The 72,089-nt window shown below is 43.5% G+C and overlaps 2 protein-coding genes across 2 annotated transcripts; both read left to right on the top strand.

Moving 5' to 3' along the window:
• Positions 1-27,740: 27,740 nt before the first annotated feature.
• On the top strand, positions 27,741-31,261 carry LOC123111980 (probable polygalacturonase). Its single transcript, XM_044532864.1, has 5 exons — positions 27,741-28,653; positions 28,986-29,106; positions 29,644-29,892; positions 30,108-30,261; positions 30,473-31,261. The coding sequence occupies exons 1-5, from the start codon at positions 28,108-28,110 to the stop codon at positions 30,996-30,998; spliced, it is 1,596 nt and encodes a 531-aa protein (XP_044388799.1). The 5' UTR covers positions 27,741-28,107; the 3' UTR covers positions 30,999-31,261.
• A 725-nt stretch (positions 31,262-31,986) lies between these two features.
• On the top strand, positions 31,987-33,503 carry LOC123111982 (photosystem I chlorophyll a/b-binding protein 6, chloroplastic). The gene is made up of 4 exons (XM_044532865.1): positions 31,987-32,186; positions 32,281-32,472; positions 32,576-33,128; positions 33,235-33,503. Exons 1-4 carry the CDS (start codon positions 32,134-32,136, stop codon positions 33,250-33,252), a joined length of 816 nt encoding a protein of 271 aa, XP_044388800.1. The 5' UTR covers positions 31,987-32,133; the 3' UTR covers positions 33,253-33,503.
• Positions 33,504-72,089: the final 38,586 nt, after the last annotated feature.

Below are 72,089 nucleotides of genomic sequence, written 5' to 3'. Positions count from 1 at the left end.
CAGGCAATTGATAGAAAAGTGCATAGTTATGACGATATTCAAGGCAATGCTCATGTATATATGCATCACATCGGAGACAAGTAGACTAACTCCTACCTACATCTACTAGTATTACTTCACCCATCGACCGCTACCCAACATGCATATAGGGTATTAAGCTATAAAAGCAGAGTAACATCTTAAGCAAGATGACATGATGTAGACAAAGTAAATCCAAGCAATATGAATAAACCCCATCTTTTTATCCTTAATGGCAACAACACAAACATGTGTCATATCCCTTTCTGTCACTGGGATTGAGCACTGTAAGATTGAACCCATCACAAATCACCTCCCCATTGAAAGATAAATCAATCTAGTTGGCCAAACCAAACGGATAGACCGGAGAGAAATACAAATCTATAACAATCATGCATAAAAGAATTCAGAAAAGAGTCAATTAATATTCATGAATAATATGATCATAAATCCACAATTCATCGGATCCCAACAATCACACCACAAAAGAAGATTACATCGGATAGAACTCCAAGAAGAATGACGAGAACATGATATTGAAGATCAAAGAGAGAGAAGAGGCCATCTAGCTACTAACTATGGACCTGTAGGTCTGTGGTGAACTACTCACACATCATCGGAAGGGCGGTAAGGATGACGTAGAAGTCCTCCGTGATCGATTCCCCCTCCTGCAGAGTACCAGATAAGGCCTCTAGGTGGGATCTCGAAAGAACAGAAACTTCTGGCGGTGGAAAAGGTGTTTCGAATGGCTCCCTGATGTATGGGAAATATTTGAGAATTTATAGAGGTGGAATTAGGTCAAGATATGCCACGAGGGGCCCACAAGCCCGTGGGGCGCCTCCCAGGGCGCGCCTGGTGAGCTTGTCGCTCCCTAGTGGATCCTCTAGTCTTCTCCTGAACCTTCTATGGTCTCTCTTGGTCCAGAAAAATTGTCAAAAAGTTTCGTAGCGTTTGGACTCCGTTTTGTACTGATTCTTGAAAAGCCAAAAACAAGTAAAAAATAGCAACTGGCACTGGGCACTAGGTTAACAGGTTAGTCCCAAAAAATGATATATAATTGCATATAAAACATCCAAGATTGATACTATAATAGCATGAAACAATAAAAAATTATATATACGTTGGATACGTACCAGAGGCCACGCTGGATATCCCACTCAATTGAGTGTGTTTTGTGATTCTAATCTGCGCACCCATCGAGGGCAAGATCCTCCTATGCAACCTCTAGCGCATAATGACAATTCTTCCCCTCCTCCTTGGCGATGAGAGTGACCTCCTCTGCTTGCTCTTCGTCCATCATTCGTTCCTTCTCCTCCAAGAGTGCCCCCAGTCCAGTTGTAGGGGAAGCGGCATGACAACTAGGAGGGAGAAAATGGCCATGGGTAGTGGTGTTGGAAGTGAAGGTTGTGAGCTATTCGACCATGGCGATGGCCTTCATCGACAAATAAGACAGAAAACATGATGAAAGTAGCCCTGGGCAGGTGACGTTGGTCGACTGCCATTAATTGGCACACAACCCGGTGCCATGGTCATCTAGCCGTCTGCACCATTGTCATGGAGTGGTGATGTGTTGCTAATACATTTCCAACGTACCTATAATTTTTTTATTCTTTCATGCTATTATATTATCAAACTTGGATGCTTTATATGCCTTTATATGTTATTTTATATCATTTTTGGGACTAACCTAGTGCTCAGTGCCATTTCCGGTTTTTTGCTTGTTTCTGGCTTTTCAGAAAATAAGTACCAAACGAAGTCCAAACACGATGAAACTTTACGATGATTTTTCCTGGACCAGAAGGGACCCTAGAAAGTTCGGGGGGATGCCAGAAGACGTACGGAGAGCCACGAGCTCACAGGGCATGCCCCTGGGGTCGCCTCCTGAGCTCGTGACTCCCACGCAACTCCATTTGACCTAATTCCACCTCTATAAATTCCCAAATATTCCCAAACCAACAAAGAGCCACCCAAAACACTTTTTTCGCCGCCGCAAGCTTCTATTCTTCCGCGTACCATCCAGAGGCCTTTTTCGGTACTCTACCGGAGGGGGAATAGATCACACAAGGCCTCTATATAAACCTTGCTGCTGTACCGATGATGTGGGAGTAGTTCACCACCGACCTACGGGTCCATAGCTAGTAGCTAGATGGCTTCTTCTCTCTCTCTTTGATCTTCAATATTGATGTCTACTACACAACCTTCTTCTTGTAGATATTGTTGGGCCTCCAAGTGCAGAGGTTTGTAGGACAGTAGAAAATTTCCCTCAAGTGGATGACCTAAGATTTATCAATCTGTGGGAGGCGTAGGATGAAGATGGTCTCTCTCAAACAACCCTGCAACCAAATAACAAAGAGTCTCTTGTGTCCCCAACACACCCAATACAATGGTAAATTGTATAGGTGCACTAGTTCGGCGAAGAGATGGTGATACAAGTGCAATATGGATGGTAGATATAGGTATTTGTAATATGAAATTATAAAAGCAGCAAGGTAGCAAGCGATAAAAGTGAGCGTACACGGTATTGCAATGGTAGAAAACAAGGCCTAAGGTTCATACTTTCACTAGTGCAAGTTCTCTCAACAATAATAACATAATTGAATCATATAACTATCCCTCAACATGCAACAAAGAGTCACTCCAAAGCCACTAATAGCGGAGAACAAACGAACAGATTATGGTAGGGTACGAAACCACCTCAAAGTTATCCTTTTTGATCTATCTATTCAAGAGTCCGTAGTAAAATAACATGAAGCTATTCTTTCCTTTCAATCTATCATAGAGTTCATACTAGAATAACACCTTAAGACACAAATCAACCAAAACCCTAATGTCACCTAGATACTCCATTGTCACCTCAAGTATCCGTGGACATGATTATACGATATGCATCACACAATCTCAGATTCATCTATTCAACCAACACAAAGTACTTCAAAGAGTGCCCCAAAGTTTCTACCGGATAGTCAAGATGAAAACATGTGCCAACCCCTATGCATAAGTTCATAGAACCCGCAAGTTGATCACCAAAACATACATCAAGTAGATCACGTGAATATCCCATTGTCACCACAGATAACCATGGCAAGACATACATCAAGTGTCTCAAATCCTTAAAGACTCAATCCGATAAGATAACTTCAAAGGGAAAACTCAATCCATTACAAGAGAGTAGAGGGGGAGAAACATCATAAGATCCAACTATAATAGCAAAGCTCGTGATACGTCAAGATCATGCCAAATCAAGAACACGAGAGAGAGAGATCAAACACATAGCTACTGGTACATACCCTCAGCCCCGAGGGTGAACTACTCCCTCCTCATCATGGAGAGTGTCGGGATGATGAAGATGGCCATCGGTGAGGGATCCCCCTCCGGCAGGGTGCCGGAACAGGGTCCCGATTGGTTTTTGGTGGCTACAGAGGCTTGTGGTGGCGGAACTCCCGATCTGTTGTTGGCTCTGATGTTTTTAGGGTATATGGAGATATATAGGCGAAAGAAGTCGGTCAGGGGAGCCACGAGGGGCCCACAAGGGTGGAGGGAACGCCCAGGGGGGGTGGGCATGCTTCCCTGCCTCGTGGCCTCCTTGAAGCTTCCCTGACTCCAGCTCCATGTCTCCTGAATCACGTTCATTCCAAAAATCACGCTCCCGAAGGTTTCATTCCATTTGGACTCTGTTTGATATTCCTTTTCTTCGAAACACTAAAATAGGCAAGAAAACAGCAATATGGGTTGGGCCTCCGGTTAATAGGTTAGTCCCAAAAATAATATAAAAGTGTATAATAAAGCCCGTAAACATCCAAAACAGATAATGGAATAGCATGAATGCTTCATAAATTATAGATACGTTGGAGACGTATCAGCATCCCCAAGCTTAATTCCTGCTCGTCCTCGAGTAGGTAAATGATAAAAGAAAGAATTTATGAAGTGTGAATGCTAGCAGGTGCACAAGTTTGATCAATGATAATTTCAGTCACCTTTTCTAGCATGATTATATATCATAACATTAGTTCATCTCATAAAACTTTTCAAGATCAAGTAACAAGCTATTCACATGTTAAAGCATAGACCATAAACTTTCTTGAAAACTAGCAAACTTCATTCTCAGTCATCAAACAACTACAATCCATCTTATTTTCAGGAAGGGTCTATGTCAGAGCTTTGATTTAGCAAACTCCACATACTCAACTATCATATAGTCTTCCATGATTGCTACCACTCAAAGCATATTCTTAGAACAAATAGCATCCATCGAACACAGAGAAAGATAGGGGCTTAGTGTTTCGCCTCCCAACTCACTTATCATATAGATAATTGTCAACAATAATAATTCATGATCAAATATATTTGCATGGCCATATATGCTTAGATCTTTCCCCAACACACGATGCTTGCCAACTAAAGAGTAGGTAGGAATGAGAAGGAATACTACTGACTCTTGCATTAAAGTAAAAGATAGGCCCTTCACAAAGGGAAGCAGGGCTTTGCAGAGGTGCCAAAGCTCGATTTTGAAATAGAGATAAATAATTTTGAGAGGTATGATCTCATTGTCAACAACCAAGAGTTCCCAATAACTTCCATACTACATACATTATAGGCGGTTCCCAAACAGAATGGTAAAGTTTTTACTCCCCTCCACCAACAATCATCAATCCATGGCTTGCCCAAAACAACGGGTGCCTCCAACTAACATCAATCCTGGGGGAGTTTTGTTTGCAATTATTTTTGATTTGATTTTGATCTTTTGATCATGGGACTGGGCATCCCAATTACCAGCCATTTTTCTTGTGAATGATGAGCGGAGTCCACTCATCGTGAGAATAACCCACCTAGCATGGAAGATACTGATAGCCCCTAGTCGCTACATGAGCGATTTGGGCATACAAAACAGATTATTATTTGAAGGTTTAGAGTTTGGCACATGCAAATTTACTTGGAACGGCAGGTAAATACCGCATATAGGTAGGTATGGTGGACACTCATGGAAGAAACTTGGTTCAAGGAATTTGGATGCACAAGCAGTATTCCCGCTTAGTACAGATATTTTGGCTAGCAAAGGATTCTAAAAAAGCAAGCACCACATGTTGGAGGATCTATAACAATATAACTTCTATACAAATACACCCAAGCATAACTCATTACGTTGTCTTCCTTGTCCAACTTCAACTAAATTTCTCAGGTTTGAAAATAATTAATGGGGCTCACAATCATAGAAGATGTCTAAGATAGTATATTTATATGTGAAATTTCTCTTCCTTCAATATTCTTTCATGAATTGTTCAAGTGACCAATACAATGCTTGCTAACCTTCAATAAATTTACTACCTCTACTTCTTAGATGTGAAGTCATTACTCCCAACGGGGTAAGCATATGAAACATATATAATTTCAGATTTATGACATTCAACTCATTCAACCATTTACTCATAGGATATAAGTGAAGCACACGAGTAAATGACAAATTACTCCAAAAAGATATAAGTGAAGATCAATGAGTAGTTAAATAATTATGTAGCTATATGAAGAATATCTCTCATTTAAGTATTTCAGATCTTGGTATTTTATTCAAACAACAAGCAAAACAAAATAAAATGGCATTGCAAGGATAGCACAACTCATGTGAACAAAGCAAAAACTTAGGTTCAACCGATACTAACCGATAATTGTTGAAGAAGAAAGGTGGGACGCCTACCGAGGCATCCCCAAGCTTGGATGCTTGAGACTTCTTGAAATATTATCTTGGGGTGCCTTGGGCATACCCAAGCTTGAGCTTTTGTGTCTCCTTAATTCCTTTCATATCACGGTTTTCCTAAATCTCAAAAACTTTATCCACACAAAACTCAACAAGAACTTGTGAGATAAGTTAGTATAAAACAATGCAAAACCCTTATCATTTTTTACTGTAACAAATTACTAACATTATTATTCAACATTTCATACTAAATGTCTCTGCATATTTAATACTCCTATCCTCAAATATAATCATTAAACAAGCAAGCATATGCAAACAATGCTAACATAACAACAATCTGCCAAAACAGTATAGTCTGTAAAGAATGCAAGATTCATCATACTTCCCTAACTCCAAAAATTAAGAAAAAAATACTACACTGTAGAAGATTTATCAAAGATCAATATGCAAAAATATTCAACATTATATCACTCTCTGACTTTTCTAGGGAATTTTTGCAACAGGGGTAAACTTTCTGTTTTGAAACAGCAACATGTATACTTGCAAAATAAGCATGGTAAAGGCTATCCTTGACATTTTTATTGAAAATAAAGATGCAAAACATTATTATAAATAACATAAAGCAAATACTAACAAAATAAAATGATGCTCCAAGAAAAACATATATCATGTGGCTAATAAAAATATAGCTCCAAGTAAAGTTACCGATGAACAAAGACGAAAGAGGGGATGCCATCCGGGGCATCCCCAAGCTTAGGCTCTTGGTTGTCCTTGAATATTACCTTGGGGTGCCTTGGGCATCCCTAAGCTTAGGCTCTTACCACTCCTTATTCCATAGTCCATCGAATCTTTACCCAAAACTCGAAAACTTCACAACACAAAACTCAAGACAAAACTCGTAAGCTCCGTTAGTATAAGAAAATAAATCACCACTTTTGGTACTGTTGTGAACTCATTCTAAATTCATATTGGTGTAATATCTAATTTATTCCAACTTCTCTACGGTTCATATCCCCCGATACTACTCATAGATTCATCAAAATAAGCAAACAATACATAGAAAACAGAATCTGTCAAAAACAGAACAGTCTGTAGTAATCTGTATCAAACGTATACTTATGGAATTCCAAAAATTCTGAACTAAATTGGTGTACGTGAGGAATTTGTCTATTAATCATCTTAAAAAATAATCAACTTAAAAGCACTCTTCTGTAAAAAATGGCAGCTAATCTGGTGAGTGCAAAGTTTCTGTTTTTTACAGCAAGATCATATAGACTTCACCCAAGTCTTCCCAAAGGCTCTACTTGGCACAAACACTAATTAAAACATAAAACCACATCTAAACAGAGGCTAGATGAATTATTTATTACTAAACACGAGCAAAAAGTAAGGAACAAAAATAAAGTTGGGTTGCCTCCCAACAAGCGCTATCGTTTAACGCCCCTAGCTAGGCATGATGATTTCAATGATGCTCACATAAAAGATAAGAATTGAAACATAAAGAGAGCATCATGAAGAATATGACTAACACATTTAAGCCTAACCCACTTCCTATGCATAGGGATTTGTGAGCAAACAACTTATGGGAACAATAATCAACTAGCATAGGAAGTCAAAACAAGCACAACTTCAAGATTTTAAGCACATAGAGAAGAAACTTGATACTATTGCAATTCCTACAAGCATATGTTCCTCTCTCATAATAATTTCCAGTAGCATCATGAATGAATTCAACAATATAACCAGCACCTAAAGCATTCTTTTCATGGACTACTTGCATAGAATTTTTATTACTCTCCTCATAAGCAAATTTCTTCTCATGAATAATAGTGGGAGCAAACTCAACAAAATAACTATCAAGTGAGGCATAATCCAATTGAAAACTAAAATCATGATGACAAGTTTCATGGTTATCATTATTCTTTATAGCATACATATCATCACAAAATAATCATCATAAATATGAGTGCTTTCATCGTAATAAATTTGCTCATCAAAACTTTGGGGAATAAAAATATCATATTCATCAAACATAGCTTCCCCAAGCTTGTGGCTTTGCATATCATTAGCATCATGGATATTCAAGGAATTCATACTAACAACATTGCAATCATGCTCTTTCGTGCAAAACATTTTATAGATTTCTTCCTCTAGCACTTGAGCACAATTTTCCTTTCCATCATTCTCAAGAAAGATATTAAAAAGATGAAGCGTATGAGACAAACTCAATTCCATTTTTTGTAGTTTTCTTTTATAGACTAAACTAGTGATAGAACAAGAAACAAAAAGATTTGATTGCAAGATCTAAAGATATACCTTCAAGCACTCACCTCCCCGGCAATGGCGCCAGAAAAGAGCTTGATGTCTACTACACAACCTTCTTCTTGTAGACGTTGTTGGGCCTCCAAGTGCAGAGGTTTGTAGGACAGTAGAAAATTTCCCTCAAGTGGATGACCTAAGGTTTATCAATCCGTGGGAGGCGTAGGATGAAGATGGTCTCTCTCAAACAACCCTGCAACCAAATAACAAAGAGTCTCTTGTGTCCCCAACACAACCAATACAACGGTAAATTATATAGGTGCACTAGTTCGACGAAGAGATGGTGATACAAGTGCAATATGGATGGTAGATATAGGTATTTTTAATCTGAAATTATAAAAACAGCAAGGTAGCAAGCGATAAAAGTGAGCGTAAACGATATTGCAATGGTAGAAAACAAGGCCTAAGGTTCATACTTTCACTAGTGCAAGTTCTCTCAACAATAATAACATAATTGAATCATGTAACTATCCCTCAACATGCAACAAAGAGTCACTCCAAAGCCACTAATAGCGGAGAACAAATGAAGAGATTATGGTAGGGTACGAAACCACCTCAAAGTTATCCTTTTTGATCTATCTATTCAAGAGTCCGTAGTAAAATAACATGAAGCTATTCTTTTCGTTCAATCTATCATAGAGTTCATACTAGAATAACACCTTAAGACACAAATCAACCAAAACCCTAATGTCACCTAGATACTCCATTGTCACCTCAAGTATCCGTGGGCATGATTATACGATATGCATCACACAATCTCAGATTCATCTATTCAACCAACACAAAGTACTTCAAAGAGTGCCCCAAAGTTTCTACCGGATAGTCAAGACGAAAACGTGTGCCAACCCCTATGCATAAGTTCATAGAACCCGCAAGTTGATCACCAAAACATACATCAAGTAGATCACGTGAATATCCCATTGTCACCACAGATAACCACGGCAAGACATACATCAAGTGTTCTCAAATCCTTAAAGACTCAATCCGATAAGATAACTTCAAAGGGAAAACTCAATCCATTACAAGAGAGTAGAGGGGGAGAAACATCATAAGATCCAACTATAATAGCAAAGCTCGCGATACATCAAGATCGTGCCAAATCAAGAACACGAGAGAGAGAGAGAGAGAGAGAGAGATCAAACACATAGCTACTAGTACATACCCTCAGCCCCAAGGGTGAACTACTCCCTCCTCGTCATGGAGAGCACCGGGATGATGAAGATGGCCACCGGTGAGGGATCCCCCCTCCGGCAGGGTGCCGGAACAGGGCCCCGATTGGTTTTTGGTGGCTACAGAGGCTTGCGGCGGTGGAACTCCCGATCTATTGTCGTCTCCGATGTTTTTAGGGTATATGGAGATATATAGGCGGAAGAAGTCGGTCAGGGGAGCCACGAGGGGCCCACGAGGGTGGAGGGCGCGCCCAGGGGGGTGGGCGTGCCCCCCTGCCTCGTGGCCTCCTCGAAGCTTCCCTGACTCCAGCTCCACATCTCTTGGATCACGTTCGTTCCAAAAATCACGCTCCCGAAGGTTTCATTCCATTTGGACTCTGTTTGATATTCCTTTTCTTCGGAACACTGAAATAGGCAAGAAAACAACAATATGGGCTGGGCCTCCGGTTAATAGGTTAGTCCCAAAAATAATATAAAAGTGTATAATAAAGCCCGTAAACATCCAAAACAGATAATATAATAGCATGAATGCTTCATAAATTATAGGTACATTGGGGACCTATCAAATACCATGTTCTCCTCGATCTTCTTAGTGTTCTATCCGATGTAATCTTCTTTTGCGGTGTGTTTGTTGGGATATGATGAATTGTGGGTTTATGATCAGATTATTCATTGAAAGTAATTGAGTCTTTTCTGAAATTTACTATGCATGATTATAGCTTTGTATTTCTCCCCGGTCTATCTGTTTGGTTTGACCAACTAGATTGATTTATCTTCAGCGGGAGTGGTGCTTTGTAATGGTTTCAATCTTGCGGTTTTCTTGCCCAGTGACAGTAAGGGTAGTGAGGCACATATTAGTATTGTTGTTGTTAAGGGTAAAACGATGGGTTTTATTCATATTGATTGAGTTTACTTTGTATGCATCATGTCATCTTGCTTAAGGCGTTACTCTGTTGGTCATGAACTTAATACCATATATGCATAATGGATAACGGTCGATTTGTGGAGTAATAGTAGTAGATGAGAGTAGGAGTCGGTCTACTTGTCATGGATGTGACGCCTATATATGTGATCATTGCCATGAATAAGATCATAACTATGCACTTTTCTATCAATTGCCCAAAAGGAATTTGTTTACCCACCACATGCTATTGTTTCGAGTGAGAAGCTTCTAGTGAAAACTATGGGCCTCTGGTCTATTTAGTCATATTACAAAAACCAAAAATACCTTGCTAAAATTTATTATTTTTATTTTACTTTTCTTTTTATCTATCAACCACTATCAAAATTAATCCTTGCAAGTAACGAGTTCAAGGGGACTGACAACCCTCTTACCCGTGTTGGGTGCAAGTATTTGCTTTTGTATTGGTTGAAGACAAGAATTTGCGTGGTTCTCCTATTGGTACGATAATCTTGGTTCTCACTAGGGGAAATACTTCTGCGCTACTATATTGCTTCACCCTTGCTCTTCGAGAAAAATCCAAACACAACTCACACGTACCAGAAAGAATTTCTAGCGCCGTTGCCGGGGAGACATCATCAAATTATTATCAGGTTCTTACATGAAAATTATCAATTACTTGTTCTACTTTTTATTTGTCTTTGCCTCTCTTTATTTGGAAAACGTTGTAGAAAGAAATTGCATCTATGATCACCCAAGATCAATATGAAGATGCATAACGGGTTGGGATCATGATCGTTACCGTCTCCGAGTTGCAGCGGAGGAAGAACGTGTCAGTGTAGATCGTACTTGGAGTCCCCCTCCCTCGCACAGCCCATGAAGAGTCCCTCCAACCGAAGACCAAAACATGGCCTCTCTACTTGGTTGCAAGCCTACAGCCTTCAAGATCCAGTAGCGCTTCATCATTCAGAGCTAATCGTCGCCGAGGAATTAGAGGGAGGAGATTAGAACCACACTGGGCTTCTAATTACGAGGACAAGAGGATTTTCCAAGCTCTAATTATTCAGCTAGGACCATGATACGTCTCCAATGTATCTATAATTTTTGATTGTTCCATGCTGTTATATTATTATTATTGGATATTTTTCAATCATTTTATAGTCATTTTATATCATTTTTTGGTACTAACCTATTGACATAGTGCCCAGTGCCAGTTGCCGTTTTCTGCATGTTTTTTACATCACAGGAGATCAATATCAAACGGAGTCCAAACGCAACAAAACTTCTTGAGGATTTTTTTGGGCCAGAAGATACCCAGTGGGCCAAGGAAGCACCTAGGGGGGTTCCTCGAGGGGAGCAGCACCGACCAGGGCGCACCAGGAGGCCCAGGCGCGCCCTGGTGGGTTGTGCCCACCTTAGGTGCCCCCCGAACTGCCTCTTTGCTCTATAAATACCCCAATATTCCAGAAACCCTAGGGGAGTCAACGAAAATCAATTCCAGCCGCTGCAGAGTCCAGATCCAATCTAGACACCATCACAGAGGGGTTCACTACTTCCATTGGTGCCTCTGCGATGATGCGTACGTGAGTAGTTCTTTGTAGACCTACGGGTCCATAGTTAGTAGCTAGTTGGCTTCCTCTCTCTCTCTCTTGATTATCAATACAATGGTCTCTTGGAGATCCATATGATGTAAGCCTTTTTGCGGTGTGTTTGTTGGGATCCGATGAACTTTGAGTTTATGATCAGATCTATGTTTTTATCCATGAAAGTTATTTGAGTCTTCTTTGATCTCTTATATGCATGATTGATTATAGCCTTGTATTTCTTCTCCGATATTTGGGTTTTGTTTGGCCAACTTGATCTATTTATCTTGCAATGGGAAGATGTGCTTTGTAGTGGGTTCGATCTTACGGTGCTTGATCCCAGTGACAGAAGGGGAAACGACGCGTATGTATTTTTTCTACTAAGGATAAAATGATGGGGGTCTGTCTCTACATAAATAGATCTTGTCTACATCATTTCATCGTTCTTATTGCATTACTCCGTTTCTCCATGAACTTAATACACTAGATGCATGCTGGATAACAGTCGATGTGTGGAGTAATAGTAGTAGATGCAGGCAGGAGTCGGTCTACTAATCTTGGACGTGATGCCTATATAATGATCATTGCCTGGATATCGTCATGATTATTTGAAGTTCTATCAATTGCCCAACAGTAATTGTTTTCCCACCGTTTGCTATTTTTCTCGAGAGAAGCCACTAGTGAAACCTACGACCCCCGGGTATCTTTTCATCATATTTGCCTTTGCGATCTATTTTTCTTTGCATTTATTTTCAGATCTATTAAACCAAAAATACAAAAATACCTTGCTGCAATTTATTTGTTCCGCGATCTATTTATCCTATCTACCACTTTTACCTCACGTTATTTGCCTATCTTGAGGCACCGTACCCGAAAGGGATTGACAACCCCTTTAACACGTCGGGTTGCGAGTATTTGTTATTTGTGTGCAGGTGCTGTTTACGTGGTGTGAGGAAGTTCTCCTACTGGTTCGATAACCTTGGTCTCATCACTGAGGGAAATACCTACCACCGCTATACTGCATCATCCCTTCCTCTTTGGGGAAATACCGACGTAGTTCTAGCAGACACCAAAAGGAAGTTTTGGCGCCGTTGCCGGGGAGGATCTTCAACATCAACCAGGTTCCTAATCACAAATCTCATCTCCTCACAATTTACATTATTTGCCATTTGCCTCTTATTTTCCTCTCCCCCACTTCACAAAAATTTGCCGTTTTATTCGCCCTCTTTTTCGTTTGCCATTTTCTCGTCAATCTGTTTTTGAGTGCAATCTTGTTGCGTAGTCATCATGACTCAAGAGAACACCAAGTTGTGTGATTTCTCAAATACCAGCAACAATCATTTTATTAGCACTCCGATTGCTCCTCCCACCACTAGTGCGGAGTCTTGTGATATTAATACTGCTTTGTTGAATCTTGTCATGAAAGATCAATTTGCCGGTACTCCTAATAAGGATGTCGCATCCCATCTTAACACATTTGTGGAATTATGCGATATGCAAAATAAAAAAGATGCGGACAATGATGTTTTGAAGTTGAAATTATTTTTGTTTTCTTTGCGAGATCGTGCAAAATTTGGTTTTCTTCGTTGCCTCGCAATAGTATCGATTCTTGGAACAAGTGCAAGGATGCTTTTACTACTAAGTATTTTCCCCCCGCAAAATTATTTCCCTTAGAACCCAGATCATGAATTTCAAGCAACTTGAACATGAGCATGTTGCACAATCTTGGGAAAGGATGAAATTGATGCTAAGGAATTGCCCAACTCATGGGTTAAATCTTTGGATGATCATACAAAACTTTTATGCGGGATTGAATTTTGTTTCTCATAATCTTTTAGATCCGCCGCGGGGGGTACTTTTATGGAAATTACTTTGGGTGAAGCTACTAAATTGCTAGACAATATCATGGCACTCACAATGGCATACCGAAAGAGCTCCTACTAGTAAAAAAGTTAGTTCGGTAGAAGAAATAAATTATTTGAGTGAAAAAGTTGATGCCCTTATGAAGTTGGTTGCTAATAAAAGTGCTACTATTGGTGTTAATGATGTGCCTTTGTCTACTTTGATTGAGCAAAATGGTGATGCCATAGATGTGAATTTTGTCTCGCGAAACAATTTCAATAACAATGCTTATAGAGGTAATTTTAATCCTAGGCCTTTTCCTAGTAATTCCTCTAATAACTATGGTAATTCCTATGGTAATCCAACCTATAATAATAATAGAAACACCTCTGATCTTGAGAGCAATATTAAAGAATTTGTCAATAAGCAAAAAGCTTTCAACACTTTGATAGAAGAAAAGTTTAATAAAATTGATGATTTTCTAGAAGTGTTGATAGAATTTCTCATGATGTAGAAACTCTCAAGATGAAAAATTTTGTGCCTAAAGTTGAAGAATCAATTAAAGCTCTTTATGTTTCTATGGATGAAAGTAAGAAAAGAACCGCTATGCTTAAAGCTAAAAGAGATTTTTTAGAAAGAGCGTTTTCTAGTGATTACTATCATAAAAGTGATGAAGATCTTAAAATTATTGGTGTTTCTTCTATTGATTCTTTGTTTAGTAAATTAAAAAATGATGAAAAAGGGACCGGAGAAGAGTCAACTTTAGTTAGAAGGCGCCCCTATGTTTCGAAGGGTGAAAATTTTGTTGAGAAAATTGATAAAAGTGGGTTTGAAGAGGTCAAGACTTTAACTAGTGATGTGCCCACTATTTTGGATTACAAAGACTTAAATTATGATAGTTGCTCTTTGGTTGATTGTATTTCTTTTTTGCAATCCATGATAAATTCACCCCATGCTTATGAACAAAATAAAGCTTTTACTAAACATATTGTTGATGCCATGATGAAAGCTTTTGAAGAAAAGTTGGAATTAGAAGTTTCAATTCCTAGAAAATTGCATGATTAGTGGGAACCTACTATCAAAGTCAAGATTAAAAATTATGAATGTTTTGTTTTGAGTGACTTGGGTGCTAGTGTTTCTAAAATTCCGAAATCTTTATGTGATGTGCTTGGTCTTACCAATATTGAAGAATGCTCTTTAAATTTGCACTTGGCGGATTCTACTATTAAAAAGCCTATGGGAACAATTAATGATGTTGTTATTCTTGCAAATAGGAATTATGTGCCCATAGATTTTATTGTTCTTGATATTGATTGCAACCCGTCTTGTCCAATTATTCTTGGTAGACCATTTTTGCGTACTATTGGTGCCGTAATTGATATGAAAGAAGGCAATATTAAATTTCAATTTCCACTAAGGAAGGGAATGGAACACTTCCCTAGAACAAGAATTAGGCCACCATATGAACCAATCACGAGGGCATATTATGGATCTAGAACCAAAGATGACAACACTTAGATCCTACGCGTTATGCATAGCTAGGGGCGTAAAACGATAGCGCTTGTTGGGAGGCAACCCAATGAAAAAAATTATTTTTGATTTTTTCTTTCTGTTATTGCATGTTAGCACAATTATGCTACTGTTATTATTGTGTTTTTTGTGTCTTAATTAGTGTTTGTGCCAAGCAAGGCCTTTGGGAAGATTTGGGTGAAAGTTGATTTGATCTTGTTGAAAAACAGAAACTTTTGTGCTCACAAGATTATTTGTAATTTTTAACAGAATAGTGCTTTTGAGTTGATTCTTTTTGAATAAGATTAATAGACAAATTTCTCACATCCACCAATTTATTTCAGAATTTCTGGAGTTACAGAAGTATTTGAAATATTTAGATTGCTATAGACTGTTCTGTTTTTGACAGATTCTATTTTCTTTGCATTGTGTGCTTGTTTTGATGATTCTATGGTTTTATTTGATGAGTTTTTGCCATATAAAAGTTGTAATACAGTAGATATAATTCAAAATCAAAATATTAATAGGTTTGCAACAGTACTTATAGTAGTAGTTTGCTTTCTTATACTAACGGATCTCACGAAGGTTTCGTTGAGTTTTGTGTGATTGAAGTTTTCAAGTTTTGGGTGATCTTCCGATGGATGAAGGAATAAGGATTAGCAAAAGGCTAAGCTTGGGGATGCCCGAGGCACCCCAAGATAATATTCAAAGAAGTAGCAAGCAACTAAGCTTGGAGATGCCCCCGAGTGGCATCCCCGCTTTCTTCTAACAATCATCGGTATTTTACTTGAAACTATATTTTTATTCGTCACATACTATGAGTTTTGCTTGGAGCGTCTTGTATGATATGAGTCTTTGCTTGTTTGCCTTTGTGTTCTAAGTCTTGAATCCTTGCTGGACACACCTTTTTGAGAGAGACAAAAATTATGTTATGCTTGCTCCTATGCTTCACTTAAATTTTTAGAGCCATGTATTTGCTCTAGTACTTCACTTATATCTTTTTTAGCACGGTGTGCTTTGTTATTTTTGAAGAAATTCTCTCATGCTTCACTTAGATTTATTTGGGAGTTAGTAAAATTTTCAGAAATTCTTTCTTGCTTCACTTAGATTATTTTGAGAGAAAGAAAAATTATGCTCATGATCTTCACTTAAATTTGTTTGAGCTTATCAAAAGCAACATATAAAAATAGTCCCAAAGTGATAGATACCCAAGGAGGATATAATAAAAACTTTCATGAAGATCATTGGACAAAATAAACTTGATTCTTAGTAATGGTTTTGAGATATGGCGATAAGATATGTGAGTCATGTTGATGAATAATTGTGCTTTAGTAAGAATATTGATGTTAAGGTTTTTGATTCCCTATGCAAGCATGAAAGTCAATAGTTATGCAATGAAATTTATATCCTACTTGTGGTGCATTATTTGGTGTTACTTATGCTTAGTGCTTGGGTATGAGATTTTTTGCTTTTTGGTTGTTCGCATCTCAATCTTTTTGCTAGCCTTCATTTTGCACGAAGTATGATCACTACTTGTGCATCCAAACCTTTTAAACCAGTTTTGCCTTATGATTCCACTATACCTACCTATATGCGGTATTACCATGTTGTTCTAAGCAAATTTGCATGTGCCATCTCTAATTTTCAACATAAATTTCTCTTTTGTGTGCTCTACCGCTCGCAAGGCGATGAAGGGTGACCAATATTTTCCATGCTAGATGTGTTATTCTCACGATGAGAGTTTATTCACTTGTCATTGCACGAGAGTACGGCAAAGGTATTAGGGATGCCCAGTCCCAAAATGAAAAATGAATTTGCTTTATGTTGTCAAATAATAAATTCCTTGGGAAGTGTTGGTATGGATGGCAACCGTGGATTCGGCTAGCCATGGAAAGTGAAAGCAATGGTGGAAAAATGAATAAACTTTAGTTTCTGTTTGGGAACCGCCTATAATGTATCTAGCATGGAAAGTATTGAGATCTCTAAGTCATTTTCATTGGTGGGAAAAGTATGCCTCTCAAAAATGTTTTTATCTCTCAATTTAAGCTTTGAACTCTGGCACCTCAACAAATCCCTACTTGCCTCCGCGAAGGGACTTTCTTTTACTTATGCAATTTTTATTTTGAATTTGAGTCTCCATCTTCTCTTATAAAGCACCAACTAAGGAGCACTATGATCGTATTTGAGCATTGGGTGTAGCTAATATCTGCGTGTGTTTCATGAATGGATCAATGATTGAGCATAGTGGGCTAGGGATAACTTGCTTCAGTGTTAATATTTTGAAAGACATGGTTGCTTGTTGGTATGCTTGAGTATTAGAGTCTTCATGTCAAAACTAGACTATTGCTTTGAATCATATAAAAGTCCATATGTCCATGCTATAAAGAAAAGAAATATGATGAACATGTTAGGCAGCATTCCACATCAAAAATTCTGTTTTTATCATTTACCTACTTGAGGACGAGCAGGAATTAAGCTTGGGGATGCTGATACGTCTCCAACGTATCTATAATTTTTTATTGTTCCATGGTGTTATATTATTACTCTTGGATGTTTTACAATCATTTTATAGTCATTTTATATCATTTTTTGTTACTAACCTATTGACATAATGCCCAGTGCCAGTTGCTATTTTCTGCATGTTTTTTACATCGCATGAAATCAATATCAAACGGAGTCCAAACGTAGCGAAACTTCTTGAGGATTTTTTTGGGGCCAAAAGACATCCAGTAGTCCAAGGAAGCATCTCAGGGTGCCTCGAGGGGCGTAACACCCACCAGGGCGTGCCAGGAGGCCCAGGCACGCCCTGGTGGGTTGTGCCCACCTTGGGTGCCCCCCGAACCGCCTCTTTCCTCTATAAATACCCCAATATTCCAGAAACCCTAGGAGAGTCAACAAAAATCAATTCCAGCCGCCGCAGAGTCCAGAACCACGAGATCCAATCTAGACACCATCACGGAGGGGTTCACCACTTCCATTGGTGCCTCTCCGATGATGCGTGAGTAGTTCTTTGTACACCTACGGGTATGTAGTTAGTAGCTAGATGGCTTCCTCTCTCTCTCTCTCTCTTGATTATCAATACAATGGTCTCTTGGAGATCCGTATGATGTAAGCCTTTTTGCGGTGTGTTTGTTGGGATCTGATGAACTTTGAGTTTATGATGATCTATGTTTTTATCCATGAAATTTATTTGAGTCTTCTTTGATCTCTTATATGCATGATTGCTTATAGCCTTGTATTTCTTCTCCAATATTTGGGTTTTGTTTGGCCAACTTGATCTATTTATCTTGCAATGGGAAGAGGTGCTTTGTAGTGGCTAGTGGGTTCGATCTTATGGTGCTTGATCCCAGTGACAGAAGGGGAAACAACATGTATGTATCGTTGCTACTAAGGATCTTGTCTACATTATGTCATCGTTCTTATTGCATTACTCCGTTTCTCCATGAACTTAATACACTAGATGCATGTTGGATAGCGGTTGATGTGTGGAGTAATAGTAGTAGATGCAGGAAGGAGTCAGTCTACTAATCTTGGAAGTGATGCCTATATAATGATCATTGCCTGGATGGCGTCATGATTATTTGAAGTTGTATCAATTGCCCAACAATAATTGTTTTCCTGCCGTTTGCTATTTCTCTCGAGAGAAGCCACTAGTGAAACCAACGGCCCCCGGGTCTCTTTTCATCATATTTGCCTTTGCGATCTATTTTTCTTTGCATTTATTTTCAGATCTATTAAACCAAAAAATACAAAAATACCTTGCTGCAATTTATTTGTTCCGCGATCTATTTATCATACCTACCACTTTTACCTCATGTTATTTGCCTATCTTGAGGCGCTGTACCCGAAAGGGATTGACAACCCCTTTAACACATCGGGTTGTGAGTATTTGTTATTTGTGTGCAGGTGCTATTTACGTGGTGTGAGGAGGTTCTCCTACTGGTTCAATAACCTTGGTCCCATCACTGAGGGAAATACCTACCATTGCTATACTGCATAATCCCTTACTCTTTGGGAAAACACCGACGTAGTTCTAGCAGACATCAGACCAACTAGAACATGAACTAGAAGAACTAGAGGAGGCTCCAAAAACTGTGTGAACAATAGAGCAAAACCCCCTAGTACGTATAGGTTGGAGGAGGAGGAGAGGGCAACCACCCAGGGGGGAGTCCCCCCTTGGGGCACCGGCCATGGGGGAGGAGTTGGACTCCCCTAGTCCAACCCCCCCCCCCCCCCCCAAGGAAAGGGGGGCGCCACTTCCTTATGGGACCTTGTGGCCCATAATTCCTTCCACCTCTTGGCCTTTTAAGGCCCATTGATATTTAAATTAAATATAAAATGTTATAAACACCTCTAGACCATTGGTATATATTTTAACATCTCCGGAAACATTTCCACCTATATATAATTTATCGGTAATACCCGGTATTACCAGATTCTCTTTGAAACCCTTCTGGTGACCCCGAAACGCTTTCGGATCCTCTCGGAGCTATTCTGAATATTCATGAAATAATTCCACAAATATATTCTCATGACTCACGCACTACTAACACTCAGCATATCGTGATTGCCTTAAGCTTGTGACCCCGTAGGTTCGGTAACTCCTAGACATGAACGAGATCATCTGTTCAATGACCGTAGGTGTTAAAGAGAGCATATCATGATTGCCTTAAGCGATATTGCTCATGCTTTGCTCCTGGTAGTGCCTTCGTCATTGGATCTAACACATTCAAATCCGTGTGAATCTTGAGAATATTCACATAGCTCTTCTTGACATATTGGCGGACTATGTGATACATGCGTTCAATGTGTTTGGTCTTCATGTGTGATATTGGTTCCTTTGCTTGAGCAATGGCTCCACTATTATCACAATAGAGAGTCACTGGATTCATCACACTTGGGACAACATCAATTTCTTCAAGAAACTTCTTGATCTAGAACACGTCCTTTGATGCTTCCGGAGCCGCAATATACTCTGCTTCTATTGTAGAATCTGCAATAGTGTTTTGTTTGAAACACTTCCAAACAACCGCACCACCATTAAGTGTGAAAACATAACCTTATTGAGATTTATAGTAATCTATATCAGTCATGAAGCTAGCATCGGTGTAATCATTTACAATGAGTTCTTCATCCCCTCCATAAACAAGGAGCATGTCCTTTGTTTTCTGAGGTATTGAAGAATATTTTTAACTGCCATCCAGTGAGCCATTGCTGGATCACTCCGGTATCTGCTACTAACACTTAGTGCATAAGAAACATTCGATCTTGTACATATCATAGTGTACATGATGAAGCCAATAGCAGAGGCGTATGGTACTCCACTCATTTGCACTCGCTCATCAACTGTCTTGGGACTTTGATTTCTACTAAGTGTTATGCCATGTGACATTGGGAGAAATCCTTTCTTTGCATTCTCCATTTTAAACCTCTTTAAAACCTTGTCAATGTACGTGCTCTGACTTAGTGCTATCAGACGTTTTCATTTATCTCTATAGATCTTTATGCCTAATATATATGCAGCTTTGCCTAAGTCTTTCATTGAAAACACACTCTTTAAATGTGCCAAGATACTTAGCATCATTCCCTATCAATAATATGTCAGCCACATATAATATTAGAAATGCTACAGATCTCCCACTAAACTTCTTGTATACACAAGCTTCTTCATCATTTTTAATGAAGCCAAACTCTTTTACCACTTCATCAAAACATTGATTCCAACTCCTTGATGCTTGCTTCAAACCATAGATTGATCTTTGAAGCTTGCACACCTTACTGGCGTCCTTTGGATCGACAAAACCTTCTAGTTGTATCATGTATACATCCTCTTTCAGATTTCCATTTAGGAATGCAGTTTTGACATCCATCTGCCATATCTCATAATCGAAATATGCAGCTATAGCCATCATAAACCACATGAACTTTAGCATTGCTACAGGAGAGTAAGTTTCATCATAATCAACTTGCAAAAATCCTTTCGCAACTCCCCTTGCTTTGTAGATGGTTGGATTACCATCCCCATCCGTTTTTCTTTTGAAGATCCATTTACATTGTGTGGGTTTCACACCGTCTGGAGGATCAACCAAGTTCCAAACTTGAATCTCATACATTAGCTTTGAGCCATTCTTTTGAGCTAGGCGCCTCCATCGTTTCCTTGTAATGTGCAGGTTCAACTTCTTCTAAGATGAATATTTCATTGTGAAACCATTCAGGAGGTTCAATAACTCTTCCTGACCTACGTGGTTCAGTCATAGTCTTAACTGGAGTTTCTACAACTGCTGTAGTGTTTTCTGGTTCAGATGTGTGGATAACTTCTAGAACGGATTCTATTTTGTAAGTCGTCATTTATGGATATTCAGTAATCTCATCGAGCTGTATTGTCCTCCCACTTACTTCTTTAGCAAGAAACTCCTCAAGAAAGTGTCCATTTTTAGCAACAAACACTTTGTCTTCAGACTTTTGGTAGAGGTAATACCCAACCGTTTCTTTGGGATAACCTACAAAGTAACATTTATCTGCTTTGGGGTCGAGCTTATTTGGTTGTAAACATTTTACATAAGTCTCGCAACCCCATATCTTGAGGCGCGACAAATTAGATTTCTTCCCATTCCATAATTCATATGGTGTCGTCTCCACAAACTTAGATGGTGCTCTGTTTAGTGTGTATGTTGTTGTTTCAAGTGCATATCCCCAAAAGGATAAAGACAGATCGACAAATGACATCATTGACCTTACCATGTCCAACAAAGTTCGATTACATCTTTCAGATACTTCGTTTCTTTGAGGAGTTCATGGAGGAGTAAGATGTGAGACAATTCCACAATCACTCAGATGCTTGCTAAACTCATGACTGAGATATTCTTCTCCACGATCAGATCGCAGAAATTTAATCTTCTTGCCATGATGATTCTCAATTTCTTTCTGAAATTCTTTGAACTTCTCAAATGTTTCAGACTTATGTTTCATGAAGTAAATATATCCATATCTACTCAAGTCATTAGTGAAGGTTACGAAGCATAAGTATCCACTGCGCACCAGAACACTCAGTGGACCACATACATCACTACGTATTATATCCAATAATTCTAGCGCACATTCCGGATGACCAGTAAACGACGTCTTAGTCATTTTACCCATCAGACAAGCTTCACATGTATCAAATGATTCAAAATCAAATGGTGTCAACTGCTACTTGTGAGCTGCGTTGGGATTTCCTTGAAGAGGAGAGGATAATGAAGTACAGTAGAGATAAGTATTTCCCTTAGTTATGAAACCAAGGTTATCAATCCATAGAAGAACCAAGCAACACTATGTAAATAACACCTGCACACAAACAACAAATACTTGCAACCCAAAGCATAGAGGGGTTGTCAATCCCTCAACGGTTATGAGCAAGATTAAATGGTGTAGTTTTTGATAGATAGATCAAACAAAAATACAAAATAAAATAAATAAAAGAAAATTGCAGCAAGGTATTTTTGGTTTTAATATATGATAAAAGATAGACCTGGGGACCATAGTTTCACTACATGCTTCTCTCATAAAAATAGCATACGGTGGGTAGACAAATTACTATTGGGCAATTGATAGAAAAGCAAATAATTACGACGATATCCAAGGCAATGATCATGTATATAGGCATCACGCCCGAGACAAGTAGACTGAAACAATTCTGCATCTACTACTATTACTCTACACATCGACTGCTATCCAGCATGCATCTAGTGTATTAAGTTTGTGGAAAAATGAAGTAACGCCTTAAGCAAGATGACATGATGTAGACAAGATAAACTCACGTATGAATAAACCCCATATTTTTACCCTTAATAGCAACGATTCATACGTGTCATGTCCCTTTCTGTCACTGGGATTGAGCACCGCAAGATCGAACCCATCACAAAGCACCTCTTCCCATGGCAAGATAATTAAATCAATCTAGTTGGCCAAAAACCAATAAATCAGAGAAGAAATACGGGGCTATAACAATCATGCATAAAAGAGTTCAGAGAAAACTCAATATTAATGGATAGATCTGATCATGAACTCACAATTCATCGGACCCCAACAAACACACCAGAAAAAGTCATTACATCGAATAGATCTCCAATAACACCATGGAGAACATTTTATTGAAGATCAAAAAGTGATAAGAAGCCATATAGCTTATAACTATGGACCCATAGGTTCGTGGTAAACTACTCACGCATCATCGAAGGGCAGCAAGGATGATGTAGATCCCCCTTCATGATCGAATCCCCCTCCGGCAGAGTACCGGAGAAGGCCTCCAGATGGGATCTCATGGTTCTGAAACTTGCGGTGACGGAAAAAGTATTTCGGGTGTCTCTCTGATGTCAGGGGAATATTTGGGTATTTATAGAGGTGTAATTAGGGCTTGACGTGCCATGAGGGGCCCACAAGCCTGGTACGCACCCCTAGGGCTTGTCGCTCCCTCGTGGCTCCTCTGGCATCGTCCCGAACCTTCTAGGGTATCTTCTGGTCCAGAAAAAATTAATCGAAAGTTTTTTCTCCATTTAGACTTCGTTTGATATTGATTTTTTGAAAAGCCAAAAACATGCAGAAAACAACAACTAGCACTGGGCACCGAGTTAATAGGTTAGTCCCAAAAAATGATGTATAATTTCATCTAATGACATATAAAATATCCCAAATTGATACTTTAATAGCATGGAACAATAAAAAATATAGATATGTTGGAGACGTATCAAGAATCCCCAAGCTTAATTCCTACCCGTCCTTGAGTTGGTAAATGATAAAAACAGAATTTTTGATGTGGAATGCTACCTATCACATTCATCATATATTATTTTCCTTTGTAGCATGGATATTTGGACTTGAATGATTCAAAGCAATAGTCTATAATTTGACATGAAGACATCAATACTCAATCATATGAACAAGCAACCATGTCTTTCAGAATATCAACGCTAAAGAAAGCTATCCCTAGTCCATTATGCTCAATCATTGATCCATTCATGAAACACACTCAAATATTAGCTACACCCAATACACAAGCATGGCAATAATGTTCCCTAGATGGTGCTTTATAAGAGAAGATGGAGACTTAAATAAAAATGAAAAATTGCATAGAAGTAAATAGATAGACCCTTTGCAGAGGGAAGAACAGAATTGCATATGTGCCAGAGCTCAGAGCTTAAATTGGAGATAAAATTATTTTGAGAGGCATGCTTTTCCTGTCATAAAAAAACGACCGAGAATTCCCAATATCTTCCATGCTAGACAAACTATAGGCGGTTCCCAAACAGAAAGAAAAGTTTATTACCTTTCCACCATTCCTTCACAATCCATGGCTAGCCGTATCCACGGGTGCCTTCCATACCAACACTTTCCAAGGAATTTATTATCATCATATTATTATTTTTTATTTCAGGACTGGGCATCCCTATTACCTGACATACTCTCATGCAATGATGACGACCCACAGGTATAGGGAATCTATCATACTCCTTTCGATAAGTAAGAGTGTCGAACCCAACGAGGAGCAGAAGGAAATGACAAGCAGTTTTCAGCAAGGTATTTTCTGCAGGCACTGAAATTATCGGAACAACTAGTTTTGTGATAAGATAATTCGTAACGGGTAACAAGTAACAAGTGTAACAAAGGTGCAGCAAGGTGGCCCAATCCTTTTTATAGCAAAGTACAAGCCTGGACAAACTCTTATATAAAGCAAAGCGCTCCCAAGGACACATGGGAATTATTGTCAAGTTAGTTTTCATCATGCTCATATGATTCGCATTCGCTACTTTAATAATTTGATATGTGGGTGGACCGGTGCTTGGGTGTTGTCCTTACTTGGACAAGCCTCTCACTTATGATTAACTCCTCTCGTAATCATCCACAACTATGAAAGAAGAATTAAGATAAATCTAACCATAGCATGAAATACGTGGATCCAGATCAGCCCCTTACGAAGCAACACATAAACTAGGGTTTAAACTTCTGTCACTCTAGCAACCCATCATCTACTTATTACTTCCCAATGCCTTCCCCTAGGCCCAAATCATGGTGACGTGTCATGTAGTTGACGTTCACATAACACCACTAGAGGAAAGACAACATACGTCTCATCAAAATATCGATGAATACCAAATTCACATGATTACTCATAACAAGACTTCTCCCATGCCTTCAGGAACAAAAGCAACTACTCACAAAGCATGCTATTGTTCATGATCAAAGGGGTATTGAATATCATTAAGGATCTGAACATGTGATCTTCCACCAAGTAAACCAACTAGCATCAACTACAAGGAGTAATCAACACTACTAGCAACCCACATGTACCAAGCCGAGGTTTTGAAGCAAAGATTGAATACAAAAGATGACCTAGGGTTTGAGAGGAGATGGTGCTGGTGAAGATGTTAATGGAGATTGACCCTCCCTTGATGAGAGGATCGTTGGTGATGACGCTAGCTTCAATTTCCCCCTCCCGGAGGGAAGTTTCCCCGGCAGAATCGCTCTTGCGGAGCTCTAGTTTGCTCCTGCCCAGGTTCCACCTCGAGACGGCGGCACTTCGTCCCGAAAACTCTCTCTCTATTTTTTCTAGGTCAAAACCAACCATATAGCAGAAGATAGGCACCGGAGACCTGGCAGGGGCCCACAAGCCCTAGGGGCGCACCCTGGGGGTAGGGCGCGCCCTCTCAGGTTTGTGGCCACCTGGTGGGTCCCCTCTGATAGGTTTTTCGCCCAATAATTTTTATACATTCCAAAATAATTCTTCGTAAATTTTAGGACTTTTCTAGTTGTGCATAATAGGTATATCAGATTTGCTCCTTTCCGATGTAGAATTCCAGCTGCCGGCATTCTCCCTCTTCATGTAAATCTCGTAAAATAAGAGAGAAATGCATAAGTATTGTACCATAATGTGAAATAACAATCCATATTGCAATAAATATTGATATAAAACATGATGCAAAATGGACGTATCAATTCCCCCAAGCTTAGACCTCGCTCGTCCTCAAGCGAAAGTCAAGATCGATAATCATGTTCACATGTTTTGAGATACATATGTCGATAAAATAAAATACGAACATGAGGCATCATGATCATCTTTAGAACAACAATATGTTGTCATATAACTTGTTATGCTAGAGTGACAATTCATTCACAAAGTAAAGTATGAATCAAAAACTTTATTGAAAACCAACAAACTATGATCTCAGTCATTGAAGCAATCGCAATTTATCATAACATCAGAAAGAGTCAATTAGGAGCTTGTCTAGCAAGTCCACATACTCAATCATCTTTAGTCTTTCATAATTACTAACACACATGCGATACTTATGAGATCAAAGCCTCAACTGGACATAGACAAAGATAGGGCTTATAACTTTGCCTCCCAACATTTTACCTCAAGGGTAATGTCAACAATAATAATCTATAATCACCTACATCCGAGTGGATATATGTGTCTAGATCTTTCCCTAACACATGACACTTGCCAAAATAAAAAAGCAAAATATAGGGAATGGTGAAGATCACCATGATTCTTGCATAAAGGTAAGTACTTAAAAAAGTAAAAGATAGGCCCATTCCCAGAGGGAAGCAGAGATTGTCATGCGCTTTTATGGTTGGATGCAGAAAATCTTAATGCAAAAGAACATCACTTTATATTGCCGCTTGTGATAAAGAAATTTATTATGCATTCGGTCGCTTTTATTTCTTCCATATCACAAGCTCGTATAAAGTTTATTTTCCTTGCACTAAAAGATCATACATATTTTAGAGCAATTTTTATTGCTTGCGCCGATGACAAATTACTTGAAGGATCTTACTCAATCCGTAGGTAGGTATAGTGGACTCTCATGGCAAAACTGGTTAATGTTTGGACGCACAAGTAGTATCTCTACTTGGTGAATTTTTTTGGCTAGTATGAGGTGGAAGCAAGCGTCATGATCCATAACAATATAACTTCTGTTCAAAAATAAGCAAACATAACTCATTGTATTGTCTTCCTTGTTTAAAATCAACTTCTTAGCATATAATATTTTAATGAGTGCTCACAATCATAAAAGATGTCCAAGATAATATATTTATATGTGAACCCCTCTTTCTTTATTACTTCCTTTTAATTGCAACAATCACCAAAACTATGTTTGGCAACCAATAACAAGTTTCAATCCACATACTTCTTATATGTGAAGTCATCAATCTTCATAAGATTATTATATAATTTTTTTATTTCTTTTGCTCTTTTTCTTCTTTTCCAAGATCAAAGCAAGAAAGCAAAACCCTTACTCAAAACTACTCTTTATTAATCCATGCAACGGTTTAACGACGATGACAAACGGCTCTAGGGCGTTGACCATTAGGGGCACGTGCATGAAGACTTTCCGGCTATCATCGACAAGGTCAAGCCGGCTCCTGTAGGGGAGCGACGACAACGGCGCGTCGGCGGCTCGTTCTAGCGGCAGTAGTGGTTGTTTGGGGTCTTGAAATCTCAATGCAATTTTTATTATGTTTGAGATGCTTTGTACTTCTGCTGAACTTTGATAAAAGATCTGAATCATTTTCGAAAAAGAGGCAGTCTAAAACCTGAATCTATTTGTCACTGTACTGACATGATACATGAAGAATAGACCGGATGTTGTTAAAAAAACGAAAAAGAGGAAGCGGAGGGAGAGTACTTCTTGGGCAGTTGGGCTCAGCATCAGCGGAAGCGTAGAAGCAACAAACAGAGCCACGGCAACTCGAGTCAGTCATCCGACGGCCCGCACGGGCTGACGGCAGTACGCAGGGGGGGCTATTCGGTCATTCCGCCGTCTTGCTGGCCGTCGTCGTGGTTCCTCCCCCAACCCCACGGCCGAGGCGCGGGCACTCACCACCGCGCTCAAGTGCCAGTGACCTCACCGCCTCCCGCCCTTTTTAAACTAGTGCTCCCGAGGTCCGGCTCACCACCGCCGCGCTCCCGCTTCCTTCCCCGCCCCAACCCCCATGGGCAGCAAAACCCTAGCAGCATCCCCCCGACAGGCGCACCAACCGGTTGGTACTGCGCGGCGTAGCACGTAGATCCCGCCCCCGCGCCGACCGGATCCGATGGCGGAGATCGCCGTCGGCGTCTCCTCCCCGCGCGCCTCCGTCGCGGCCGCCGCCGCCGCAGCGGCTGCGTCGGCCTCCGCCGGCCCGGCGGTGCTGTCCTCCCCGCGCGCCGCGCTAAGCCGGGGCACGCACCAGTTCCACCACCGGCGGTGGGCGCCGCCGACGATCTCGCCGTCCTACAGGGCGTACCTGGTCGCGCTCTGGCTCGTCGGCTTCGTGCTCGTCTTCCTGTGGCAGAACACCTCCATGGGCCGCCTGCGGCTCTACAACCGGCCGCCCATGCCCAAGCGCGCGCCGTCTGCCGCTGCATCGATGGGCCAGTGGGTGGCCTCGCCGCCGGTGTACGACTTGAAGGAGTTTGGGGGCATCGGGGACGGGCGCACGCTCAACACGGCTGCCTTCGAGGCCGCAGTGGCAGCCATCTCGGAGAGGGGCGGCGGGAGGCTCACCGTGCCTGCCGGCCGGTGGCTCACCGCGCCGTTTAACCTCACCAGCCACATGACGCTCTTCCTCGCTGCTGGCGCTGAGATCCTCGGGGTCCAGGTGAGGCATTTCAGCTGCACTTTCCACCAGCTTGCTTAATTTTACACTCACACGTTTTGACAAGGTTGTATGACCAGTCACAAGTGTAGTCGTGGTATAGTTAAACACTTAAACCATATGATGAATTAATGACTCACATTAACTTTAGAATAACACTGGTCCTGTCCACTCATGCTTAGCCTGTAAAGGAATTATAATGATGTCATTTTGTTTCAACCTTACAGAAAGACTAGGATGTTGCTTACTTATCATCTGGCTGTAACTTTTACAGTTTGGTGCATTTTCTTCCAATGAATCAACATTGACAGCTTATTGCGTTACTTACATGTAAGGATGAAAGATACTGGCCATTGATGTCTCCATTACCATCATATGGATATGGAAGAGAGCACAAGGGACCTCGATATGGGAGTCTCATACATGGTCAAGACCTGAAGGATGTGATTATAACCGGTAGGTAGTATTGTATGTTTCCTTTATTGCATTTTAACGCTCATGAGAGTGTGAATTTTATGTTTTTTCTTTATATGCTTACTTGCTTCATTTCAATGCTTAATTATTACTTTGAACTTTGTCTTTGTATTCTGAATTAAAGCAAGGATTGACTGCCATCACATTATGGCGTGTGTGGCCTTTAAATTAACACCCTAATTGCGAAACGTTGGAACATAAGTGAAATTGGTAAAATGAAGTATCAGTATTTGCGACCACCTACCTTATAAATCATCTTTTAAGTCCCACCGTGAAAGTATGTTGGATGATCCTATGTTATGAGGCCTCCTTTTTAGTATTTTGAATATAAGACCAACGGTCTTGTTGGTTATTCATGGGAAGATATTGTTACCTGTTACCAGAATAATCATGAATGTGTAGCCATGATTCTAATGTGCCAATTTAATTGCTAAATATTCTTTCTGTCAGCCTTTTTGTCCTCAAATTGGCCAGACATTTCGTTAGCTGAGACTCATCATCTCTTTATCTGTATAATAGGTCATAATGGCACTATAAATGGGCAAGGCCAAAGTTGGTGGATCAAATTTCGCAAGAAACTCCTCAATCACACCAGGGGTCCTCTTGTTCAGCTCATGCGGTCAAGTAACATTACTATTTCTGACATCACATTACGTGATTCTCCCTTCTGGACACTTCATCTATATGACTGCAAGGATGTCACAGTCTCGGGAACTACTATTCTGGCTCCAATTGCTGGGGCTCCAAACACCGATGGGATAGATCCAGGTCATTTTCCAACTTTTGCGGTTTACTTGATTCCTGAGCTCTTATTCGCTTCAGCCACAGCTCACATTGTTCAATGACTGGATAACAATCTAGCCTCTTTATGAACCCTACAACTTTGTACTTCCATGTTATCTTGGTTTCTTAACTTCTTATTATATGATTTGGAACATTTTATACAACACTCAGATTCTCAGTTGCGCTTACTGCTTATGCAGATTCTTGTGAGAATGTGATGATTGAAAATTGCTATATTTCTGTTGGTGATGACGGGGTAGCTATAAAGAGTGGTTGGGATCAATATGGAATTGCTTATGGGCGTCCGTCTACTAACATCACTATTCGCAATGTCATAATCCGCTCCATGGTCAGGTAATTCATTTGTTTTGGTTCACTGTGTTAGCCTATCTGTTAATTTATAAGTTGAGTGACTTGTTAACTTGATTGGTGAATAAGAACGTTAATAGTACCAAAATGCAGCTTTTCATGTACAGTGAATTACTCTGAAATGTATGGGTGTTACTAGTCAAAGTTTGTCAGATCAGCTTGATTGCGTGTTTAATCTCTTTTCCCTTCTGGACAGTGCTGGCGTGTCTATAGGAAGCGAGATGTCTGGTGGTGTCTCAAACGTTTTGGTAGAGAACGTCCACATTTGGAGTTCGCGGCGAGGTGTGAGGATAAAGACTGCCCCTGGAAGAGGGGCCTATGTAAACAACATCGTCTACAGAAACATAACCCTAGAAAATGTCCGTGTTGGCATCGTGATAAAGACCGACTATAATGAACACCCAGATGAACGGTTTGACCCGAAGGCAGTTCCCGTTGTCGGCAACATCTCGTATACGTCAATCCATGGGCAAAGGGTGCGGGTACCCGTCAGGATACAAGGGAGCGCAGAGATCCCCGTGAGGAATGTTACTTTCCATGATATGTCGGTTGGCATACTTGACAAGAAGCACCATGTTTTCCAGTGCTCCTTCGTCCAGGGGCAGGTCATCGGCTATGTTTTCCCTGTGCCCTGCAAGAACCTGGACCTGTACAATGAGCGGCGCGAGATGGTTAAACAATCGACACTGCAGAACATTTCAGATATCGACTACAGTTTCTGACACGGTGGTTCTTTTCACTGTATTATTTAGGAGTATCCAGTGATGAGCTTAGTCTTGTTTTACTGCATACACAGGAAATTTTGGTTGTAGCTGTTTACATACCCCTCTGTCTAAGGCATGTATTTAAGGAGGCCGGGGCTTGTCTATACTGTGTCATAGAATGATTCAGCTCGTTTCCCATTTCAGCCCTGTATTTCTACACATCTACACACCAATTAAGCAATTAAGACTTCACGAACAATGTTAACACTAGGTGTTTTTTATGGTCGTTTTGCAAAGCTCACTCTGTCAAACGGTCTTCAAAATAACGTCAGTACAACTATAGAGGTAAAACACCTTGTCCCTTCTGGAACAAATCTTATTGCGCTAGTCTTTTGGTGAAGCAATGGCAGCACAGCTTCTTTTGGTTTGATTTTGTCTGGCTTTAAAATTATATATGAAAAAACAGGGGAGTATTCTTTGTTTTCTTTCGCAGCATGCTCTCTGATTTATAGATTCACAGGGGGTGAGAACTGAGAACCAACTTTTATTTTATGAGGGAGGCGAGAACCTACCTTAGTTGACTGAGAAAGACAATGATTTGTGACACTAAGTACTAGTGTCTTTGAAATGTAATATTAATCAACTTTCCTTTTGTCAGGGATACATTTGGTAAAAAAATTGGTCAAGTATCTTTTGAAGTTTTTTTCCCAATTGTCAAACAGTACTTAGTCCGTCCAAACAAATTTAGGGTGAGTAGTCTGTCAAGTTTCTTTTTTCACTATCTCAAGCTGTTTTAGTTTGCAAAAACGTCATGTATTATGGACGGAGGCAGTAGTTTCTTTCATTCCCACAGAAAAAAAAACGTTAGTTTCTTCCAGTGACATCGAGAAGGCTGTAAACAACGAACGGGCATCCAAGTTAGAAAAAGCCCACGGGCCAATTTCTACGATAGGAAAAACTTGGCAGTTGGCACACCTGTTGCTAAAAAAAAAAACCTGTTGCTAAAAAAAAACAGTTGGCACACCTGGCCACGCGTCATTGGCTGGCGGTCGATCAGTGCAGCGCCCTCTCTCCCTCCCTATCCTCAGCTCCAAGCAGATAACCCGCTCGCGGGCGCAGTGCAATTTCCGCCCCTCTCTCCCCGGAATCCTCCATGGCGACTCCTCTGCCCACTGGCTCATTCGCAGCATGCAGCCTCCAACCAAGGTAATCACCGACACTCCGGTTAGTCCCTGTCCGAAACATCCGGGTTTCCTGCTAGCCTTTTTTGCTGAACCTTCGCCTTTTCTGGTCGAGCTAGTATCCGGGCGCTGCATGCACCGAAGCCGCCGCTGCAGAATGCTGCTGCGGCAGCGTGCGCTGCCGTCCGTCGGGGCTGCGGCCACCGTACTGGCGCGACCAAGAGCAGCCTGTCCACGGTGTGCGAGCCGCTGGGGCCCGACCGGCCCGTCTGGTTCCCCGGCACCGCTCCTCCGCCGTGGCTCGACGGCAGGTAGGTAACTGGACCGAGTTCATACCATGCATAGTTCGAGGAAAATACGTGCTGAATTTCATTTCGTCTCTGGCATTATTCCTGTGCTGCCATTCCCCTTCAGCCTTCCGGGAGACTTCGGATTTGATCCTCTCGGATTCGGATCGGAGCCGGAGTCGCTGCGGTGGTTCGCGCAGGCGGAGCTGATGCACGGCCGGTGGGCGATGCTGGCGGCGGCCGGGATCCTGGTCCCGGAGATCCTGCACAAGTGGGGCTTCATGGAGGAGTTCTCCTGGTACACCGCCGGCGAGCGCGAGTACTTCGCGGACCCTTTGACGCTCTTCGTCACCCAGGTGGCGCTCATGGGGTGGGTGGAGGGCCGGCGGTGGATGGACTACCTCAACCCGGGGTCCGTCGACATCGAGCCGCGGTTCCCCAACCGCAAGAACCCCACCCCGGACGTGGGGTACCCGGGGGGCCTGTGGTTCGACTGGGGCAACTGGGGCCGCGGCTCGCCGGAGCCCGTCATGGTGCTCCGCACCAAGGAGATCAAGAACGGCCGCCTCGCCATGCTCGCCTTCGTCGGCTTCTGGTTCCAGGCCGTCTACACCGGCCAGGGCCCCCTCGACAACCTCTCCGCGCACCTCGCCGACCCCGGCCACTGCAACATCTTCTCGGTACGTAGCCGTACACACATGGTTGGCTACTTAACTCTCCATTGCCAGTATGGTTTGCTTCTGTGATTCTCATGCAGATCATTTTATGTCATGGGGCACTGTGCAGGCATTCACTTCCCACTGATCGTGGCAGAGTGGCGAACGGCGTTGCTCACGCAGAGGGTTTTTGCCGTGAACCTGAGCACTTTGGCTTTGGTGTGTCATCTAGCCCTTTGGAAAATGTGAATATTACAGTGCACCGGAAGAGGGGAGTGGGCCGGGGAAGATGCTTACCAGTACACCTCTGTATAATGAAATACTCCCACTAGGCCAAAACAAAATTCTACTACTACCACAGGCCACATTAACATCAGAATCGCACAGCTGTTATACTTCTTGATACGCGTAATTTTCTTCTTGGTTAACCCTAGACACCTATTTCTATGACCTTGAATAGAAAACTGAGAGAGTCAGATAGGCTGCTACGAACCCAAGGCCAGAGGCAACGTGTGCAGTGTAAAACAAAAGGAAGAATGATGTGGTCGATGCAGGCCATGCGCGCCGCTCGAGTATGATATTGAGCCAGCCGTGAGCTCATTTAGAAACTCGTACCGAGCTATCATGTCGTCCCTTGAGCTAGACGATGCGTCAATGGTCGGCGCAGTTCATAAGGATACCCGGTACAACTTTCTCAACAACCAGCAAGTCATTCAAGAGCCGACGAAGCCAATTAGCTTCGACCGTAGCTATATCTAGTGTTGGGAGTTCTGCTTTTATTGTTGACCTCGTTAAGATGGTCTGCTTGCAAGACTTTTAAAAAACAACGCCACCATCATGAGTGAACACATATCCGCTCGTGGCCTTTATCTCATCAGCATCCAAGATCTAGTTTTAGTCACTATACCCTTCAAGCATCTTTGGGTCCCAGTGTAGTGAATTCCATAATTCACAATGTCTTTCAAATAACGCATAACTCTCTCTAGAGCTTTTCAATGATCAGCTCCCGATTTTGAACCAAATCGGCACAGTTTGCTGACAGCAAAAGAGATGTCAGGTATTGTAGCACTTGCTAAATACATAAGCGAGCCAATAATCTAAAAATATTTCAATTGATCTCTAGCAATTCTTCAATTCTTTCGAAGCAACATGCTAGCATCATATGATGTTGGAGAGGGCTTGCAGTCACTATAACCAAAGCGACTTAAGATCTTTTCCACATAGTGAGATTGAAGCAATGTAATTTCACCATCATTATTTCTCAATAGCTTGATGTTCAGAATAACATCAACTACTCCTAAATCCTTCATCTCAAAACAATGAGATAGAAAATTCTTGACCTCCTTAATAACATTTAGATTTGTTCCAAAAATAAATATGTCATCAACATACAAGCAAAGAACAACTCCCTTGCCCCACCATGGCGATAGTATACACATTTATCAGCTTCATTTACAACAAACCCTGTATCTGTTAAAATTCTTTCAAACTTCTCATGCCACTGCTTAGGTGATTGCTTAAGTCCATACAAAGACTTCAACAATTTGCACACCTTTCCTTCCTGACTGTCCACTATAAACCCATCTGGTCGTTCCATGTAAATTTCCTCGTCCAACTCTCCATTTAGGAAAGCAGTCTTAACATCAAATTGATGAAGGAGAAGACCATGTGAGGCGGCTAGTGAAAGTAATACTCGAATAGTGGTAAGTCGAGCCACGGGTGAGTAAGTATCAAAGAAGTCTTCACCTTCCTTTTGAGTATAACCCTTGGCCACGAGTCGTGCCTTGTACTTCTCAATAGTACATCATGCCTAAGCTTCTTCTTGAATACCCATTTGTACCCTATAGGTTTGCACCCCATAAGGATGACCAGTGATCTCCCAAGTTTCATTTGCCAAGATGGAATCCATCACTACAGACCGTTTCCTTCCAGTGGTCAGCATCTTCATATGCATAGGCCTTAAAAATAGAACTCGGAGTGTCATCTATGCATGAGATACACAAGAAAATCATCACCAAACCACTTTGCAGTCCTCTATCGCTTACTCCTTTTAGGAGTCTCATTATTGTCCTTCACAAGATCTTTAAGATGTTGCATCAGAATGGTAGGTTCAGAAATTGTAACTAAGTCATAACTTGACGAGCTAGGCATCTCCTGATTTGACGAGCTAGCCATATCCTTCATATCAAAGAAAGTCACGTCATTCGACTCCATGATTGTACCGACATGCATGTCTTACAATCAAGAATCTATAACCAATCCTATGAAAAGCATACCAAAGAAAAACACATTTCACAGTTTTTGGTCCAAGCGTGCGCTTCTTTGGAATTGGCACATTGACTTTCGCCAAGTAGCCCCAAGTTCATAGGTAAGAGTGTTTTAACCATTTCTTCTCCCATTCAGGACGTATCTCTCTGTTCTTTGTGGGAACTAGATTTAGGACATGACATGCAGTCAATATCGCCTCCCCCGCCCTTGGAGAGACCCGATGTGTCTAACATGACGTTAACCAAATCGGTTAGAGTACAATTCTTTCGTTGGGCTACCCCATTTGACTAGGATGAATAGGGAGGCATCCTCTCATGGATTATACCGTGTTCTGGACAGAAAGAATCAAAATTATTGGAGAAATACTCTCCACCACGATCGGACCTAAGCCTTTTGATCTTTCGATCAAGTCCGTTTTCTGCTTCAGCTTTATAGATCTTGAAAAAATTCAAAGCCTTATCTTTTGATTTCAGGAGATACACATGACAGTATCTAGTGGAGTCATCAATTAATGTCATAAAATATTTCTTTTCACCTTTTATCAAAACACCATTCATTTCACAAGGACCTGAATGTACAAGCTCTAGTCGCGCAAGATTTCTTGTTTCCGCAGTTGTATGAGACTTACAGGTTGCTTAGCGTGCACACAAACTTGACACTTAGATCCCTTGAAACAGTGAAATTAAGGATTAAGTCCAACTTGGCTAGCCCTATCATGCAACCAAAGTTTATATGACAGAGACATGAATGTTGGGAAATGTAGCATGCAATTTCAAAAAATTTCCTACGCTCACGCAAGATCTATCTACGAGATGCATAGCAACGAGAGGGGAGAGTGTGTCCATGTACCCTCATAGACTGAAAGCGGAAGCGTTAACTTAATGTGGTTGATGTAGTCGAATGTATTCTCGAATCAACCGATCAAGTACCGAACGTACGACACCTCCAAGTTCTGCACACATTCAACTCGATGACGTCCCTCGAACTCTTGATCCAGTAGAGGCACGAAGGAGTCGATGAGTTCCGTCAGCATGATGGCATGATGACGGTGTTGGTGAAGTGATCCGCGCTGGGCTTCGCCTAAGCACTACGATAGTATGACCGGAGGAGTAAAACGGTGGAGGGGGCACCGCACACAGCTGAACAATTGATGTGCCTTGGGGTGCCCCCTGCCCCCTTATATAAAGGAGGAGGGGAGGAGGCCGGCCACCAGGAGCACGCCATGGAGGGGGGAGTCCTACTAGGACTCTAGTCCTAGTGGGATTCGCCCTCTCTTTTTCCTTCTTTCGGAGGGGGGAAAGGGGAAGGGAGAGGGAAGAGGAGAAGGAAAGGGGGGCGCCCCCTCCCCTAGTCCAATTCGGACTCCCCATGGGATGGGGCGTGGCCACCCCTTGTGGGCTGCCTCCCTTCTCTCCTATGGCCCATGTTGGCCCAACAACCCCCCCCCCCCCGTGGGGGGTGGGGTCTGGTAACCTCCCGGTACTCCGAAAAATATCTGAACCTTTCCGAAACCATTCCGGTGTCCGAATATAACCTTCCAATATATCAATCTTTACCTCTTGACCATTTCGAGACTCCTCGTCATGTCCGTGATCTCATTCGGGGCTCCTAACAACCTTGGGTCACCAACACGCATAACTCATATAATACCTATCGTCAATGAACGTTAAGCGTGCGGACCCTACGGGTTTGAGAACTATGTAGACATGACCGAGACACCTCTCCGGTTAATAACCAATAGCGGAACCTGGATGCTCATATTGGTTCCCACATATTCTACGAAGATCTTTATCGGTCGAACTGCAATGTCAACATAGTTATTCCGTTTGTCATCGGTATGTTACTTGCCCGAGATTCAATCGTCGGTATCTTCATACCTAGTTCAATCTTGTTACTGGCAAGTCTCTTTACTCGTTTCATAGTGCATCACCCCGCAACTAACTCATTAGTCACATTGCTTGCAAGACTTCATATGATGTGCATTACCGACACTGGTACGCGTCGGTGCTATACAAACGGTTTTAAACCCCTTTCCACGACGATATTTCGAGCTGTCGCCAAGTGAGTGTGGGCGATAGGGGGGTCCTCCCACACGACCAATAAATCGTCGGGGATAGGCCCTCCTGGGACACCAAATGAGTTCGTGTGTGATCTGGTGACTCCATGGAAACCCAATCATTTCCGTAGGTATGTACATCCCACACGGTGAATCCCAGAAAATATTTCCGTAGGTATGTACATCCCACACAGTGAATCCCAGAAAAACATTTCCGTAGGTATGTATATCACACACAGTCAATCCAAGGAATACATTTCCGTTCTTATGTACATCCCACATAGTCAATCCATGGAAAACGTTTCCGTTCGTATGTACATCCCACACAGTCAATCCAGGAAAAACGTTTCCGTTCATATGTACATCCCACACAGGTTTATGTATAGGATCATGTGTGATACATGTAACTATCACACACGCTCTGTCTTGGTTAACCGCTTGCTTTTATCAACTACATCACACACGATTTGATGAAGAAAACTGTGTGGTATTGGGCTATCCATCACAAGCTGTCGGTGTACAAAAGTATGGATACTTCTGTACCCCTTACTAGTGCACGGTCAGTCGCAGCCACACCTGCGGCAGGGCTTGGCAAGGCAGGGGAAGGCAAAGTACGAAGACTACCAAGGTGGATACTCGAAGAACAAGGAGCAGAGGGCATGCTGGACATCCTCCGGCGACACCCATGCTGGGGCGACTCGTGTAGCCCCGGCAGGCTTCTTGCCGGGGCGACCTACACAACACCAGCAAGTCCATCACCCTTGGGGCTGAGAGCTCTGACACCATCAACAACGTTAAGACCAAGATCTGGAGAGCACATGCCTGGTAGCATGCATATCCTCATAAAGATTGACAGCCCACATATCCACCTGGGACCAGAAGACGAAGACCCCCAACAAGACTCTTGCCGGGGATGACTCCTAGGCCCCCGACAAGCCTTGCCGGGGACAGTCGTTGGTCCGCGGCCAGACCCGCGCCTGTCAAGGTTTTGCCACCTCACCACCACTCCAGTACGACGATAAGCGTGCCACCTAAGCAGACGCCTGCGTGGAGGCATGCTGATCTTCGTGGAAGCTTTACCATTATGCCAATGCAATAACCAGTTAGCCAGCGTGGCACTGCATGCCTCGTCAGCCTGGACGCGTGTCGAAGCAAGGAGGAGCGGCGAAGGACGGGATGGCTTCTGTTGCCGTCCTCGATAAAGTGGGAGGACACATAGGCAACACATTGAATGCGTTTGTCCTACGTTGACCGAGCGATAAGCTCGTGGACTTTAGCTTGCCACCTGCTTTGTGCCACTGTGGCAACCCCTTTGCGTATAAAAGGAGGCCCAAGGCATACAGAGAGAGGATTCAGACTTTTGGATGAAGCACGCACCGTAGCTAGTTCAAAAGCTCAAGAACACATATATCCAAACAAGCAGGACTAGGGTATTACATTTCTTTGCGGCCCGAACCTGGGTAAAAAAACCCTGTGTGCTAACGGCTCGACCGGCTCTTCGTGCAGCTAATCCCCCGCCGAACGTAGAAGGGATCCTTGTGACCCCATAGGTGTTCGGTTTCCCCGACATCTTTGGTGCGCCAGGTAGGGGGGAATTAGTTGTGAGAATTTGGTATGTTAGTTAGTACCATAGTTTTTTCATCGCCATGGCACCAAAGAAGAAGACGATCGCAGCGATCGGTCCGTCCGGGGCCGCTCTGCCCGCACCTGTATGGACGGGCGACGTAGCGGAGGCCAGTGGTGGAGGAGATTGAGATCGTCCACATCATCCAAATATGAGAAGCCAGACAGCCGGCGTCCTCCGCAAAGGCGACAACGGTCGGCGCACCGTCGCACCCAGGGATGGAGCCGCGCTACCTGCGGGTGGCGCGGGGACCTCCAAGGGCAGGAAGTCGACCCCGCCAACGCACACATTGTGGTCCTCTCAGCTCGTGCGCAACGAACAGCGCCGCGATGTTGAAGACCCCGGGCGTCGCCGCTAAGGGAGTCCTGGATTAGTGGGTCCTCGGACAGCCGGACTATATGCTTATGCCGGACTGTTGGGCTATGAAGACACAAGATTGAAGACTTCATCCCGTGTCCGGGTGGGACTCTCCTTTGCGTGGAAGGCAAGCTTGGCAATTCGGATATGTAGATTCCCTTCTCTGTAATCGACTCTGTGTAACCCTAGACCCCTCCGGTGTCTATATAAACTGGAGGGTTTAGTCCGTAGGACAACAACAATCATAATCATAGGCTAGCTTCTAGGGTTAACCTCTACAATCTTGTGGTAGATCAACTCTTGTAATACTCATATCATCAAGATCAATCAAGCAAGAAGTAGGGTATTACCTCCATAGAGAGGGCCCGAACCTGGGTAAACATCGTGTCCCCCGCCTCCTGTTACCATTAGCCTTAGACGCACAGTTCGGGACCCCCTACCCGAGATCCACCGGTTTTGACACCAACATTGGTGCTTTCATTGAGAGTTCCACTGTGATGTCACCATAAGGATCGATGGCTCCTTCAATCATCTACAACAATGCGGTCTTGGGTGAGGTTTTCCTCCCCGGATAGATCTTCGTATTCGGCGGCATCGCACTGCGGGCCAACCCGCTTGGCCATCTGGAGCAGATCGATAGCTACGCCCCTGGCCATCAGGTCAGGTTCGGAAGCCTGAACTACACTGCCGACATCCGTGGAGATTTGATCTTCAACGGATTCGAGCCCATGACAGGTACACCCTACAGTCGCGATGAGCATGACCTAGATCTGCCATCAGACGGTGTTCAGGAGATCACACCTGCAGCTGCCCTGGCTTTAAATCCAGCACAGATCATGCCATCCGAGGACGGGAGGATGGACCTCGCCACAGAGGCCGCACACCCAACGGCGATAGCGTCGAACACAGACTCCACTTCCAATGAGGTCTATGTCATCGGACCCTCGGACTCGTTTTCGGCCATAGGCTCCGAACCGCGTGCATCCATGCCCATCGGACTTGACTGGGCACCGATCATGGAGTTTAGCTCCGCGGATATCTTTTAGCACTCGCCCTTGGGCGACGTGCTAAACTCATTAAAATCTCTCTCCTTGGGAGGAGACCCTTGGCCGAACCATGTCCGGCTTGAGTGGGAAGCGGACGACGAAGGAATTCGTTACCCACCCACCACCCACTTAATAGCCACTGTTGACGACTTAACCGACATGCTTGATTTTGAATCCGAAGACATCGACGGTATGGGCGATGATGTCGGAGAAGAACAGGAACCACCGCCCACAGGGCGCTGGACAACCACCTCATCTTTTGACATATATATGGTGGACACACCCAAAGAAAACAATGGTGAGGATCAAAAGGATGCAAAGGAGGATAATCCTCTTGAGAAGCAACCAAAGCGCCAACGTCAGCGATGCCGCTCTAAACCATGCCGTAGCAAAAACAGCGATACCGGCACAGGAGACAATAGCACTCTGGATGATGCCGAAGACGAAAACAATCCCGCCCAGCCAAGCTTTAAACAGACCGGACGGGAGGACGTGCAAGCTAGCCCCGATGAATAGGCAATGAATGAAGACTCGGAGGATGACAATTACATGCCCCTCTCCGAAGACGAAGTGAGCCTCGGCGACAAAGAATTTATCGTGCCTGAGGATCCCATCGAGCAGGAGCGCTTCAAGCGCCGGCTTATAGCCACTGCAAAAAGCCTGAGGAATAAACAACAACAGCTTCAAGCTGATCAAGATCTGCTCACTGGCAGATGGACTGAGGTCCTGGCGGCCGAGGAATACGGACTCGAGCGCCCAACCAAAAGTTACCCTAGGCGCATGTTGTTACCTCAATTCGAGGACGATGCACTAGAGCCTATACTACCAGCAGAGGATGCGGCTGACCGACCACCTCGTGGCTGAGACAAAGCGGCCTATCAGTCCGAACACCAGCCCGCACCCAATCGCCGAACAAACAAAAACACGAAGGCCCGGGGCTACACGCATGACCTGCAAGACAAGTTGGAAAACAAAACAGGGTAGTCAAGATCGATCTACAGATCGTGGGGGCGCGCCCCAACGCGTGATGATGACCACCACGTCGGATATACTAAATACAAATCCGTCCGGGCCGAATACCGCAGACCAGGTTCATCTGAACTGAGTCGTGATGTAGCCCAGCATAGAGGCGCCGCACACCCCCTGTGCTTCACTGACGAAGTAATGGAGCATGAATTCCTAGAAGGGTTTAAACCCGTAAACATCGAATCATATGATGGGACAACAGACCCCGCGGTATGGATTGAAGATTTCCTTCTCCGCATTCACATGGCCCACGGTGATGATATCCATGCAATCAAGTATCTCCCACTAAAACTCAAGGGACCAGCTCGTCATTGGCTGAATAGTCTGCCAGAAAACTCCATTGGCTGTTGGGAGAACCTGGAAGATGCGTTCCTCGACAACTTTCAGGGCACTTATGTGCGACCACCAGACGTTGATGACTTAAGTCAGATAACCCAATAGCCTGGAGAGTCAGCCAGGAAATTTTGGACTCGGTTCTTAACTAAAAAGAACCAAATCGTCGACTGTCCGGATGCCGAAGCCCTAGCGACCTTTAAGTATAACATCTGTGACGAGTGGCTCGCTCGACACCTCAGCCAAGAGAAACCGAAATCCATGGCAGCCCTCACGACACTCATGACCCGCTTTTGTGCAGGCGAGGATAGCTAGTTGGCTCGTAGCGACAACACATCAAGAAACCCTGGCACTTCAGACGCCAGAGATAGCAACGGCAAGCCCCGATGCAACAGGCACAAGCATCGCAATAATGGCGATAATGCCGAAGACACGACCGTCAATGCTGGATTCAGTGGCTCCAAGTCCGGTCAATGGAAAAGCCATTTAAAAGAAACAGTCCGGGCCCGTCTAGTCTGTACTGCATACTCGATCGCTCATGTCAAATCCACGGCACCCCCAATAAACCAGCCAACCACACCAACAGAGAATGTTGGGTATTTAAGCAGGCCGACAAGTTGAATGCCAAAAACAAGGAAAATGGGTCGCATAGTGATGACGACGAGGAGCCCCGGCCACCGAACACAGGGGGACAGAAGAAATTTCCTCCCCAAGTAAAAACGGTAGATATGATATATGCCACCCATATTCCCAAGCGGGAGCGGAAGCATGCACCAAGGGACATCTACACGATGGAGCCAGTCGCCCCAAAGTTCAACCCATGGTCTTCCTGTCCGATCACCTTTGATCGCAGGGCCATCCGACCAGTATCCGTCATGGCGGCTCACCCGCACTGGTCCTTGACCCTATCATCGACAGATTCCACCTTACACGAGTCCTTATGGACGGTGGCAGCAGCCTGAACCTGCTTTATTAGGATACAGTGCGCAAAATGGGCATCGATCCCTCAAGGATCAAACCCACCAAACCAACCTTCAAAGGTGTCATACCAGGTGTAGAGGCATGTTGTACAGGCTCAATCACACTGGAAGTGGTCTTCGGGTCCCCGGATAACTTTCGAAGCGAGGAGTTAATCTTCAATATCGTCCCCTTCCGCAGTGGTTATCATGCACTGCTTGGACGAACCGCATTCACTCAATTCAATGCGGTGCCATACTACGCTTACCTCAAGCTCAAGATGCCTAGACCTCGCGGTGTTATAACAGTCAATGGAAATACAGAGCGCTCCCTTCGTATGGAGGAACACACCGTGACCCTTGCAGCAGAAGTACAGAGCAGCCTCCTTAGGCAGACTCTCAATTCGGCAATAAAGCCCCCGGACAGCATCAAGCGAGTCCGAAGTACTTTGCAACAGGATCGTCCAGACCGTCCAGAGCTCCCCTAGCAATTCGGCCTCCGTCCTAGTCCCAGTCAAGCGGTGAAATTCGTGCCGCGCATACATAATTACACACTCAAAATACCATGGGCATAGACGGAGGCACAACTAGACCGCGATCCACAATGCGGCTCAATTGCCTCGGGATCCGCATACCTTCACCTTTTTTCTTTGTTTCAGGTTCTTCTCTTCGTGAGGCTCTTCCGATAACCTGATCATCGGACCCATCGTGGGACGGATACACCAAGGAATCAAGGAGCTTTGACGTACAAGGGAATCCCCAGGTGGTCTCTGCTAATGATCGCTACACCTATTTTACATACCCACACGCAGCTCGCTCTTGTAAGGGCATGTCAAATAGCCCTATTTGCTTATTGCACTACTTGTATACATACGCCTTGAAAAATCATTCAAATAACAATGGAAAATAATTTACAACGTCAGCTTATTACTTCATTTCTTTTTTCCTTGACTGTTTATTTATTACAAATTTCACCCGTACATTCTGGTACGTTCAGTTCACCAGGGGCTTCAGTGTACCCCATAACACGGCAAGAAATCCGAACACTTTTAACAGTACGGCACCCTAAACTTATAACATTATATGCATCAGCTCCGAATCATGTCTTGGGTCAATAGTTGGGTTGCCCGATTCCTGTGCTTGCTACCCTACATTCTGCTATATCGGCTAGGGTAGTAAAGGGAGAACTACTGCGATTGTGTCCCGGTTCTTCCGGACGAGCACCTCAGTAGAGAAAGCCAAAAACTGACTGTCATGATGCGGCAAGAGCTAATCGCTGTTCGAGAGGTTTTAAATCCTTAAAGATTTTTTCCACTTTATACGAGGAATCGATCCCTGTCCGATTTAGGCGTGTATAGCACCCCAAGTTCGGCCTTCCGAATACCAGGGGCTACGCCAAAATTTAAAATTATAGAACTTCTATGGCTAAGTGAGGGTGATAAAGCTGTATAGTCCGATTGCCTTGTTTGTTGCGCTAGACACCTCCTTAAAGGACCAAAAACTTGGATAAAGAGTGTTTAGATTTATCCCGAACACCCCTGTACTAGTTACATGGGGGCAGAAGCCGACGACTAGCCAACTCTCAGATTTTATAAACGGATGCACATGAGGTACAATTTTAAATCAACAAGCATTCTATTGCACAAATGAACTTGTTTCATATTATAGGATAAAATGAATGTATTCATTCAAAGATTACATCCTTGGTACATTGCTTCGCCACAAGGCGGGACCCCTTCAGGACACTGTCATAATAATTTTCGGGTCGGTGGTGCTCCTTGCCCTTCGGTGGCCCTTCGGTCATCAGCGCCGTGGCGTCCATCTTTGCCCAACGCATCTTTGCACGGGCAAAGGCCAGCCGCGCACCTTCAATACAAACCGACCGCTTTATGACTTCAAGTCGGGGGCAGGCACTCACAAGCCGCTTCACGAGACCGAAGTAGCTGCTGGGCATAGGCTCGGAAGGCCATAGCCGGACTATGAGGTCTTCATGGCCAGTTCAGCTGCCTTATGCAGCTCGACCAGTTGCTTCAGCTGGTCGCTCAAGGGCATCGGATGTTCTGTCCCAAGATATTAAGACCAGAACAACTTCTCCGTTGAGCTCCCTTCTTCAGCTTGGTAGAACTCTGCGGCATCTGATATACTGCGCGGCAGATCCGCAAACGCTCCTGGAGAACTCCAAATTTGGGAAAGTAAAAGGAAAGTCTCCTTCACATGCTTGCTTTGCATAACAAATGCCTTACCCGCTGCAATCTTCTTGGCCGTCTGGATCTCCTAGAGGGCCTTCTGGGCTTCGACTCTGGCGTCTTGTGCACTCTGGAGGGCCTTGGCAAGCTCGGACTCTTGAGTCTTAGAGTCATGCTCCAAGGACTCGTACTTCTGGACGAAATCCTGGAGCTCTTGCTGGACCTCGCTGACGCGGGCCTCTTGCTTCTTGCACGCGGCGCGTTCCTTAGCCGCTTTGTCTTCGGCCTCAACCGACGCCTTCTTAAGGGCCGCCACTTCAGTCGTGGCCCCTATAAAAGTTTGTCGGCTTTCTAGGAATGGGGGTCCCCAGACTTGCCTGCCTGAGGCCTGCAGCGTGGCTCACCAGTGCCCCAGTACGGCCCGTCTTCATCAACAAGCGCTCAAGACCCTCGCGAGGGGCCAAGCCTCACGGGGCGGATGACGTAAGGCCTCCTCAGGGGCAGCCTCACCAGGCAGGCTCGCGAGGAGGCGGAGAGATCAAGGCAAGGGGTACCTCGCGAGGTGCTCGTGACGCAAGCCATGACGATCAAGGCCAGGCGGGCGCCAGCCTGCGCAGTGTACTTGTTTCCTCTTTAGTGCAAAGGGGGCAAGCGCAGGCGCGGAGTACCGAGGCATCAAGCAAAGGTTTCCATATCAGTGCAACGAGACCAAGACCAGCAGAGCGGCAGGACGGAGGTCACCATGGAGCCCAAGACGATGTCATCACCAGTGCCTTTGGCAGTCGAAGACCACCTTTAGTCAGGTTAGCTTGTACTAGCTGTCCCCTTTCAAAATGGCCGTTGTTGGCTCCCTTCCCGCTCAATATTTGGGAAGAGGACCAGGGCCTCTATAAATAGGGTTAGCCACCACAGTAGAAAGGAGACCTCACCTGATCTCATCGAGAACTGGATTGAATCCTGGCTAAGCAGAACACCACGCCACCACAAGAACACCCCTCGCGAGGCTGTTCTTCCTCTGTACTGTTCATCATCAGCCCAAGAGGCAATCCACCACACCACACACTAGAGTAGGGTTTTACACCACAACGGTGGCCCGAACTAGTATAAACCTTGCGTCTCTTGTGTTGTTCATCGTGCTAACTTAGAACCACGATGAGGTTTTGGGGCGTGTATCGGTAGGGAGAAGATCTTTGAGCGCACCTCAGAGTTCGAACCTGAAGGGTTTTGCCGGAACCCGATATTCGACATTTGGCGCGCCAGGTAGGGGTGCACCGAAATCTTTCCTCCGCTGATCTGCGTCCCATCGCTTCGTCGTATCCATGGCGGACGCTTGCCGAGCCCACGCCGAGCGTCGGGCTGCTCTCGCCGCCCGCGTCGCCCAGACGGCTCCCATCGATGGGCCTCCTCATCATTCTCCGTTGCCTGCTGCCAACGCCGCCACCGGCCTGGCGGGGAACGAGCAGCAAGCATCTTTGCTGCACCCTTTGGCGCGGCGGGAAGGCCGCATCACCACTCCGTTGCTGACCCGAGCTGGTTCGTCATCACACGCTCGTCGCGCTCCCATGGATGCACAGACCGCGTTTCTCCTGGCACGTGAGCTCCTGCACTACTGCCCCGTCGACGACCTCTACGAGAGGAGTGGCTCGCTTGCATCACCGAGCTCGTCAGCACCATAGGGGGCTCTCCTGCGTCGTCCCTCTCGCTGCCCCGCCCTCCGTACTGCATGGGCAACGCGGCTCAGGGAGCGCCTCCGTCGCCTCCTCCCCAAGAAGGCGCCCTGGCTCCAAGGCGCGCGGCCCCTGGACATGACCCACCATGTCTGGCACCCGCGCGGCAAGAAAGGAGCTGCCAAGAAATCCCTCGGCCTTAAGAAGGCGCACACGTGCTCCCTGCACCAGCACGTCAAGACCGGATCCCTGCACCAGCACGCCAAGACCCCGCGCTGCCCCTGGCGTCAGCGCACGGGAACCATCAAGAGCAGGCCCCGCGTCTGCAAAAAGCTCCGATGGCCACATCAGGCTGCCGTGCCTTCACCACCGAGCTACGTAGTGTCGTCCAGCCCTGACCAAGTTCATGGCGGTGACCCACCATGGCTACAGTGTCCTCAAGATGCTAGGAAGCGGCGGAATCATCACAACCCCCTGTGAAGAAAAGGATGTGGTGTGCTCCCTTGAGCGCGCCTTCCAAGCTGCATCAATCGAGGACCCAGACAGCAAGGCCGAGAACCCTCCCGAGGCAGTTCCCAAGAAGACGAAGACATCGCCTGACTCAAGGTCGCAAGAGGTTGACGTCTCAGGAGGTGTCGCGTCAGGATCCGCGCCCGTGCAAGGGACGCCTCCTTCCACTGCATAGGAAGGTGTGCCCGGCGCCCTCCTCGGGCAGGGCTCGGGGGCTCTCTTTCGGAGGGCCTCAGACTTTGCCAAGATCACAAGGGAGGCGCTTGGGCACCACTTTGAGGCGTGCTTCGCAGCATGTTCCCCTCAGGAAGGCATGGGGCAAGGAAGGCCCTACCCTCAGGAGTTCATCACCAAGACCACTAAGGAGCTTCAGGAAGCAAGAGCCATGCGCGGCGATCGCCGCTTGCCTGGTGTAGCTCCCCATCCAGGCGAGGATGGCGGACTGTGCGTCTACATCGACTTCCCAGGGCTCAACCGAGCCGCGTCTCAGGAGCGCCTCTAGCCTTCGCGCATGGGACGTTGCAAGGGTCCACCGCATAACTACGTTCGCATGCCTTTCGGCCTGTGAACGCAGCTGCTACTCATCAGTGCCATCTGCGGAGCATTCTGGCAGCTCAGGAGGCCAGGCATCACGTGGTCCTGGCGGAGATGGAGATGGTCCTTGAGGAACCACCTGGACCCCTAGAGCCTCCCGGGGCTCAGGGCTCCGATGGCACGTGAGAGTCGGCCTCTCCACTGCGCGTCTTCAGCTAATCCAACACCCCCTCTACAATGGTACCAGGTGACATCTTCCAAGTTCATTTCAGCTGGGAGCGTCCTCAGGCCTGCATCATTCCCAGGTCGCGTGGGTCTGTCCCTGTGGCATATATCCCTTTTACTTATGTCTTTAAGTTTACCTTGCTGGGGGCGCCCCTCGGGCTACATCATCCACAAGCCGTCCGGGCCTGACCCAGTCGCATGTATCCCTTCTGCGTTTATCTAAGCTAATTTTCCTTTCATGCTTAACCTTCCTATGGTTCTCGCCTTCTCAATTGACACACACCTTTGGAGCCATTCGCTCTAGCACAACGCTTGCGCATGGGTCCGTCCCTGCAACATCGACAAATCTGAGTGGTCGAGCTCTGGCCCGCGGCAGCCCCGCATGCGTCACCTTACCAGGCCCTCAGTGCCCTCAACACTCTCTCGGGGCAACCAATGGCTGGTCGACAATCATAATGGCAACCCGTGCTTTTCTCGTATGGTTTACAGGAACCTCCTGAGGTCTACAGCGGGTGGCGCCATGAGCTCTCTCTTTATTTCCTGTGCAATCTGCTTGCGCGTTAAAAGGGGGGGGCTCGTGAGCATCGCGACTCAGGAGCTCTTACTGGCTCTCCAGCCCTCACCCCCTGGCGTTGTCCACGGCATCGCGACCTGGCATACCAGCGGCTGCTGAGCTCGCTCGAGGGCCGGGACTTGAGGACGTAGAGCACTAAGGAGAGTGTGGGGAAGAGAGGGGAAGCTCGTGAGGGCCTAACCCAGCTATATCCCAGCTGCCGACGTACAAGTCCGGTGCAACGCGAAGGAACAACCCCATGTTTTCGAGATAAGTTTCGCACCAGGAATAGCTAATTGATGCGACATAGAATCGCCACCTAATGTGGCTCTGTGACGGCAATGTTGCCTTCCTTTCTCATCTCTTGACGGCTGCTTGTGCGCTAAAGGGGACCTCCTGAGCATCGCGCCTTAGGGGCTCTTACTGGACCTCGGGCCGCTCACCTCCTGGCCTTGACCACGGCATTGTGACCTGGCATACCAGCAACGGCTGAAGCCTGCCTGGGAACCGGGACCTATCAGCGTAGAGCACCAAGTCGTCACGAGGCTAGAAAGGGGGAACCAAGCCGGGACAGGACAAGCATTTGCACCGATTCATAATAAGGATAATATCAACAAAAGACACCGCGAACCCTTTACATGCCCCCACAGGGTGTTTTTCTCAATTCCTCGCAGGGAAAAAAAGACGCGAATTCTAAGGAGCCCTAACTACACACGCCCCCATGGCCGATGCCATCATCAATAGTGGGCCACGGGAGGCCAGCGCCAACCCCATCCAGATCAGCCGCGCTGGCGGCCTGATGCAGTCGCCTTGCTCCGAGCACGGCGCGAGCTCGGGGGCATGAAGCTGTCGTCGCTCGTCTCCGGAGTCTCGTCAAACTCGGGAGAGTCGCTGGACTCCCAAGTATCGCCGCTGCTGCCAGAAGAGCCATTGGGGAAGCGGATGGCGGGCCTAGCCCCTGCCACGCCGGTGTCCCGAGCCGTCTCCTCTGGAGGAGCACTCCAACCGGCGGCCTTCTGTGTTGAAGACCTTGAAAAGCATCAAGGAGGCACTGATACGTCTCAATCGTATCTATAGTTTTTGATTGTTCCATGCCAATATTATTGACTTTCATATACTTTTTGGCAACTTTTTATATTATTTTTGGGACTAACATATTGATCCAGTGCCCTGTGCTAGTTCCTGTCCGTTGCATGTTTTTTGTTTCGCAGAAACCCAATATCAAACGGAGTCCAAACGGGAAAAAAACGGACGGAGATTTTTTTGGAATATTTATGATTTTGGGAAGTAAAATCAACGCGAAACGGTATCCGAGGTGGGCACGAGGTAGGGCGGCGCGCCCTACCCCCCAGGCGCGCCCTACCCCCCAGGCGCGCCCCTGACCCTCGTGGTCCACCCGTAAGGCGGTTGACGCTCTCCTTCTGGCGCAAGAAAGATAATTTTATGAGAAAGATCTGGGCGAAAGATTCACCCCAATCGGAGTTACGAATCTCCGGATATAAAGGAAACAGTGAAGGGGTAGAATCTGCCAACGCAGGAACGCAGAAACAGAGAGATAGATCCAACGGAGGGGCTCTCGCCCCTCCCAAGCCATGGGAGCCAAGGACCAGAGGAGAAACCCTTCTCCCATCTACGGAGAAGGTCAAGGAAGAAGAAGAAGAAGGGGGGCTCTCTCCCTCTTGCTTCCGGTGGCGCCAGAACGCCGCCGGGGGCCATCATCATCACCGCGATCTTCACCAACACCGCCGCCATCTTCACCAACATCTCCACCAACTCTTCCTCCCTCTATGCAGCGGTGTAACCTCTCTCTTACCCGCTATAATCTCTACTTAAACAAGGTGCTCAACGCTATATATTATTTCCCAATGATGTATGGCTATCCTATGATGTTTGAGTAGATCTGTTTTGTCCTAATGGCTATTTGATGATCGTGATTGGTTTGAGTTGTATGTTTTATTATTGGTGCTGTCCTATGGTGCCCTCCATGTCGCGCAAGCGTGAGGGATTCTCTTTGTAGGGTGTTGCAATACGTTCATGATTCGCTTATAGTGGGTTGGTGAGTGACTGAAACACAAACCCGAGTAAGAGGGATTGTTGCGTATGGGGTAAAAGGGGACTTGATGCTTTAATGCTATGGTTGGGTTTTACCTTAATGAATCTTTAGTAGTTGCGGATGCTTGCTAGAGTTCCAATCATAAGTGCATATGATCCAAGTAGAGAAAGTATGTTAGCTTATGCCTCTCCCTCAGAAAAAATTGCAATAATGATTACCGGTCTAGTTATCGATTGCCTAGGGACAAATAACTTTCTCATGACAACAAGCTCTTTACTTTTACTAATTTAGTTGTGTCTTTATCTAAACAGCCCCTAGCTTTTATTTACGTGCTCTTTACTTTCTTGCAAGCTTATCCAAAAACACCTACAAAGTACTTCTAGTTTCATACTTGTTTCTGGTAAAGCGAACGTCAAGCGTGCGTAGAGTTGTATCGGTGGTCGATAGAACTTGTGGGAATATTTATTCTACCTTTAGCTCCTTGTTGGGTTCGACATTCTTACTTATCGAAAACTGTTGCGATCCCCTATACTTGTGGGTTATCAAGACCTTTTTCTAGAGCCGTTGCCGGGGAGTCATAGCGTGGGGTGAATATTCTCGTGTGTGCTTGTTTGCTTTATCACTAAGTAATTTTTATTTGTTGTTCTTAGTTGTTCTTTATCTTTAGTTATGGATATGGAACGCAAAATACCAAAAAAATTAGCCGTACTTGCTACTCATGAGGATGGGGTAACTCCTAAAACCCTTGATTCTCATTATGTGAGAAATATTATATACTACTTTGATAATCTTGAGAAAACCCCATTCAACTTTATAATGGGAGACACGTTGGATCAACGTGAATACTTTAGGGATTATCGCTCGACACAAAAAGGGAAACTATTATGGGATCAATTTATTATGTTGCGTTGGTATGCCTGGGCTCTATGCTTGAGATATGATGTTACTTGTTGCTCTAGGATGGAGGCTCCACACCTTCCCTATTCATGCGAATTTAATGATAATGAAACCTTAGATTCTTATGCTAATGGTATATATGATTACTATGATGTGGAACAAATAGAAGAATTTGTTGCTTTTATGGCTGCTTATGAAATTGAAGCTTTGTTTGAAAAGTATGAAGCTTTAGATGATGATGTTTATAGGCCTGAAAATCTTGCTATACTTAGATATTGCTATGAAAATTATAAATACAATTACTATATTAATGCATTTATTAAGAAAGTCTCCGCTGTCCAAGAAGAGACTAATATTTTATAGGAATCTATGGAAGAAGAAATTGATGAAACTATGAGCTCATTAGATGAAAAAGATGAGGAGGAGAGCGAAGAACAAAAGAAGGAAGAGCGGATTAGCTACCCGTGCCCACCTTCTAATGAGAGTAACCCTCCAACTCATACATTATTAATTCCCCTTCGTGCTTACCGAAGGATGATTGCTATGATGATTGCTGTGATGATTGTTATGATCCCGTTGATTCTCTTGAAATATCCCTTTTTGATGATGCTTGCTATGCTTGTGGCCAAGATGCCAATATGAATTATGCTTATGGAGATGAACTTGCTATAGTTCCTTATGTTAAACATGAAATTGTTGCTATTGCACCCACACATGATAGTCCTATTATCTTTTTTAATTCTCCCGACTACACTATATCGGAGAAGTTTGCGCTTAGTAAGGATTATATTGATGGGTTGCCTTTTACCATTGCACATGATGATTTTGATGAATGTAATATGCATGTGCTTGATGCTCCTACTTGCAATTATTATGAGAGAGGAACTATATCTCCACCTCTCTATGTTTCCAACACGATAAAATCGCAAGAAACTGTTTATACTATGCATTGGCCTTTACTTTGTGTGCATGAATTGTTCTTTTATGACATGCCGATGCATAGGAAGAGAGTTAGACTTCGTCATTACATGATATATGTTACTTTGTTCCCATTACTAAATTACAAATCATTGTTAATTAAAATTGGCTTTGATATACCTTGGGATCCGGGTGGATCCATTACTTGAGCACTAAATGCCTAGCTTAATGGCTTTAAGAAAGCGCTGCCAGGGAGACAACCCGGAAGTTTTAGAGAGTCATTTATTTCTGTTGAGTGCTTTCATTTAGTTTAAAAACAAAAAAATAAAGAGGGGAACCTAAAACTTTTCAAAAAGGAAAGTGAAAGTGAGAGAGATAAGCATTGTTGAAGTGGGAGAGCTCCTTGAACTTTGTTCATGCTCACCAAAACTTTGTGAATCTTAATTACAGAAACTTTTAATAAAAAATAATTATCCCCTTGTACACTTTCATTGTATTATAAAAATAATGTGCTAAGGTTTGCCTTTAGGATGTTTACAATGCTTGTTGGTTTGTACGGTGCAGGACATAAACTTTGGCTGTAGTGCGCTATTTTACATTTTTACCTGGAACGTCAATTGGTTCTGATTCCTTTTGCACTGTCTTTCTATACAACTTGTTTATTTTTTCTAATTTTAGTAGAATTTTTGGGGTACCAGAAGTATGGTGGATGTTCATATTGCTACAGACTGTTCTGTTTTTGACAGATTCTGTTTTTGATGAATAGTTTGCTTGTTTTGATGAATCTATCAATTTATATTAGTGGATTAAGCCATGGGAAAGTTATATTACAGTAGAAAAAAATGCAAAAACAAAATATGAATTGGTTTGCAACAGTACTTAGAGTGGTGATTTGCTTTATTATACTAACGGATCTTACCGAGTTTTCTGTTGAAGTTTTGTGTGGATGTAGTGTCTAATCGAGGATGTTTCGATGTGAGAAGAAGGAAGAGAGGCAAGAGCTCAAGCTTGGAGATGCCCGAGGCACCCCAAGTAAATATTCAAGGAGACTCAAGCGTCTAAGCTTGGGGATGCTGGGGAGGAATCCCCTCTTTCTTCAACAAGTATCGGTATGTTTTCGGATTCATTTTGTTCATGCATTATGTGAAGGTCTTGGAGCGTCTTTTGCAATTAGGTTTTTATTTTTTATTTTATGCACCATGCTGGTATGAGATAGTCCTTGGTTGATTTATAGAATTCTCATTGCACTTCACTTAAATCTTTTGAGTATGGCTTTATAGAATGCTTCATGTGCTTCACTTATATCATTTGAAGTTGGATTGCCTGTTTCTCTTTACATAGAAAACCGCCATTTGTAGAATGCTCTTTTGCTTCACTTATATTTGTTAGAGCGTGGGCATATCTTTTGTAGAAAGAATTAAACTCTCTTGCTTAACTTATATCTATTTAGAGAGATGATAGGAACCGGTCATTCACATGGTTAGTCATAAAATCCTACATAAACTTGTAGATCGCTGAATATGATATGTTTGATTCCTTGCAATAGTTTTGCGATATAAAGGTGGTGATATTAGAGTTATGCTAGTGGGTGACTCTGGATTAGTAGAAACACTTGTGTTGAGGTTTGTGATTCCCATAGCATGCACGTATGGTGAACCGCTTTGTGATGAAGTTGAAGCACAATTTTATTTATTGATTGTCTTCCTTATGAGTGGCGGTCGGGGACGAGCGATGGTCTTTTCCTACCAATCTATCCCCTAGGAGCATGCGCGTAGTACTTTGTTTTCAATGGCTTGTAGATTTTTGCAATAAGTATATGAGTTCTTTATGACTAATGTTGAGTCCATGGATTATACGCACTCTCACCCTTCCATCATTGCTAGCCTCTTCGGTATCATGCATTGCCCTTTCTCACCTCGTGAGTTGGTGCAAACTTCGCCGGTGCATCAAAACCCCGTGATACGATACGCTCTATCACACATAAGCCTAATTATATCTTCCTCAAAACAGCCACCATACCTACATATCATGGCATTTCAATAGCCATTCCGAGATATATTGCCATGCAACTTCCATCATCATCATATACATGACTTGAGCATTCATGGTCATATTGCTTTGCATGATCGTAAGATAGCTAGCATGATGTTTTCATGGCTTGTCCCTTTTTTTGATGTCATTGCTATGCTAGATCATTGCACATCCCAGTACACCGCCGGAAGCATTCATATAGAGTCATATCTTTGTTCTAGATATTGAGTTGTAAGTAAATAAAAGTGTGATGATCATCATTATTAGAGCATTGCCCTAGTGAGGAAAGGATGATGGAGACCATGATTCCCCCACAAGTCGGGATGAGACTCCGGACTTTATGAAAAATAAAAGAGGCCAAAGAAGCCCAAATAAAAAAAGAGAGGCCAAAGAAGCCCACCAAAAAAATAAAAAAATAAAAAAATAAAAATAAAAAAATGAGAGAAAAAGAGAGAAGGGGCAAGGCTACTATCCTTTTACCACACTTGTGCTTCAGAGTAGCACCATGTTCTTCATAGAGAAAGCCTCCTATGCTTTCACTTTCATATACTAGTGGGAATTTTAATTATAGAACTTGGCTTGTATATTCCGATGATGGGCTTCCTCAAATGCCCGAGGTCTTCATGAATAAGCAAGTTGGATGCACACCCACTTAGTTTCAGTTTGAGCTTTCATACACTTATAGCTCTAGTGCATCCGTTGCATGGCAATCCCTACTCACTCACATTGATATCTATTGATGGGCATCTCCATAGCCCGTTGATACGCCTAGTCGATGTGAGACTTTCTCCTTTTTTGTCTTCTCCACATAACCCCCACCATCATATTCTATTCCACCTATAGTGCTATATCCATGGCTCACGTTCATGTATTGCGTGAAATTTGAAAAAGTGTGAGATTATTAAAGTATGAAACAATTGCTTGGCTTGTCATCGGGGTTGTGCATGATTAAATACTTTGTGTGATGAAGATAGAGCAACAGCCAGACTATATGATATTGTAGGGATAACTTTCTTTGGCCATATTGTTTTGAAAAGACATGATTGCTTTATTGGTACGCTCGAAGTATTATTGTTTTTATGTCAAATGATAGACTATTGCTTTGAATCACTTGTGTCTTAATATTCATGCCATGATTAGACATATGATCAAGATTATGCTAGGTAGCATTCCACATCAAAAATTATTCTTTTTATCATTTACCTACTCGAGGATGAGCAGGAATTAAGCTTGGGGATGCTGATACGTCTCCGTCGTATCTATAATTTTTGATTGTTCCATGCCAATATTATTCACTTTCATATACTTTTTGGCAACTTTTTATATTATTTTTGGGACTAACATATTGATCCAGTGCCCAGTGCCAGTTCCTGTCTGTTGCATGTTTTTGTTTCACAGAAACCCAATATCAAACGGAGTCCAAACGGGAAAAAAACGGATGGATATTTTTTTGGAATATTTATGATTTTTGGGAAGTAAAATCAACACGAAACGGTATCCGAGGTGGGCACGAGGTAGGGGGCGCGCCCTACCCCCCCAGGCGGGCCCCTGACCCTCGTGGTCCACCCGTAAGGCGGTTGACGCTCTCCTTATGGCGCAAGAAAGCTAATTTTATGAGAAAGATCTGGGTGAAAGATTCACCCCAATCGGAGTTACGGATCTCCGGATATAAAGGAAACAGTGAAGGGGTAGAATCTGCCAACGCAGGAACGCAGAAACAGAGAGATAGATCCAATCTCGGAGGGGCTCTCGCCCCTCCCAAGCCATGGGAGCCAAGGACCAGAGGGGAAACCCTTCTCCCATCTACGGAGAAGGTCAAGGAAGAAGAAGAAGAAGGGGGGCTCTCTCCCCCTTGCTTCTGGTGGTGCCGGAACGCCGCCGGGGGCCATCATCATCACCGCGATCTTCACCAACACAGCCGCCATCTTCACCAAAATCTCCACCACTCTTCCTCCCTCTATGCAGCGGTGTAACCTCTCTCTTACCCTCTGTAATCTCTACTTAAACATGGTGCTCAACGCTATATATTATTTCCCAATGATGTATGGCTATCCTATGATGTTTGAGTAGATCTGTTTTGTCCTAATGGCTATTTGATGATCGTGATTGGTTTGAGTTGTATGTTTTATTATTGGTGCTGTCCTATGGTGCCCTCCGTGTCGCGCAAGCGTGAGGGATTCCTCTTGTAGGGTGTTGCAATACGTTCATGATTCGCTTATAGTGGGTTGGTGAGTGACTGAAACACAAACCCGAGTAAGAGGGATTGTTGCGTATGGGATAAAGGGGACTTGATGCTTTAATGCTATGGTTGGGTTTTACCTTAATGAATCTTTAGTAGTTGCGGATGCTTGCTAGAGTTCCAATCATAAGTGCATATGATCCAAGTAGAGAAAGTATGTTAGCTTATGCCTCTCCCTCAGATAAAATTGCAATAATGATTACCGGTCTAGTTATCGATTGCCTAGGGACAAAACTTTCTCGTGACAACAAGCTCTTTACTTTTACTAATTTAGTTTTGTCTTTATCTAAACAGCCCCTAGATTTTATTTACGTGCTCTTTACTTTCTTGCAAGCTTATCCAAAAAACCTACAAAGTACTTCTAGTTTCATACTTGTTTCCGGTAAAGCGAACGTCAAGCGTGCGTAGAGTTGTATCGGTGGTCGATAGAACTTGTGGGAATATTTATTCTACCTTTAGCTCCTTGTTGGGTTCGACATTCTTACTTATCGAAAACTGTTGCGATCCCCTATACTTGTGGGTTATCAAGACCTTTTTCTAGAGCCGTTGCCGGGGAGTCATAGCGTGGGGTGAATATTCTCGTGTGTGCTTGTTTGCTTTATCACTAAGTAATTTTTATTTGTTGTTCTTAGTTGTTCTTTATCTTTAGTTATGGATATGGAACGCAAAATACCAAAAAAATTAGCCGTACTTGCTACTCATGAGGATGGGGTAACTCCTAAAACCCTCGATTCTCATTATGCGAGAAATATTATATACTACTTTGATAATCCTGAGAAAACCCCATTCAACTTTATAATGGGAGACACGTTGGATCAACGTGAATACTTTAGGGATTATCGCTCGACACAAAAAGGGAAACTATTATGGGATCAATTTATTATGTTGCGTTGGTATGCCTGGGCTCTATGCTTGAGATATGATGTTACTTGTTGCTCTAGGATGGAGGCTCCACACCTTCCCTTTCATGCGAATTTAATGATAATGAAACCTTAGCTTCTTATGCTAATGGTATATATGATTACTATGATGTGGAACAAATAGAAGAATTTGTTGCTTTTAAGGCTGCTTATGAAATTGAAGCTTTGTTTGAAAAGTATGAAGCTTTAGATGATGATGTTTATAGGCCTGAAAATCTTGCTATACTTAGATATTGCTATGAAAATTATAAATACAATTACTATATTAATGCATTTATTAAGAAAGTCTCCGCTGTCCAAGAAGAGACTAATATTTTGCAGGAATCTATGGAAGAAGAAATTGATGAAACTATGAGCTCATTGGATGAAAAAGATGATGAGGAGAGCGAAGAACAAAAGGAGGAAGAGCGGATTAGCTACCCGTGCCCACCTTCTAATGAGAGTAACCCTCCAACTCATACATTATTTAATTCCCCTTCGTGCTTACCGAAGGATGATTGCTATGATGATTGCTATGATGATTGTTATGATCCCGTTGATTCTCTTGAAATATCCCTTTTTGATGATGCTTGCTATGCTTGTGGCCAAGATGCCAATATGAATTATGCTTATGGAGATGAACTTGCTATAGTTCCTTATGTTAAACATGAAATTGTTGCTATTGCACCCACGCATGATAGTCCTATTATCTTTTTGAATTCTCCCGACTACACTATATCGGAGAAGTTTGCGCTTAGTAAGGATTATATTGATGGGTTGCCTTTTACCATTGCACATGATGATTTTGATGAATGTAATATGCATGTGCTTGCTGCTCCTACTTGCAATTATTATGAGAGAGGAACTATATCTCCACCTCTCTATGTTTCCAACACGATAGAATTGCAAGAAACTGTTTATACTATGCATTGGCCTTTACTTTGTGTGCATGAATTGTTCTTTTATGACATGCCGATGCATAGGAAGAGAGTTAGACTTCGTCATTGCATGATATATGTTACTTTGTGCTCACTACTAAATTACAAATCATTGTTAATTAAAATTGGCTTTGATATACCTTGGGATCCGGGTGGATCCATTGCTTGAGCACTAAATGCCTAGCTTAATGGCTTTAAAGAAAGCGCTGCCAGGGAGACAACCCGGAAGTTTTAGAGAGTCATTTATTTCTGTTGAGTGCTTTCATATAGTTTAAAAACAAAAAAATAAAGAGGGGAACCTAAAACTTTTCAAAAAGGAAAGTGAAAGTGAGAGAGACAAGCATTGTTGAAGTGGGAGAGCTCCTTGAACTTTGTTCATGCTCACGGAAACTTTGTGAATCTTAATTACAGAAACTTTTCAATAAAAATAATTATCCCCTTGTACAATTCCATTGTATTATAAAAATAATGTGCGAAGATTTGCCTTTAGGATGTTTACAATGCTTGTTGGTTTGTACGGTGGAGGACAGAAACTTTGGCTGTAGTGCGCGATTTTACATTTTTAGCTGGAACGTCAATTGGTTCTGATTCCTTTTGCACTGTCTTTCTATACAACTTGTTTATTTTTCCTAATTTTGGTAGAATTTTTGGGGTACCAGAAGTATGGTGGATGTTCAGATTGCTACAGACTGTTCTGTTTTTGACAGATTCTGTTTTTGATGCATAGTTTGCTTGTTTTGATGAATCTATCAATTTATATTAGTGGATTAAGCCATGGAAAAGTTATATTACAGTAGACAAAATGCAAAAACAAAATATGAATTGGTTTGCAACAGTACTTAGAGTGGTGATTTGCTTTATTATACTAACGGATCTTACCGAGTTTTCTGTTGAAGTTTTGTGTGGATGTAGTGTCTAATCGAGGATGTTTCGATGTGAGAAGAAGGAAGAGAGGCAAGAGCTCAAGCTTGGGGATGCCCGAGGCACCCCAAGTAAATATTCAAGGAGACTCAAGCGTCTAAGCTTGGGGATGCTGGGGAGGCATCCCCTCTTTCTTCAACAAGTATCGGTATGTTTTCGGATTCGTTTCGTTCATGCATTATGTGCAAGTCTTGGAGCGTCTTTTGCAATTAGGTTTTTATTTTTATTTTATGCACCATGCTGGTATGAGATAGTCCTTGGTTGATTTATAGAATTCTCATTGCACTTCACTTAAATCTTTTGAGTATGGCTTTATAGAATGCTTCATGTGCTTCACTTATATCATTTGAAGTTTGGATTGCCTGTTTCTCTTCACATAGAAAACCGCCATTTGTAGAATGCTCTTTTGCTTCACTTATATTTGTTAGAGCGTGGGCATATCTTTTGTAGAAAGAATTAAACTCTCTTGCTTCACTTATATCTATTTAGAGAGATGATAGGAACTGGTCATTCACATGGTTAGTCATAAAATCCTACATAAACTTGTAGATCGCTGAATATGATATGTTTGATTCCTTGCAATAGTTTTGCGATATAAAGGTGGTGATATTAGAGTTATGCTAGTGGGTGACTCTGGATTAGTAGAAACACTTGTGTTGAGGTTTGTGATTCCCATAGCATGCACGTATGGTGAACCGCTTTGTGATGAAGTTGGAGCACAATTTTATTTATTGATTGTCTTCCTTATGAGTGGCGGTCGGGGACGAGCGATGGTCTTTTCCTACCAATCTATCCCCCTAGGAGCATGCGCGTAGTACTTTGTTTTCAATGGCTTGTAGATTTTTGCAATAAGTATATGAGTTCTTTATGACTAATGTTGAGTCCATGGATTATACGCACTCTCACCCTTCCATCATTGCTAGCCTCTTCGGTATCGTGCATTGCCCTTTCTCACCTCGTGAGTTGGTGCAAACTTCGCCGGTGCATCAAAACCCCGTGATACGATACGCTCTATCACACATAAGCCTAATTATATCTTCCTCAAAACAGCCACCATACCTACATATCATGGCATTTCAATAGCCATTCCGAGATATATTGCCATGCAACTTCCATCATCATCATATACATGACTTGAGCATTCATGGTCATATTGCTTTGCATGATCGTAAGATAGCTAGCATGATGTTTTCATGGCTTGTCCCTTTTTTTGATGTCATTGCTATGCTAGATCATTGCACATCCCGGTACACCGCCGGAAGCATTCATATAGAGTCATATCTTTGTTCTAGATATTGAGTTGTAAGTAAATAAAAGTGTGATGATCATCATTATTAGAGCATTGCCCCAGTGAGGAAAGGATGATGGAGACCATGATTCCCCCACAAGTCGGGATGAGACTCCGGACTTTATGAAAAATAAAAGAGGCCAAAGAAGCCCAAATAAAAAAGAGAGGCCAAAGAAGCCCACCAAAAAAATAAAAAATAAAAAATAAAAAAAAAATGAGAGAAAAAGAGAGAAGGGGCAATGTTACTATCCTTTTACCACACTTGTGCTTCAGAGTAGCACCATGTTCTTCATAGAGAGAGCCTCCTATGCTTTCACTTTCATATACTAGTGGGAATTTTCATTATAGAACTTGGCTTGTATATTCCGATGATGGGCTTCCTCAAATGCCCGAGGTCTTCATGAGCAAGCAAGTTGGATGCACACCCACTTAGTTTCAGTTTGAGCTTTCATACACTTATAGCTCTAGTGCATCCGTTGCATGGCAATCCCTACTCACTCACATTGATATCTATTGATGGGCATGTCCATAGCCCGTTGATACGCCTAGTCGATGTGAGACTTTCTCCTTTTTTGTCTTCTCCACATAACCCCCACCATCATATTCTATTCCACCTATAGTGCTATATCCATGGCTCACGCTCATGTATTGCGTGAAAGTTGAAAAAGTTTGAGATTATTAAAGTATGAAACAATTGCTTGGCTTGTCATCGGGGTTGTGCATGATTAAATACTTTGTGTGATGAAGATAGAGCAACAGCCAGACTATATGATTTTGTAGGGATAACTTTCTTTGGCCATGTTGTTTTGAAAAGACATGATTGCTTTATTGGTACGCTCGAAGTATTATTGTTTTTATGTCAAATGATAGACTATTGCTTTGAATCACTCGTGTCTTAATATTCATGCCATGATTAGACATATGATCAAGATTATGCTAGGTAGCATTCCACATCAAAAATTATTCTTTTTATCATTTACCTACTCGAGGACGAGCAGGAATTAAGCTTGGGGATGCTGATACGTCTCCGTCGTATCTATAATTTTTGATTGTTCCATGCCAATATTATTCACTTTCATATACTTTTTGGCAACTTTTTATATTATTTTTGGGACTAACATATTGATCCAGTGCCCAGTGCCAGTTCCTGTCTGTTGCATGTTTTTGTTTCACAGAAACCCAATATCAAACGGAGTCCAAACGGGAAAAAAACGGATGGATATTTTTTTGGAATATTTATGATTTTTGGGAAGTAAAATCAACACGAAACGGTATCCGAGGTGGGCACGAGGTAGGGGGGCGCGCCCTACCCCCCCAGGCGGGCCCCTGACCCTCGTGGTCCACCCGTAAGGCAGTTGACGCTCTCCTTATTGCGCAAGAAAGCTAATTTTATGAGAAAGATCTGGGTGAAAGATTCACCCCAATCGGAGTTACGGATCTCCGGATATAAAGGAAACAGTGAAGGGGTAGAATCTGCCAACGCAGGAACGCAGAAACAGAGAGATAGATCCAATCTCGGAGGGGCTCTCGCCCCTCCCAAGCCATGGGAGCCAAGGACCAGAGGGGAAACCCTTCTCCCATCTACGGAGAAGGTCAAGGAAGAAGAAGAAGAAGGGGGGCTCTCTCCCCCTTGCTTCTGGTGGTGCCGGAACGCCGCCGGGGGCCATCATCATCACCGCGATCTTCACCAACACAGCCGCCATCTTCACCAAAATCTCCACCAACTCTTCCTCCCTTTATGCAGCGGTGTAACCTCTCTCTTACCCTCTGTAATCTCTACTTAAACATGGTGCTCAACGCTATATATTATTTCCCAATGATGTATGGCTATCCTATGATGTTTGAGTAGATCTGTTTTGTCCTAATGGCTATTTGATGATCGTGATTGGTTTGAGTTGTATGTTTTATTATTGGTGCTGTCCTATGGTGCCCTCCGTGTCGCGCAAGCGTGAGGGATTCTCTTTGTAGGGTGTTGCAATACGTTCATGATTCGCTTATAGTGGGTTGGCGAGTGACTGAAACACAAACCCGAGTAAGAGGGATTGTTGCGTATGGGATAAAAGGGGACTTGATGCTTTAATGCTATGGTTGGGTTTTACCTTAATGAATCTTTAGTAGTTGCGGATGCTTGCTAGAGTTCCAATCATAAGTGCATATGATCCAAGTAGAGAAAGTATGTTAGCTTATGCCTCTCCCTCAGATAAAATTGCAATAATGATTACCGGTCTAGTTATCGATTGCCTAGGGACAAACTTTCTCGTGACAACAAGCTCTTTACTTTTACTAATTTAGTTTTGTCTTTATCTAAACAGCCCCTAGATTTTATTTACGTGCTCTTTACTTTCTTGCAAGCTTATCCAAAAAAACCTACAAAGTACTTCTAGTTTCATACTTGTTTCCGGTAAAGCGAACGTCAAGCGTGCGTAGAGTTGTATCGGTGGTCGATAGAACTTGTGGGAATATTTATTCTACCTTTAGCTCCTTGTTGGGTTCGACATTCTTACTTATTGAAAACTGTTGCGATCCCCTATACTTGTGGGTTATCAAGACCTTTTTCTAGAGCCGTTGCCGGGAGTCATAGCGTGGGGTGAATATTCTCGTGTGTGCTTGTTTGCTTTATCACTAAGTAATTTTTATTTGTTGTTCTTAGTTGTTCTTTATCTTTAGTTATGGATATGGAACGCAAAATACCAAAAAAATTAGCCGTACTTGCTACTCATGAGGATGGGGTAACTCCTAAAACCCTTGATTCTCATTATGTGAGAAATATTATATACTACTTTGATAATCTTGAGAAAACCCCATTCAACTTTATAATGGGAGACACGTTGGATCAACGTGAATACTTTAGGGATTATCGCTCGACACAAAAAGGGAAACTATTATGGGATCAATTTATTATGTTGCGTTGGTATGCCTGGGCTCTATGCTTGAGATATGATGTTACTTGTTGCTCTAGGATGGAGGCTCCACACCTTCCCTATTCATGCGAATTTAATGATAATGAAACCTTAGATTCTTATGCTAATGGTATATATGATTACTATGATGTGGAACAAATAGAAGAATTTGTTGCTTTTATGGCTGCTTATGAAATTGAAGCTTTGTTTGAAAAGTATGAAGCTTTAGATGATGATGTTTATAGGCCTGAAAATCTTGCTATACTTAGATATTGCTATGAAAATTATAAATACAATTACTATATTAATGCATTTATTAAGAAAGTCTCCGCTGTCCAAGAAGAGACTAATATTTTGCAGGAATCTATGGAAGAAGAAATTGATGAAACTATGAGCTCATTGGATGAAAAAGATGAGGAGGAGAGCGAAGAACAAAAGGAGGAAGAGCGGATTAGCTACCCGTGCCCACCTTCTAATGAGAGTAACCCTCCAACTCATACATTATTAATTCCCCTTCGTGCTTACCGAAGGATGATTGCTATGATGATTGCTGTGATGATTGTTATGATCCCGTTGATTCTCTTGAAATATCCCTTTTTGATGATGCTTGCTATGCTTGTGGCCAAGATGCCAATATGAATTATGCTTATGGAGATGAACTTGCTATAGTTCCTTATGTTAAACATGAAATTGTTGCTATTGCACCCACGCATGATAGTCCTATTATCTTTTTGAATTCTCCCGACTACACTATATCGGAGAAGTTTGCGCTTAGTAAGGATTATATTGATGGGTTGCCTTTTACCATTGCACATGATGATTTTGATGAATGTAATATGCATGTGCTTGCTGCTCCTACTTGCAATTATTATGAGAGAGGAACTATATCTCCACCTCTCTATGTTTCCAACACGATAAAATTGCAAGAAACTGTTTATACTATGCATTGGCCTTTACTTGTGTGCATGAATTGTTCTTTTATGACATGCCGATGCATAGGAAGAGAGTTAGACTTCGTCATTGCATGATATATGTTACTTTGTGCTCACTACTAAATTACAAATCATTGTTAATTAAAATTGGCTTTGATATACCTTGGGATCCGGGTGGATCCATTACTTGAGCACTAAATGCCTAGCTTAATGGCTTTAAAGAAAGCGCTGCCAGGGAGACAACCCGGAAGTTTTAGAGAGTCATTTATTTCTGTTGAGTGCTTTCATATAGTTTAAAAACAAAAAAATAAAGAGGGGAACCTAAAACTTTTCAAAAAGGAAAGTGAAAGTGAGAGAGACAAGCATTGTTGAAGTGGGAGAGCTCCTTGAACTTTGTTCATGCTCACCGAAACTTTGTGAATCTTAATTACAGAAACTTTTCAATAAAAAATAATTATCCCCTTGTACACTTTCATTGTATTATAAAAATAATGTGCTAAGGTTTGCCTTTAGGATGTTTACAATGCTTGTTGGTTTGTACGGTGCAGGACATGAACTTTGGCTGTAGTGCGCGATTTTACATTTTTACCTGGAACGTCAATTGGTTCTAATTCCTTTTGCACTGTCTTTCTATACAACTTGTTTATTTTTATAATTTTAGTAGAATTTTTGGGGTACCAGAAGTATGGTGGATGTTCATATTGCTACAGACTGTTCTGTTTTTGACAGATTCTGTTTTTGATGCATAGTTTGCTTGTTTTGATGAATCTATCAATTTATATTAGTGGATTAAGCCATGGGAAAGTTATATTACAGTAGAAAAAATGCAAAAACAAAATATGAATTGGTTTGCAACAGTACTTAGAGTGGTGATTTGCTTTATTATACTAACGGATCTTACCGAGTTTTCTGTTGAAGTTTTGTGTGGATGTAGTGTCTAATCGAGGATGTTTCGATGTGAGAAGAAGGAAGAGAGGCAAGAGCTCAAGCTTGGGGATGCCCGAGGCACCCCAAGTAAATATTCAAGGATACTCAAGCGTCTAAGCTTGGGGATGCTGGGGAGGCATCCCCTCTTTCTTCAACAAGTATCGGTATGTTTTCGGATTCGTTTCGTTCATGCATTATGTGCAAGTCTTGGAGCGTCTTTTGCAATTAGGTTTTTATTTTTCTTTTATGCACCATGCTGGTATGAGATAGTCCTTGGTTGATTTATAGAATTCTCATTGCACTTCACTTAAATCTTTTGAGTATGTCTTTATAGAATGCTTCATGTGCTTCACTTATATCATTTGAAGTTGGATTGCCTGTTTCTCTTCACATAGAAAACCGCCATTTGTAGAATGCTCTTTTGCTTCACTTATATTTGTTAGAGCGTGGGCATATCTTTTGTAGAAACAATTAAACTCTCTTGCTTCACTTATATCTATTTAGAGAGATGACAGGAATTGGTCATTCACATGGTTAGTCATAAAATCCTACATAAACTTGTAGATCGCTGAATATGATATGTTTGATTCCTTGCAATAGTTTTGCGATATAAAGGTGGTGATATTAGAGTCATGCTAGTGGGTGGTTGTGGATTAGTAGAAACACTTGTGTTGAGGTTTGTGATTCCCGTAGCATGCACGTATGGTGAACCGCTTTGTGATGAAGTTGGAGCACAATTTTATTTATTGATTGTCTTCCTTATGAGTGGCGGTCGGGGACGAGCGATGGTCTTTTCCTACCAATCTATCCCCTAGGAGCATGCGCGTAGTACTTTGTTTTCAATGGCTTGTAGATTTTTGCAATAAGTATATGAGTTCTTTATGACTAATGTTGAGTCCATGGATTATACGCACTCTCACCCTTCCATCATTGCTAGCCTCTTCGGTATCGTGCATTGCCCTTTCTCACCTCGTGAGTTGGTGCAAACTTCGCCGGTGCATCAAAACCCCGTGATACGATACGCTCTATCACACATAAGCCTAATTATATCTTCCTCAAAACAGCCACCATACCTACATATCATGGCATTTCAATAGCCATTCCGAGATATATTGCCATGCAACTTCCATCATCATCATATACATGACTTGAGCATTCATGGTCATATTGCTTTGCATGATCGTAAGATAGCTAGCATGATGTTTTCATGGCTTGTCCCTTTTTTTGATGTCATTGCTATGCTAGATCATTGCACATCCCGGTACACCGCCGGAAGCATTCATATAGAGTCATATCTTTGTTCTGGATATTGAGTTGTAAGTAAATAAAAGTGTGATGATCATCATTATTAGAGCATTGCCCCAGTGAGGAAAGGATGATGGAGACCATGATTCCCCCACAAGTCGGGATGAGACTCCGGACTTTATGAAAAATAAAAGAGGCCAAAGAAGCCCAAATAAAAAAAAGAGGCCAAAGAAGCCCACCAAAAAATAAAAAAATAAAAAATAAAATAAAAAATGAGAGAAAAAGAGAGAAGGGGCAATGTTACTATCCTTTTACCACACTTGTGCTTCAGAGTAGCACCATGTTCTTCATAGAGAGAGCCTCCTATGCTTTCACTTTCATATACTAGTGGGAATTTTCATTATAGAACTTGGCTTGTATATTCCGATGATGGGCTTCCTCAAATGCCCGAGGTCTTCATGAGCAAGCAAGTTGGATGCACACCCACTTAGTTTCAGTTTGAGCTTTCATACACTTATAGCTCTAGTGCATCCGTTGCATGGCAATCCCTACTCACTCACATTGATATCTATTGATGGGCATCTCCATAGCCCGTTGATACGCCTAGTCGATGTGAGACTTTCTCCTTTTTTGTCTTCTCCACATAACCCCCACCATCATATTCTATTCCACCTATAGTGCTATATCCATGGCTCACGCTCATGTATTGCGTGAAAGTTGAAAAAGTTTGAGATTATTAAAGTATGAAACAATTGCTTGGCTTGTCATCGGGGTTGTGCATGATTAAATACTTTGTGTGATGAAGATAGAGCAACAGCCAGACTATATGATTTTGTAGGGATAACTTTCTTTGGCCATGTTGTTTTGAAAAGACATGATTGCTTTATTGGTACGCTCGAAGTATTATTGTTTTTATGTCAAATGATAGACTATTGCTTTGAATCACTCGTGTCTTAATATTCATGCCATGATTAGACATATGATCAAGATTATGCTAGGTAGCATTCCACATCAAAAATTATTCTTTTTATCATTTACCTACTCGAGGACGAGCAGGAATTAAGCTTGGGGATGCTGATACGTCTCCGTCGTATCTATAATTTTTGATTGTTCCATGCCAATATTATTCACTTTCATATACTTTTTGGCAACTTTTTATATTATTTTTGGGACTAACATATTGATCCAGTGCCCAGTGCCAGTTCCTGTCTGTTGCATGTTTTTGTTTCACAGAAACCCAATATCAAACGGAGTCCAAACGGGAAAAAAACGGATGGATATTTTTTTGGAATATTTATGATTTTTGGGAAGTAAAATCAACACGAAACGGTATCCGAGGTGGGCACGAGGTAGGGGGGCGCGCCCTACCCCCCCAGGCGGGCCCCTGACCCTCGTGGTCCACCCGTAAGGAGGTTGACGCTCTCCTTATGGCGCAAGAAAGCTAATTTTATGAGAAAGATCTGGGTGAAAGATTCACCCCAATCGGAGTTACGGATCTCCGGATATAAAGGAAACAGTGAAGGGGTAGAATCTGCCAACGCAGGAACGCAGAAACAGAGAGATAGATCCAATCTCGGAGGGGCTCTCGCCCCTCCCAAGCCATGGGAGCCAAGGACCAGAGGGGAAACCCTTCTCCCATCTACGGAGAAGGTCAAGGAAGAAGAAGAAGAAGGGGGGCTCTCTCCCCCTTGCTTCTGGTGGTGCCGGAACGCCGCCGGGGGCCATCATCATCACCGTGATCTTCACCAACACAGCCGCCATCTTCACCAAAATCTCCACCAACTCTTCCTCCCTCTATGCAGCGGTGTAACCTCTCTCTTACCCTCTGTAATCTCTACTTAAACATGGTGCTCAACGCTATATATTATTTCCCAATGATGTATGGCTATCCTATGATGTTTGAGTAGATCTGTTTTGTCCTAATGGCTATTTGATGATCGTGATTGGTTTGAGTTGTATGTTTTATTATTGGTGCTGTCCTATGGTGCCCTCCGTGTCGCGCAAGCGTGAGGGATTCTCTTTGTAGGGTGTTGCAATACGTTCATGATTCGCTTATAGTGGGTTGGTGAGTGACTGAAACACAAACCCGAGTAAGAGGGATTGTTGCGTATGGGATAAAAGGGGACTTGATGCTTTAATGCTATGGTTGGGTTTTACCTTAATGAATCTTTAGTAGTTGCGGATGCTTGCTAGAGTTCCAATCATAAGTGCATATGATCCAAGTAGAGAAAGTATGTTAGCTTATGCCTCTCCCTCAGATAAAATTGCAATAATGATTACCGGTCTAGTTATCGATTGCCTAGGGACAAACTTTCTCGTGACAACAAGCTCTTTACTTTTACTAATTTAGTTTTGTCTTTATCTAAACAGCCCCTAGATTTTATTTACGTGATCTTTACTTTCTTGCAAGCTTATCCAAAAAAACCTACAAAGTACTTCTAGTTTCATACTTGTTTCCGGTAAAGCGAACATCAAGCGTGCGTAGAGTTGTATCGGTGGTCGATAGAACTTGAGGGAATATTTATTCTACCTTTAGCTCCTCGTTGGGTTCGACACTCTTACTTATTCAAAACTGTTGCGATCCCCTATACTTGTGGGTTATCAGGCGCCTTCGTATTCGAAATGAACCACGAGGGCACCCCCTGTTCGGCAGACCCGGGCGATCTCGCCCCAGCCTCGGGTCATGAAGACCTTGCCTGGAGCGACGACTTCAACCTCCGCTACGGTTGCCAGAGCACCGCAGTTGGCATGCTGCAGCCAAAGCTTGAGAGGCCCCCTCGGTAGCATATCGAAGGCGAAGAATGGAGGGAAGCGGATCCAGGTGCTTGGAGGCATCGCGGCGTGGAGCACGAGCTCGGGAGAGGAGTCTGCGGCATGGACTCCCGGAGCGACGGCACACACCGCCATGGCCTGTCAACCTCGCCTGCGGCACGGACAGCGGCGCTCGCCGTCTCCTTCTCCAAGGCCCTCGGCCCGGGCATACAGGGGTAGCGGGAACCCAGGCGGTGGCCGCTCGCACCAGGGCCTCGTCATCTTCGGCCCCGCAACCTCGTCGTGATGGTGCAGGACCAGCCGTTTCTTCGGCGGAAGCGGGTCAGGCCCCTCCCGGGGAGCCTTTCCCTTCTCTGTGGCTGAGAACCTGCGGACCGGATCCATTGGCATCGAGAATGGAGGAGGAGCGAGGGAGAAGAAGCAGGCGGAGCAAGAAGATATGGACAACAAGGGCTTTCGCCCTTCCCCGTTTATAGCCCAAGGGAGGCCAACCGCCGGCCTCCACGGTCACAGGTAATGATGACTATTTTTCATGCAGCAGGGACTCGTCAAATCGGGCAGTTGCCGAGGCAGCATGGGGAAGCGGAGACACCCACGTCCAATCAATCGCCATGCGTCAACCAAGGCCGTAGGCTATTGGGGCCCGCGTCACTCCGCACTTGTCCTTTGGCTTCGCTGCTAAGCCACGTCCGAGCATGCCTTGGGCCCGGGGGCTACTGTCGACGTTCTGGGAACGGGGGTCCCCAGGCTTGCCTGCCTGCGGCCTGCAACGAGGCTCACCAGTGGCCCAGTATGGCCCGTCTTCATCAACAAGCGCTCAAGACCCTCGCGAGGGGCCAAGCCTCGCGGGGCTGACGACATAAGGCCTCCTCAGGGGCGGCCTCACCAGGCAGGCTCGCGAGGAGGTGGAGAGATCAAGGCAAGGGGTACCTCGCGAGGTGCTCGTGACGCAAGCCATGACGATCAAGGCCAGGTGGGCGCCAGCCTGCGCAGTGTCCTCGTTTCCTCTTTGGTGCAAAGTGGGCAAGCGTAGGTGCGGAGTACTAAGGCATCAAGCAAAGGTTTCCATATAAGTGCAACGAGACCAAGACCAGCAGAGCGGCAGGACGGAGGTCACCATGGAGCCCAGGACGGCGTCATCACCAGTGCCTTTGGCAGTCAAAGACCACCTTTAGTAAGGATAGCTTGTACTAGCTGTCCCCTTTCAAAATGACCGTTGTTGGCTCCCTTCCCGCTCAATATTTGGGAAGAGGACCAGGGCCTCTATAAATAGGGCTAGCCACCATAGTAGAAAGGAGACATGACCTCACCTGATCTCATCGAGAGCTGGATCGAATCCTGACTAAGCAGAACACCACGCCACCACAAGAACACCCCTCGCGAGGCTGTTCTTCCTTTGTACTGTTCATCATCAGCCCAAGAGGCAATCCACCACACCACACACTAGAGTAGGGTTTTACACCACAATGGTGGCCCGAACTAGTATAAACCTTGCGTCTCTTGTGTTGTTCATCGTGCTAGCTTAGAACCGCGACGAGGTTTTGGGGCGTGTATCGGTAGGGTGAAGATCTTCGAGCGCACCCAAGATTTCGAACCTTAAGGGTTTTGCCAGAACCCGATATCCGACAAAGTTCATAACGCTTTTATCAGTAGAAACCATTTATCCTTCATAAGTATACATGCAGGGTATTATGTACCTTGGTTTTCCACCAGCTGCCTCTTCGTGAGGACGAGCTCTCCCTCGGTCCGCTCCAGGTCCTGCTTTAGTCCAGAGACCTCCGCAGTATGAGCCACAACGGCCAGCAGCGACGCCTGCTTATTCACATAGACATCTTATATAGACTCCTGCGGATATTATTTGATCCTTTGTTCGGCTATTTTTTCCGAACACCAAACAGAGCATCAGGGGCTACTGTCTACACGGTGATATTCTTTGACAATTTTATTACTTACCTCAAAGCCTGTTAGAAGACTAGCACAGGCCTCGGTCAATCCGCTTTTGGTGGACCAGACCTTCTCAATCACCGTACCCATAAGAGTACGGTGTTCTTCATCAATGGAAGCGCCGTGAAGCGTTTCCAGCAAACTGTCCGATGCCTCTGGATGGATAGAGGTCATCAGTACAGGCGGCTCGCCCCTTTAGGGAGAGGCTGCTTGCTTGAATCCGGAACCACACGGGTTTCCGGAGCCGTATTCGGCTGGGGGCGAAACTTGCTGCGGCCCCCATTATCGGAGTCCGTGGGGGTCTTTCCCCCCATGTGTCCGGCGACCGAGGTTTTGCCTGAAGGCGTCTCCGGAACTGCCTCCCCTTGGACATGTATCCTTCGAGACAACACCTTGGTGTTGTCCGCGGCCTTGGGGGAGGAGGCTGTCGGAAGAGACTCGTTGTTCATCGCCAACGGGTCCAGTGATCCCTCCGAAGAGGAGGATATCTCGATGTTGGACTTGGCCGGACTGCAAGTGCATGCCTGGCACATTAATAAGCGATAAAGCAAACATACCGGAGGTACTATTGTGTCCGGATACTTACGACTTGGCCAGGGGCTTGACCCTGGGTTCCCACTCCTCGCCGCTATAGGTGGCTACGGTGGAATGGTCTGGAAGGAAGGTTTTGTTGGGGAACGTAGCAGAAATTCAAAATTTTCCTACGAGTCACCAAGATCTATCCATGGAGAGACTAGCAA

The sequence above is a fragment of the Triticum aestivum genome, chromosome 5B (assembly GCF_018294505.1).
Source record: "Triticum aestivum cultivar Chinese Spring chromosome 5B, IWGSC CS RefSeq v2.1, whole genome shotgun sequence".
In the NCBI taxonomy this organism is placed as follows: Eukaryota; Viridiplantae; Streptophyta; class Magnoliopsida; order Poales; family Poaceae; genus Triticum; species Triticum aestivum.
This window is presented reverse-complemented; position numbering and strand designations above follow the sequence as displayed.

Bases quoted from the DNA above. Each gene is read 5' to 3' on its own strand.
- LOC123111982 (XM_044532865.1), top strand. From the start codon at position 32,134: ATGGCGACTCCTCTGCCCACTGGCTCATTCGCAGCATGCAGCCTCCAA. The intron at 32,187-32,280 runs GTAATCACCGAC...TGGTCGAGCTAG, and splicing joins GCATGCAGCCTCCAACCAAG to TATCCGGGCGCTGCATGCAC. The intron at 32,473-32,575 runs GTAGGTAACTGG...ATTCCCCTTCAG, and splicing joins CCGCCGTGGCTCGACGGCAG to CCTTCCGGGAGACTTCGGAT.
- LOC123111980 (XM_044532864.1), top strand. From the start codon at position 28,108: ATGGCGGAGATCGCCGTCGGCGTCTCCTCCCCGCGCGCCTCCGTCGCG. The intron at 29,893-30,107 runs GTCATTTTCCAA...CTGCTTATGCAG, and splicing joins CACCGATGGGATAGATCCAG to ATTCTTGTGAGAATGTGATG. The intron at 30,262-30,472 runs GTAATTCATTTG...CCTTCTGGACAG, and splicing joins ATAATCCGCTCCATGGTCAG to TGCTGGCGTGTCTATAGGAA.